Raw genomic sequence first — 72,089 nt, 5'->3', positions numbered from 1 at the left:
TCGATTCCTGTGTTCAGTTTTGGGCCCCTCACTACAAAAAAACTTTGAGGTGCTGGAGCACGTCCAAATAAGGGTAACAAGGCTGGTGAAGGGTCTGGAGCACAAGTCTTGTGAAGACCAGCTGAGGGATCTGGGGTTGTTTAGCCTGGAGAAAAGGAGGCTGAGGGGAGACCTTACAAAAGCCTGAAAGGAGCTTGTAGCAAGGTGGTTGTTGGTCTCTTCTCACAAGTGACAAATGATAGAACAAGAGGAAATGAGCTCAAGTTGCACCAGTGGAGGTTTAGATTGGGTATTAGAAAAAAAATTCTTCACTGAAAGGGTTGTCAAGTGTTGGAACAGACTGCCCAGGGAAGTGTTGTATCACCATTCCTGAACATATTTGAAAGATGTAGTTGTACTTTGGGACATGGGTTAGTGGTGGACTTGGCAGTGTTAGTTTAATGGTTGGACTTGATGATTTTAAAGGTCTTTTCCAACCTAAATGATGTTGTGATTCTATGATTCTATGATTCAAAAATGTTGCTTTGAAGCAAAACATGTTTTATTTGAAATTTTCACTTTGAAAATGGTGATGTTAAAAACATTATACCTGTATTTAATTCCCTCCCACACCAAAAAAAAAAAAAAAGACTCTTACCTAAATTAAATTCAAATTAATGTTTAATTTGGCATCTGCGAAGTTCTATTTTCTTTAGTAAAATTCAATATTTTCTTCAATACTATAAATTGTTCTTTAGATAATTTGTGAGGCACAGATATGTATATTGTAGAAAAACATGATAGTCTCCACCCTTTGTCATCCTTGTTCCAGGAATAAATGTTTCTGTAGATATTTGTGGGAATGTAGCTTGGAAACTTCTCTTCCAGTTTCTTTCCCAAGTGATCTTGCTACAGGTTTCTCTTTATGGAGTGGTGAATATAGGTTTTGTATATGCAAACTTTACAATAACAAAACAAAAACTTTGTTCTATGATTTGATGAATTGATTCATAATCAGTATAATGTGTAGCTAAAAATGAATTATGCTGATCAATCTTATAAGTTCATACAGTTGTCTCACTGGGACCTCTAGTCTCTGTGGTTTATTTTCTTTTGTTATAATCTAAACCAAATGGATTCTGAGAAGATGAAAAATCTCCAGTACCTTATTGCTGCTATTCTAGTCACAGAAATGAATTGCATACTAATTTTACTGTGGGCTCTTGGAGCATTCTCTCAGCCAGCATTGGTATCACATTCCCAGCTCTAGCATGTAAATAGATCTACTGGAGTTAATGGTAAGGAGTTTTTCAGAGCTGTTCATTGTTGACCTGCCTCTGCTCCTTTACTAATTTCAGCTGAAACAAAGTGAAATTATGCTAAACATTTTCTGGAAATCCTTCCTTCCTTTCAGAGGAATCAAATAGATAACTGGAGACAGTAAAATTTTCATAAAAAATGGCACTTATTATTTGCAAAAAAAAGTTCCTTATCTGCAAATTCTACTGGACATGTGGGGTTTTTTATTCCCCTGATGAATACAGCCTGTGTATTTTTTTCTCTGATCTTACAGTATTACTTTTTGGTGATATTTATCATTATTCTTTTCACTTCCTTTGGTAAATGAATATATGTGAAGCTTTTAAAAATTACTTCAGTGGGGCTAGTAGAAAGGGAATTACACAAAACCATTCTCTCTCCCAAACAATTCCCTTGAAACAATTATTTTCATGTTTGTGGACATCCCCAACATTAAGACTTTTCTGAACTCCCACAGTCTTGGTTTCTGACCTCCCAAGCAAAAAATCTAGTGGAAATGTAATGTCAAAACATTTCTTTTTGACGTCTCTGAAGAGGCTCTTCCTTGTTATTGTTTCAAGTTCCTCAGCTGCAAATCTATTAACTACACAACAACTTCTTAGGTCCATATAAAAGCTGCAAAAAATCCAAAACTTTGAAATCACCTCAAAAAAGCAACAAATGACAGATCTCTTTGTAAATTAGTTAATATTAGTAAAGGATTATATAACAGAATATTCAGGCATATTCTTCACTATTATCTGGAAAGAAAAAAAAAGTAATTCTAAATGTTGTCTCTTGGGCACTTCCATAGTCACAGAAATAATTTATTTGTTTTAGTTTTTTGTTTGTTTTTCTTCTAAAATTGTAAGGACAGATTTTAAAAATTCCAAGAATGATTGAAAATACTATTGAAAGGAGTGTGACTCCTGTCTTGTGTACACTCTTCCTTCAGTTACTGGTATGCATTGGTGAGATCTATCCAGAGCCTTTTCCTCTCCAGGTTGAACGGACTCAGGTCTCATCCTTTTCTCATATGTCAGATATTCCAGAGTATCCTCTTCATGTTCCTTTGTGGGGCTCCCTACAGTATGTCCATCTCTCTCTTGTACTGGGGAGTCCAGACTGGACACAGCACTCCAATGCTGAGCAGAGGGGCAGAATCACCTCCCTCTGCCTGCTGGCAACACTTTCTCTCATGCAGCCCAGGACACCATTCACCTTCTTTGCCTCAAGGGCACACTGCTGGCTCATGTTCAACTTGGTGTCCACTTCATGTCCTTTTCTGCCAAGCTGATTGCCAGCTGGGTGGCCCCCAGCATATATTGGTGCATGGGGCTGTTCCTCCCCAGGTGCAGGACTTCGCACTTTGCCTTGCTGAACTTCATGAGGTATTTCCTCACCTAGTGTAAAATAAATTATGAGGTTATTGCTAATTCTCTTGAAGACTGCCTCCAAATCAGACGACACTTGTGCAGACAGGATCAGGGTCTTAATCTGTTTCTTTTTCATATGTCAGTTGTGGATATTTGAAGTAAAAAGTAAGTCTTGGGTTATTTTCCTGATAATTCTAGGATATTCTGTACATTTATTGAAACCATATATATATGTATATATATATATAACATTTTTTAAAAGCAAATTGGCATAATTTTGTTATGTTTAATGTCTTTCTGTCTAATACATTCAATCTCATTATATGTAAAACTCCATACGAACAAGCAATAATGATTTTAAAGAATATTTTCCTGGATGAGTGTGCTGATACCTGAATGAATGTATTCTAGATTACCATAAAGTCATGTGTGTCAGAACAAAGAGAAAACCCTATTTCTATTTTAGAGTGGGATCAGTTTATCAGTATTATGTGATAACTACTATGAGCCTCATTTATTTTATTTCCATAGATCAACTAAACTATGTTACTTTTCTTAACATTCTATTTTAACAACAGTTATTTTGGGAATAGGTGCAGACATCTGTGGAACTAATAAGGGAATTAATTCTTCTGAAAGCTTTGGGAAGATTGTCTATTTTAAAACCTTTTTTGAAGCTGTTTTTGAAAATGTTCTTTCAATATTTTATTCTGAAGTGAAGCCCTAGTCTTCTAAATTCACCTTTCCAATTGTGATAAAAAATACCAAGTGGGCTCTTTAACTTCTGCTTCTAAGATACATTAAACACTTGCTTATGGCTGAACATAAATAATGCTATCAGGAAGTTATGGTAGTTACTGCTGTTGGTGACGTTGAAGTGAAATTTTTTTAACACTGGAATATTTAACATGACTAGAAAAAAACCTATACAATCTTTAACCTTGCCATTGGCCTAATAAATTCAATAAACTTAAATAATGTAAGGAAAATGAAGTAGCAAAAATCTTTTCAGTGGCTACCATCTCCTCCAATCTTCTGTCTTACTCAGAGTTGATCTATGTTAGTTTTTCTTGTGAACCTTTTCCCAGCCACTGCCAGGTGTTATATTCCAGGTGCCTGTCTCATACATCCCAACATGGAGATTAACTCTTCAATACATCAACACAGATAGATTATTTTTCCTCCTACTTTTTTTTTTTTTTTCTTTCTGACATGGATGTGCTTTTCTACAGGATTTTGAGTTTTGATTAAATTTTTCTGCCCATGTGTTTATATTTCCAAGCTTTTACACCCATGAATCTGTGTGTATAGTCCCCGAGTCATTAATACATATTTTTTAAAAATGTTGGAAAATTTAGCTTTTTTTTTTTTCTTAAAATACACCCCACCCCACCCCCAAAACACCCCCACACACCCACCCCCCAAAAAAAAGAATCCAAAACAACTCCACAACAAAGCCTGTGGAAAAACTGGGGGAGGTAGCCCAGCTTCTTTATGAGCAGCGGAAAAGCAGATATATTACACATTTTTGAATTGTTAATCTGGATGAACTTAATAGCTTGAGAGCACCAGAATGTTCACTGCAGATTTGTTCCAAAGAGCGCCATCCAAAAATCACAGTCATTCCCACAGCCCAGGCAGTAGTCAGCTGTTCCCACAGGGTGTATTAACAAAACCTTTCCATGTCAGCAAAGTCTTTAGATCAAATTTCACTTCTCCAAAAGTTATATGACACCATTGCTTCAAAACCTCTTACATAACTGAGAGTGAATTTGCATGTATAGGGCTGTAATTTGTGTCTTCAGGGGAAGGGCATAAAACCTCAATGCACAAAACCAAAAACACAGTAAAAAATAGAAGTACTTGAAAGGGTAACATTTTCCCATGGCTTTCCTTTATCAAAATAAAGCTAAATCTAAACTGACCATGTAAATATTTGAAGTATATAGATGAGGATCCATCCAGAACCTCAGTTGGTGCAGTTCTCATGAGCTCCACCAAAAGAACTGAAGGGTGGCTGGGGGGAGGATGAAGACATTTGGGTTATCTGAGAAAAAAGTTCTGGAAATAGCTCCACCACCACCCCTTTATATAGAACTTGTAGATCACAACTTATATCCTGTAGAACTTTAAAAAAGCTGTTCCTTACCAAAAACAGACTTCCTAACAAATGCATGACATGTGACTCAAGTAATTATGGCATGCTAATTTCTGAAAAGAGATGAAAGGTAGTAATTTGTCTACTTTTGTAATCTACTTGGACTGCTTAAATCTCTTTCATGCAAAGTCTATTTCTGGTCCCTACTAATTGGATATTTCTTAATCGAAGTTATTTTCGTACAAAACAAGTTCAGTTTGTCATGATCCTTTAGCCTTTAAAACTGTTTTCTGTTTGCTGAAGTAAAAGTTTATATTTTACATTCTTAAGAATAATAAGTCTTAACAACACTAATCATACAAATCTATCTCATCACAGTGCTTGAAATTATATTAGAGGCTTAATACCATCATTATGAGTAATATTGCTGGAGCTGTGCCTTCAAGATGATGGATGACCTCGCCTGTTAAATTGTTGCATATAGACTGGTCCTAAAAACTGTTTTAAACAAAAAATGTAATCAGAATATCATAGTAGTATATTGACTTATATACCTTTCCTTTTCATGTAATTCGGGTTTTCTTTACTAGAGTAACCCTGTGCAACTGAGATGGTTAAATACATGGTGGGGAGGAAGAAACATGCTTATGGGTTTTATCAATTTAAAGAGTTCTTCCCCTGTAATACTAAAATTTTGCTGTCCATTATTCCATAGTGAGAACTATTCCTCTTTCAACAGTGGAACAAATTAAAATAGCAACTGACTCAAGTAGCCAAATCCAGCTACTAGTGATTAGAACCATCAAAGTAGTGTCTCTCTTGCTCTTCAGAAGTACTGTGGATCCCTTTATTGTCTCTTCTGAAAACACTTATCTGTCTAGCAAACACAAAACCAAGCAACTATGTGTGCAATGCCATATGTAAAAACCCTGTTCCTTTGCACCAGGAAGCAGATGTATTTTTGCGGTAATCACTGAAAGAGCAACAGCTTACCGTAGAAGTAGCATTATTTCCTCACCATCACCACTCCTTTTTTTTTTTTTTTTTTTTTTTTCCTAAATCATTTGGGCAGATACTTGTTAGTAGACCCAACAGGCAGCAAGACAGTTTGACAAAATACTAATACAAATGCCTATTTATTTATTTTTTATTTCTCTGATTCTGTTTGCTCTGTTACGCAGGATTCTGATTGTGGCAAATTAGACACTGCTGGATGGGAGAACTTACTATATGAAATTATGTGGAGAGCAGCATTTTTGGATGATTTTTTCATTTAGAAAACTTACACTGACCTGTGCTTTACCTCACTTTCTTTAGAAGGTTGATATTGGTCTTTCATTTTTTTGGTGACTTCATTACTCTACTAGTTACAAGTTTTCATTAATAATGCTGCTCTGTAAATAATGTCAGGTTTAGTGAAGCATGTATCAAATCTGCTGTTGGACTTTCTCATAATTTATCCTCAGCTGATCAAATTGCATGGAGCAGTTGTTAATTTTATTAATTCATCAGAATTTATATAAATTAGGTATTATGTTTGTTACTTCTTTATCTAATGTAAGTCAAAGTAAGTCCATCAAATTAAATGGAACTAAAGTTGAAGATGTACTCATTTACCTTCACAGTCCTGTACAAAATATATATTGCCTCCTGGATGCTTAGCTGATAAGGAAAATGAAAAGTTTTAAGTAAAAGATGTAGCACATTACTAGACAAATTCTGGATCATGTCTATATACTCTGCGCAGAATTCAATATGAATTCGTCTTTGTAAATGAGTTTCCATTCTGATATCATCTCAGTTCTGGGGAAATTTATCTCACTTTGTAACTTTTCATTCCTTATATTGCATTGTATTTTTTTACAGTTGTTTGTTTTAATTTTCAATTTGAGTATCACTTAGTGTAGGGAACTGAAATGAAACATTCAGATATGAGTATTCAAGAGTCTTTGGTTCTTGATACGCTAGGCTTGAAACAAACCTAAAGCTTTATGTATTCCATAGTATGTGCAATGAACTAACTTTGTTTTAAAGGCCTCTGTTCCAGGCTGACTGTTCAAGAATAATAATTTTGGACTATAAGTAGTCTTTTGACAGTACAAACATTGAAAATGAAAATATGAACCAAAATTACTAGAGTAGTAATGACTTATTCAATTTGAAAAAAATCCCCTGAAACTGTAAGTGTGTGGTGTCCATTTCTGTATTGTGTTTTTCTGAAACTTCACAGTGGCAAGAGAAAGGTCAGTCTTGCTTATAGATGTTTGAGCATAAGAATCCAACCAGCATGCTTATCTCTCAATTGCCAGCTGCTTTCCTTGCTTTTTCAGGTGCCAAAAATTCCAGCTGCCCAATATCCTACCACAAAAATCTACAATTTCCCCTGGAAGCTTTTTTGAAACATCAAACATTATAAAAACCTTGTAGCAGATCTTAAGTAGAAAATGCCGTGGACAGTCTAAAACCAGCTGAATACAAGCTTAGTGGTTGGCTGACGGTTTGATTATTCACGCTCAAACTCATTTAAGGAGAATCCTTTTCCCTTAACAGATCTGAGATTGCTGTGAAGTTTTTCCAGAGATGGATGGTAGAATTGAGAAGCCTCAATGGTACTGAGTATGCTTCACTTCAGTGGCCACAGGCTTGGCTATAAGGGATTCTCTTTAGGAAAAACAACAACAGAACCCAATGTGGGGCTGTTGGCTTCAGGAATGTTAGGAATAAGAGAATTTACCAAAATTCTCAGCTCCAATAATAACTTGGAGAACACTTGCAAAGAGAAGGATACAAAGTATGCATGGAGGTTTTTGTTTCTTGTTTTGTTGGTTTCTGTTTTTCTAGGCTACTTGCATAGGGGATTTCTCTCCAGTGACTGTGCTCATCAGGTTTCTATGCACACAGAACTCCAATTCTGAGTCTCTTATGAGCTATTTGAACTAAATAGAAGTTGTTTTTTATTATTGACCCAGCAGAACTGTTTCCATCATCAAATGTGCAACATCTAATTGCACAAAAGCTCTTTGTTCTACACTGTTCATGTGCTTAAAACCCACCATTTTATTTTATTCTCTGTTACTTTCTGTCTCACTTTGATTATCAAATAACATTTTGAATACATGAACTTTGGACATACGATGGCACTGTTGTGCCTAAACTAACTCTGTTTAGGGATTACATGCCTGTTGCCACATATGGTTTTGTTGTTCAGAAAAAAAAAAAAAAATTAAGAAAACTTCAGAAAGTGGTCCTTACAGTTTTTTAAAGAACACTTTTCTCAAGAGTTCATCTATTTTACACCCCATCAACGATTTCCACCTTCATTATTGACTAACTTCTTGATCTCTCTCTTTTTTATTTTTTTTTAACATTGTCAGTCATTTCAGGCAGTACTTTTTCTTCTTTGTGTTTTCAAAAGCATAGGATGAAGCATTTGATATTTTTTTTTCTTGCTTTGATTGTTTACTATCAGCATAACATTTCTGGCAACTCACCAAGGCTGATTGCAAACCCAACATTCCTAAATAGGTTTTTAGCAGTACTCCGGGCCTGCGTGTATGTATGCACAACTCAGTGAGGCTTTTGTAGCCCCTGGGGCCCCATAAAACTTTCAGTCTAGTTGCTCAAGAATGATAATAGAGGTATATCCTGTAGGAAGCCAGATAGAAGATTTCCTGCCTCCTATACAGGAGTGATAAATGGGACACCAAAGGTCAGGGAGTCTAGGAAGGGAAGCTGTGTCCTTTCATTTTCTAGCTAGCCAAAGCTAGCAAAGTTTGAGTGGATTGTTTTTGCTTCAGAATTGTTGTTTGAAAATGAAACCTAGCTTAAAAGAAAAAGTTGGGGGATTCATGGTTCTCAGAAACTTGCTCTGTTCGAGTCAGTTCATATGACTTTGGGTTTGCAGTGTCAACAGCAGTAACAGACACAGATGACTCAGTCTGCACTACTTTGCTGTTTGTTTCCCTGGAGGCAAACAAGAGGCAAATATAAATAGTGCTCTTTTTCCTTTTAGTTGTCTCATTAATTGCATGCAAAGCTCTTTTTTTTTTTTCATTATTTTTTTAACCTGTGGAATACCTGTCTCACTCTAGAAGCTTATCCTAGAGTTTTAGACATTTATAACTTTCCCACATTCTTTCTGTCCCTCCCCTAACACATGTAAAACTGAGATATATGTCTGCCTGATAGGTTGTTGCTGGATGTCCAGAGCACTAGAGTTAAATTAATATCTGTAACCACTGTAGTGTCACTTTCTGGCCAATAGGTGTTTTATCTGGTATCAATAAATATATATATAAAACACAACATTATAAATAAACAAACAAATAAATAAAATATACATATAAATAAATATAACACAAATTCTTACTCTTATAAAACTATTATGGAATTACAGAATGAGACAGGTATGAGTAACAGCTTCTCAGGAAGTGCTTAAAGTTACAGAGGACTACAAAGTCAACAAGAGTCAGCAATCTCATAATTCTGAAAGGTGCCAAAGAACAGAAAGCATAAGTAGAAAAATAGCTTATGAGTGAAGTGGTCCCTCCACCCTTCTGAGCTGAGATACTGTGTTCATTTTTGAGTACTGTGGTTGAAGGAAGGGGTACCAGCTGCAGGATATCTAGACAAAAGCCACAAAAGTGATCATAGATAGGAGACTTGACTTTTGAGTACACTACAAACACTTTGCAGTTGTTTAGAGATGACTTACAGAAAACTATAAATAAGTAGATTCTGCAAAAAGGAAAAGCTCTACATGTTTTGGTTTCTGTGGTGGATAATAAACCAGTTGAAAGTATGTCAGGTGCTCCCCAATTCTCACTTGCATTTTTTGATTGTGTTTATATTCAGGCAGTGCTGCCTGCTTTGCCTTCCAGTTCTGATGACAACCATAAGTGACAGAAGTATCTGTAGGTGTGTGATTCTCTGAGATAAAGACTGGAAATGGGAAGAAAAATACATAACATCTTAACAACTGCATAAAAGATTCTCAATGAAGAACCAGGCCTAATGTTTTTCAGGAACTGTTTTGATGGGAGAAACCAACGCACAGTCCATTCAAGCAGGAGCTTGGGTTGGTCACTTTAATCCTGCAGCTGAGTGACAGGAAGCAAAGGCAACATACCTCTAGTTCAGCTCCATCTAGTATAGTAATCCTTTATGTCTGTGAATCCATTTTCCAATTTCCTTCATTTTCAGTTTTCCTTCTCCATTTTTTATCTAATACAGTACAGCATTTTAGGTCATCATGGCCTTTATTAAAGGAGTAGTGTTGCCTTTGTATGGCAGAGATTTGCATCAGTCTTTAGTCCCTTAAATATTTTTGTTACAACAATGACTTTCCACCCTACAAAAAAACCTCCAATACCTCTTGCTGAATTGCACCACTTATTTGCTTGAGAATGTTTTTCTTATCTGTGTGCACTGGTTTCTCTCCTGTTTCAGTGCGGTGTTAAGTTTGCATATGTGTATTGTGGCCTCTATTTTAGGACCGTGTCTAAACTGGGTGCACTAGTTTTGTTTCTCAGATATGTGCTGGCAACATTCCTAAATGCATTTCATTTGATATTTTATATGCAGCTTCTATGAAATTGAAAGAAGATTTTTGCTGTCTTCACATTTTTCTTACTGATATCAGTACCTTTTTTCAACGTGTTTCAAAATTTAAAATGTCACTATGTGCAGATAAGTTATTTTAGTCTTCTGTTTAATCTCCTCTGTGGAGGATATGCTCTTATTACTCAGATGATGTAGTTAGCCCTTGCTTTTTAACATCACAGTCATCTATGTTTTAAGACTTGCTTTCCTCTCTTTTCGGGTTCTGCTTCAATTAAAAAGCAATTTAATGGTGCAGAAACAGAAGAGTTAACTCTTCATTCAATGACACCCAAGGAGTGAACTTCTTTTCCTAGGCTTCCCTGATGTGTCAAGTCAAGAGCTTCACTGTAGAATATGTAATACTTACTCTGATTTCACTTGTTTCCTTGTATTGTGTCTGGCGTCCGAGTAAGGCTTCAAAGTCATGTTTGCAGTATTTCTTTCCATTCAGGTTATACTCTTTGATAATAATCCTTCAATGTGTGGAAATGTAACTTATCACTCCATGATGTTTTTCTACTTACATGGTATAAAACATGGAAAACACTAACAAGTTCTCTGTAGCTTTTGCAGATTAGTTAGTATCACAAAGCTTATCACTGGATAAAAATTGCCCAAATGATCTTGACACGGTAGCCTCTATCTCATTTTCTCAACAGTCCCGTGTTTCATAAAAATGTACTGCAGTGAAAATTACGATGCTTTGGCCAGACAATTTGAATAAAAAGCCTTTTCTAATTCTTCCTAAACATTCTGGGTTATCAAGCCAGTATGGAACTGCTCGGTTCATTAAAAATCTGAAGAAACATGTACCTATAAGTATCAAATTATTAAATCTCCTTCTATCTAAATATTATTTTTTTTCCATTTGGAACCATCACATTGTACTCTAACTGAAATGTATGGTTTTATTTTCGGCCTGGTTTCCCAAAGAAGCAATGCTTACAGGACTGAACTCTGTGCCTTTTGGTTCCTCATGATAAGTTTTAAATCTGTTGGTCAATCTCAGTTTAATGTATTACACAGGTAGTCAGGAAGACATGACATTTGTGCATTGCTGTTTCTCTTCTCTTTTATTCTCTTTGGCTGTCATACCACATGTCAGTAAATGAAAGTTTTTTTCTGGCAAAAATATCTGCTCATTTCTATGGCATCCTCTCTGATCTTTTGCTTGCTTGACAGAGAAATAATGACCGCAATGTTCTATAATGACCATAACATTCTATAATGACCATAACATTCCAAAGCTGAGATTTTAGGTGAATAACTAGTTATTTTGAGGTGTCTTCACTAAAACAGAATTCTGAAAATCATGATGATCAGAAAGAACTGAATATCAGTCTTCTGGTAGCAAGTCCTCAATAAAAATAACATTTAGAATCAGTAGAAACAATATAAAAATCTTAGCCAACATTTGTAGAAGTATGTTTCTATAGAAATGTATAGAATTGATCCTTGTAACATTTTCTAAAGCCTTATTATAAGGCAAGTGTTCAATTTTTCCAGCACCAGAGCTGTTACCAGGCAGGAATTCTCTCCGGCTTATTCTTTACCTTTCCTGTTTGCTTTGTTAAATTCCTGATCTTATGAGATATGAATGATTGCAAAAGTCTAGGATGGGTTTTGATTTTTAATTTTAGGGACCTATTCTGTCATGAATGTTTTAAAAAATGCTAATTAGAGCACTAGGATCTAACATTTACTTGGTTCTTACTGCTTGGTGATAGGAGATTCTGGGGAATTATTCACAGCAGAATTACATCTTTAATATTCCTTATTAGACTCTCTTAAGTAAATTTGTAGTCTTTTTGTATCTGATCAGTATCCATAATTTTACTATTTGTGAAGCTAGTTCTAAGACTAGAAATGCAACTACTTTCCTTGTGTTTGATATATTTTCATTAGATGTTCTAAAAAGACTCAAAGATGACTGTTTCTTGATAAGTTTTTTTTTTATTTATATATCTATTATATTTACACATTTTTCCTAAACACTGTTTTTCTGTCATGTGAAGAATTGAGTACAAATCACACGCATATTGCAAATCTCAGTTTCAAAGATGTCTTTGAACAAGTTCTGTAATCAGAAAGATAAAAGAAGAAAAAAACCTCAACATGCCATATTAATGTACTGCTCAGTATTAGTCTTGCCTGTTCCAGTAAAAGAATAAACTTACTGCCTACTTTGCAATTAAGGTTGATTAGCTAACTAATATTGGAAGAATGGCTTAGATAATGGATGAAATGAATAATTTTTGATGGAGTAACTGAAGCTTGAATGAGAATTAGGGCTAGTTGCAGCAGAGAACAGCTGACTAACATCCTGGTATTGTATCTGATGCACATAATTATCTTGGAAACTCAATGTCACTGCACTAAATGAAATTCATAAACTGCAGAGCAGATCTAGGTCTATGATCTGACAGATTCATGGTGGCTTGGGGATTTAGTCTTTAAAAAAGACACAAAACAAAGTATTGAGAAAACAGCAGTGAAACAAAGTGAAAGTGGCTGTTAATGTTCAGTTAGAGATGCAGTCTGATGATAAATCTGACCACTAAAAGCTGTGTAAGTATAACTGTTTAGTTTTGAGAGCTAAAGAAGACTGGAATTTTCCATTTAAAAATATATATTTCCTTAAAATTTAATTCAAGCAATAAAAACTTATCTTCCTGTAAGACAATTGTATTTTTCTTAAATTTATGCTAATATCACAGTCCAGAGATCTGAGAGCTTTGATGCACTGCACCACTTTGTTTAACACCACGTTAGCTAGTCAAGTCTTCCTCATTTGGAAGGCATATCCAAATCTGTAGTTTGAAGGCTGGTTGGTTTGGTTCTGTCTTAGTCATGTTTCCCAACTCTGTATTTCTTCCATGGCTTGGGGAATGTCTTTATTGTCAGTGTACACTCAGAGGTTTTTTTTCCCTTAACATTGTTCCCGTTCTATTTTTCACATATTTCTCTACACATGTCATTTTTGCATTTTTTGTTATGAACTTGAGTGCTGAGTAATTTTTGTTTGACTTAAATTTTCAAATATTTTGCTAAAATAGCAGAGAAGAACATATTTTTTAGAAAACAAACAAAACCCCAAACAGCCTTTTATTTTTCTCTTCTAAGTAAAATATGCTAGTACATTACAAAGTGTAAACTACCGAAAACTCATTTAAAACTAATTTTCATCTTAGCTCTTTCCTAATAAGCAAAACTAAGAGATATCTTCCAGCAAATTAATCCAGCCTTACTAAACCAGGGTCCCTAGTTCAGCAGAATTCTCAAGTGTCTGCCTGCTTTTAAGAGTGTTGACTATTTACATATTCTCAGTTATATACTTCATTATACACTTACCTAGAGTAGGGGACAGCTGAGGCCCTGCTGCAGAGTTTTCTGTAGTCTGTTATAGGCAGCTTAAGGGAATGCAATATAGTCTCAATTCAGTGATTTCTTGAGAAGCAAAAATGCTGGTTCCCCACACAACACTGGCTAACTCTCAGGCTTATGCACTGGGAAGATTTTTTCTTAAGTCTTCCCATTTGGATGATTTGATAAATATGCATATTTAAATAAGCTGATAACAGCAATTTTGTGAATAAAGTGAACCGAACATTTTTATGCTCAGTTAGTTTAAGACAATTTTTTAATTGATCGTCGTGTCAAAATATTGTATTTCCCTTTGATGCATTCACAAATTCTGTCATTAAAAACTCTTATAACTATTTATGCAAATATCTTAATCAAAAAGTAAATTTTGTTAGTCAAACTTTAGTTCAGGAATTAACATTAACATATTAACCATCATTTGTTACAGTCATGAATAACAAGTAGTTTTAATCACACAGTGAGTTGGAATACTTTACTGTCTTAATTAGCGAGCATGACTTGTTAGTGTTACTTGATGTGTGATACTCCTCAAAAAAATATCAAAGCAAATCTGTTTGATTTTATTCTTTTTTAATTGTTTGGCTTTCTGCTTCAAGCTAACTAGCTTTATTCTTAAACTCAATCAAAGTAAATACTACGTAAAAAACTTAAACCACAAGGAGTCAATATGTTTTGCATATTTGTGGTCACTCTCAAAATAATTTATTGTAAAAGCATAACCATAATTAAATCCTAGGCAATTGTGTACTGACAACTTCCCAGTAAAAACTTATGGGAAGATCATAAGCATAAATGTTACTTCCAGCAAATATGTGTTTATCTAAAGTTAAGAGACAATTTTCTAGTTTTCATCTTCCTTTTTTGGTGGGTTACATTTGGTTGGGGTTTCTTTAATATGTTATCTAGCTAAGAAATAATGTTATAATTTTACAGACTGGAAGAAATTAATTTTAGTGTAAAAAAGAGCCAGAAGGCCTACTATAAATATCTTAAATCTTAAATTCCACTTTTTAATTCCTGTGAGTGATTAACGATACAGTGAGAGGTAAACTTTCTGCTCATAGTTCCTATGGACACGGTATTTACCATTAGCAGGTGATCCTATGTTGTTACTCATGAACAAAATCAGTGGCTGGTTGTTGTGGTACTTATCTAGCCTTGTCTCTAAGAACTTGAAAAAAGGGGTGAGCATGTAGTTTCTGTTTGTTTTTTGTGTTATCTTATTACAGAATGATAGAAACCAGGAAAAGACCTTAAGAGGTCCTGTAGTTCATTGAGGATGGTAAGATTAAGTATATTTAGATCATACCACAGTTTGTATAAACTTTAGTTAAAAATCTTAAAGAGGGATTTCACAGTGCTTCTAGAATATCTTTGTATGTTTCAGGAAGCAAAAAAATGTCCATGTTATCTAAATATTTTTTACTATAAATTATGCTGACTCCTTCCCATTCTGCTTCCAGACACTTGGGAAACATTTGGATTAATTTATTGTACTTAATGTTAGATGTTTAGTCGTCATATCTGCATGTGAGTAAGTCTCTTCAGACTATGTTTATAGTCAGTGTAAAGTGTGGAGCGTTTGGCTGAATGGAAGTAATTAACCTAATCCTAAAGCAAATGTCCAAAATGGGTTTGATGACTAAACCTTAAAACTGCCCATCTTTCAAAATCAAGTGAGGTGAACCTTAACTTTTTTTTTTTTTTTTTTTTTTAATCTGGATTTCACATCATATCATTTCTATCCATAAAGAAATTAGGTATGTTTAATATGATTGTTCTTGGCAAATCTGTGTTTGCTGTTATTCATCTCTTTTTAAAATTAATGTGTTTGTGATGATATGAGGCATACATTAGGGAACCTGGTTTTCTGGAATTATTGCCAGGATTTACATTATCTTTCATTAGGCAGGCACTAATTGTTTACAGAGGCTTATAGACAGCTGAATTTTGTATTGAAACTCCACTTAACAATTGAATTTTGTACTGAAGGTTCAGGTGTCCAGACTGATTTCTTGCAGTAGTCTTCTTGTCTGGACCAATTGCTTCCTTTCATAGAATATCCAGTCATGCACTTTTATACTGTTCAAAGAACATGCATTGACTGAGCCTCTTTTTCTCTTCTTATTAAAGTTATTCACAGATATAATATTTGGAAGGTTAAGAGCAGAGTGGTCTAAAGGGCACCTGTTAATGATCCTTTGTTATATGTAGATGTAGAAAAATATGGTGTTAGCTTGAGCTTGACAAAGATAGCTTTTTGCACACTGGGTACACTCTGCAGTGGCCTTCAGGAGGGAAAAGTCCTCTTGGATTTCACAGATGTTGTGAAAGCTCTGTAAACTTTATATTTTGAAATATATGATATCAGAGGAACTTCTGAGTGCATTTCAAAGATAACACACCTATTGTAATTTTTTGTATCTCTTCAGTGGGGAAAAAAACATCGTATGTACATTGTGGAAAAAATATATTTGCAGATGTGCCTTCTATTTTACCAAGAAAATAAATATCAGAAGAACTGAGATCCCAGAATTTATAGATTAATCAAACATAAATCCAGTATTATAAGACAGGTTTTTCAGTTGTAAATTGGAGAATTCACTGGAAATCCTGTCGAAAGATTTTTTTCTCCTCAAACTTGTGCAATACAAGTTAAAAACCTTTCTAACAATATTTTACCCTCCTGGAAAAGTTACTAGAGGAAGGGATGCAAGTTATTAACTTGCAAACAGTAGAACACATAATAATTTCTAAAAGCAATAGTATTCCAGGAAGTGTGCATTAGCATCTGCTAAATCGGTCTTATTGCCACATTGAACAAATGGTATTTTGCTTTTGGCTACTTAAAGCAAAACCACCCAGGTTTGTCAACTGAAAAATAAAATTTTCTAAATTTTTTATTTTACTACAGAATTTTAACAAAATTTATATCCTTTTTCAAACTCTAACAGACAGCACAACTGTGTATTAAATTTCACACATAGCATTACTTTTACATGTAAATCTTCAGAGTTATGATTTATGATGTTGAACAAAGATGAAGTTTGCTTTGAGTACTTCAACAATCCCACCCTATAATTCAGCAAACGTGCTACTCAAGCTGTACCTAAGAGAAAAATTTCCAAGCAAATATGTGAAATGCTTGGAGGATTGACTAGTAGTTCCCTCTATATGGTCAGATAATGGTTCCCTGTGAAGAGGACACACACCCACTAGGTGGAAGAAGTTGTTCAGTTCTGGTTTATTTCTGAAGAGATTTGGACCACTGTTTTGCTCAGAAGAATACCCAAACCATCGGACTAAAAGCTTTTGGGGGGCTGTGAGGAAAGAAGAGGTGTGGAAGTGATATGAAGAAAACCTCTTGGTTTTACAGCTGCTGCAGCTCTATTTTTATGTGAATGATGAAATCCTCAGGAACAGAAAATGGCATTCTACCTGCCTAGAAAATATTTTAACCATAGAACTGAAGTGATATACTTTGGCTTAGGTTCACAATTTATACGGAATCTTCCTTGCAAAATAGGACTCAAAGGGAACAAAAGGAGATTTGCTTTCAGTCTAATGGCATACACCTGGTAAATGAAAGAAAATCCAAATGTTAGGTCTGAGTCAGCAGAGGATGCTTTTGGAACAGTATCTGATACTGTTATCCTAATTTTCCTGACAGTAGAATATGCTAGACTTTTTCACTCTCTGTGAATTTTTTGCATTTCACTGAGCTAGATATCAACCAAATGAGCATGACTCTCTACTTGGTATGAGGGAGCCCTGGAGTCTAGTCCTGCTGAACTGACTATTTGGTGGTTTACTCAGGGTGAAAGAGAATCGTGCAGGGAAACTTGTCTCCTAACATCAGTCTGAATGCCTCACAACATGATGACTAGGGAACTTTCCTGGCATGTTGAAAATGTAGGTTCAAATGGTTCAATGGACAACTGGCATGAATGCAAATAACCAAACCTGCTCTTTGGTGAGCATCTCTGTTCTTAAGAGTGTAGAGGATCAAAATGCTTTGTGTCATAACAGATCAAACAATTCAGTAAGGAGATTTCAAAATGTCAAATTTGGAACCAAAGAATTTCAGAACTGGAAAATAGAATAGAAGAATATTCAGGTCTCATTACCCTTGCTGTGAGCCATTACAGACTGACCCAAAGTGCATCTTACGTTTTCGTAAGACTTTCAGAACAGTAATAGCCCCACTTTTAGTCCGTCTGCGTCAATCAGGTCTATTGTATAATATCTTTTCCAAGCATGAAGACAGGCCATGAAGGAAAGCAAAGTATTAGAGACAGATTTGGGCTTTTTTTTTTTTTTTTTTGGTCACATGTTGTTCTTCTAGCATTTTTAATGTTTTACTTCTCTGATTATGAAACTTCCTTTTCTCGTGTCCACTGACACACCTCTCCACCCAGAGAGAAAGCTGTCAGTGTTCTAACAATGAAGAAATGTTACATTAATTTCCTTCAGCTGCACAAGACATAGGCCAGCAGCCAGAAGTGATATATTGTTGCTATAATATATGTGACTTTTTGTGTCTTAAGGAGAAAAACTAAGAAAGGATTAATACAGATGTAATCTTCCACTGTAATAAAAGCAGTCTCTTGTGAGTTTATAAAATAATGAAAAGGAAACATCTCCTTCTTTGTTTGAAATATTTGTTACTCTGCTCACTATTTAAACACTTCCTCATTTTAGGCAATTGCTTGTAGCCAGCATTCAGGCATCCAAATTCTATTAATGTTTCTTAAATTAAAATGGAAATATTCTCAATTTAGCTTTTTATACTGAAAACAATTAAAACACAATTAGGATCATAGAACATTTTGGGTTGGGAAGGAGCTTTGAAGATCATCTAGTTCCAATCCCCCTGTTTTGGGTAGAGACAGCTTTCACTAGATCAGGTTGATCAAAGCCCCATCCAACCTGACCTTGAACACTTCTGATAGAAATGTGAAAGTACTGTCTATTAGTGCATCCTAAGACTGGCAGTGTGAGGTGTTGACCTTCTCTACTCTATCAGTCCTTCTGCCTGTTTTCTACTTGATTGGTTCTGCCTTCTGATCTGATTATTAATAAGTAAGACCTAATCCATTTAACTTTACTGGTGTCCATACTCTGAAATCTCCTCTCTACTTTTGTTAATGGAAGCCTTGATTTGTTGAAAGTCAAACAGTTTTGGTGGTAGTATGCTTGTTCGGGAGTTCAGAGATTGCTGTCTGGCAGTTTGCATGGGGAAGGAACTCATGGCTGCTGGCTCTTCCTTCCTAACTTAAAGACCACATATGTCATGTACATTTCTTACAAATGCACGTGACATGATTTCCCTTCCAGATAGAAGATAGTTTAGAAAGGATAGGTATTCAATTATAACTAAAAAGGGTGTGACTGAACAAAAAATATGATGTGTGTTGAGAAAAATCCTCGCTTTTCTCTCCAAACTAAACTGTGCATCTCACCCTCTCCTTTGGGAGTGCAGGCAGAGGTTTATCTTCCCCTCAGTCTTATCTCCCTGAAAGCCTTACTCTTTCCCCCTCCCATTCCTCTTAACATTCCTGGTCATGGAAGGAGTAGGAGAAAAGATTCTTCATGGGGAAGGCAAGAGAGCAAGAAATACAGAGAAGGAATATAAGTTATGGATGTAATTGTTCTGGGGGTGGTGTAGAACTGTAATGTGTGTACATTTTTTAATTTTCCCTCTCTGACTTACAACATTTTTCTTTACTGTCATCCATAAACACAAGACAGATATTTGAGTACATATGGTCAAGCTAGAAATTATGTAACTTGATTCATTTTTATGGTCTACACATGGAAACTGATTAATATAAAATGGTATTTTATAATGAAATACAGATGAGAAAAAACTGAAAATAAGTAATGATAAATTAATATTTTCAATGTGTTTACTGGACTGCCCCCTAAAAACCTCACATTCAAGACTGTAGAATATGAAATAGTCAGTGAGGAGACAGAATAAAGAACTACTGGGAACTGGTGAAGGTCAGGTCATGAAAAGTTTCAGCCAACCAGCTTCAGGGACAGAAACTTGTGAGAGCAGGTTTCTGAAGACAATTCAATATTTGTGGAACATATATATAATTAATATATTATGGAAATCCTTTAAAAAAGTTATTAATTTCATACTCATTACAGAATGTGGATGGCATGTGTTATGAACAATGCATGGATCATTGAATGGCGATAAAATAAAGTATTTTGAACAGCATGCCTACTAGGTACTGAATGAAAAAAGGTCCTGTGAAAAATAATATCATACCACAACTGAAAGTCTTCAGCTACATGACATTAATTATCTTTAAGTTTTGCATAGAAGAGCATGAATGAATGAAGACTACCTGGGCAACCCAAGTTTTTATTTCCTAGTGTTTTAATGCTTAAATTGCCTTGAAAATGTTGCAAGAACATGAATATGTTTCATTGCACTTACTGGAAAATTTATTCTGTGTCTATGCTAAGACCAGAGCTAAGACTGTCACATGGAAATTGTTACCTCAAATTTATAAACGGGTTCTTCATTGAAGAGTGTATAAAAAAAAAAGTAATTTCCAAATGAATCTTAACTCAGTGCTCTTGTTTAAGCATGGTTATAACAGCTATATGACTGGCTGTGTAAGTATTCTGATTACATAATGATTTTAAATAATGTTTTGGCCTATAACTTTATATAAAAGCTAGAAGACTTAATATTTACTACTTATGTATGAAAAGGGACAGGAGCAAGGCAGCTAAAATTGGTAGTCATTTTGATCTGTAGTCATTGTCTCCTGTGGTGCGTATTGCCAGTACAGTTTAAGTTACAACAGAAGAAATGGGATAAGCAACAGTATTCAGTGGTATTTTTTCAGTCTATGATAGTTCTGCTAAATTTGGGTTTTGTTCATTGGAGAGAGATAAAGAGATTACAGCAGCAAGTGGGATTGGGGTCATATAATGCAGAATCAATACCGCACTATAAAATCAAAATTCATAGGACTGAGGATTGATCATTTTCTCACATTTTAGCAATTCCTTCTTGTAAACAGTTTGCCTAAGAATTATTTTGATTATATAAAATGCTGTTGATCTACTCACCCATGCCACCATATAAAATTAGTTTGACATACTGTGTAACATCATTATAGTATTGTCTAATGCAACTCAGATCTATCTTTGATAAAAAGCTACGATTATCCTCCTCAGCAACACAAATGGTTGTGGTGAGTAATGTGAGAGCAAGAATAACACCTGATACTACAATTGGATTCACAAGGGTGGACCCTTGAGCAAATTTCTAACCCTGTTGGGTTTTAAAGCTTCACCAGAATAGATATTATTGCATATTTGAGGCTATAGCATAAAAAGGGCTCGCAATCCTTTTGTATACAGGCTGTATTGCAGTAAACTGCAAATATTTGTTTACTGTTATTTATTCTTAAGCTTTTTACAGCTCTGCTTCATTATAAAGAATCAGTTTGAATCGATACCCACAGCAAGCCTATAATCTAAGCAGCAAATTTTCTTTCAAGAAATTTAACATATCTTCTAGCATGGAAGGTTTTGGCACAGACAGAATCCTACATTGTTTAGGACTGAGTATACTTGCACATGAAACATTTTCACAGCTTCATAGTCTTCTCAACAAGGCTATTAGATGAACTCATTTGCTTAGAGTTGGAATATTAAATATTTCTACATCTGTTGTTCATATGTGTGCATGAAACCTTTTTTCCGTTATGGAAAGTAGCCATGAGCTCTCCATTTCTCTTATCCTCTCTCTCTCTCCCCTCACTTTACATATATTATGTTTGTGAATATTTGGCAGAATGAATATAAAAAACATGTCAATGGAAAAAAGTAGTAGTGTTCCACTCCAAAGATATACAAAATACATCTATTATTTTGCAGAGAAGAAAACTTGAGGCTTCCTTCAGGAAAAGACTGTGCGTGCCTTATAAAGTAGGAAGACTTATCTTTTCTCATTGTTCTGCATGCAGAGGCAGGCAACATATGCTTCCAGTAAAACCTATGGCCCACCATTATAATATTCTTCTAGTTCTACACACATTGCAAGAGTTTTATTAAGTTATATTATATATAAAGCCATGCCCTATCCTTACACTCTGCATTTTGCTGGATTCTGGACATTAATTCTGAAGAAAGCTCTCATTGTTGTCAGTGCTCCTAAGGGCAGAGGGGCAATTTGATGATATCTGTAATTTTAAAAAAAGCCCACAAAAAACAGTTTTAGAAACAGACATGAAAATGATCTCTTGGGATCAAGTACTATGTAATCTTTTTATCAAACTATTAATGGAAACATGAACATGGTTTAGATCCTAATTCAACTGTACTTTGTATACTTACTGTCCAGAGAATGTGCAATAGAATCAATACAGTAGTGTGTGCACTACTTGTTTTTATATTACATTTGTGTTATAAAAAGAAATCTAACTTTCAAATTTTAGCATGCTACCGAATTTTGACACAACTGAATTGTACTGACTGGAAAGAGAACATTTTAATGCATGTAAGGAAGGCTACATCAGACTAAGGTATTTGACTGTTATGCATGTATTACTGGTTTGATGGGGCTGATTGACAATACAGTCTCTTTGAATGACAAGAATAAAGGCTTTACATTTTATAGTTAGCAGCCCATTCAGATGAGAGGGATGCTTTTCATCTGATGGGTCTCTAGGTACAAATGTTCTGTCACCCAAAGCTACAAGCAGGTGAATGCTGGAGGGTATAGATGATCTGCAGTCTTTGATACACAAGGACTTGCCGATGTGACTAGTTAGAAGGCTTAAAAAAATTAGCAGCTGGATATTTTATAGAAAACTGTAATAGAGTTTTCTGTTTCATCCGTGACCCAGGCTCTGGGTCTAAAAGTGCACTTGCAAATATAGGATCAAGATATCCTATTACTTTCTGCACTGAGCTGTAGCTGGTGATAATGGAAAATATATAGGGTAAGCCGTGTAAGAGGAGTGAGCTCATCTGTGAACGGCCTACTTGGTGCAAGCAATTGATGTCTCCAGTAGCAGAGGAACCTGGTCTTATTCATCGTTGCTCATATCTGCTTTTCATTCTATACACAGATCAAATAACAAAATATTCCCTCTTATGTGGCAATTTATAATGCATAGAGAACCCATTTATGTCTCAGTGACTGACTGAGACACTTTTCAAAATACTGGCTTTGATGTACTGTCTTTCACAAATGAGTGTTCTGGTGTTCAGTGCATGGCAGAGACTATTTGAGTAATGGGGATAGATTTTAGTGCCTCTGTGTGTCTTCCAATGCTTATTATTGTAGTACTCGAATACTTTATGACCAGGAAAATGGCCTAAAATCAGTGTACCTTCAGTCTGATGAGAGTATTTACTCAGGAGTATGCATTCCTGCTCAGATCTGTAATGCCTGTTGTGAAAGATACTGGCTACATCCATACTGTTAAACAAAAAAGAGGACCATGAGTTAATCTTTGCCACTGACAACTGGTAGCTGTAGCAAAACTTTATTGGAGATTTTTGCCTGCAGTAGTCCACAGCAGACTCAGAGTTGGGTTAACTACCAAGCCACATGGGTGGTAAGGGGCTCAGTGTCTGACAAGGATATCTGAACCTGGCCTGATCTGACTTGTACATGGATATGCATGCTTTTTTTTGTTAACTTTGTTAATTTTCTTCTGTTTTACCATTTTCAAGTTTTTCACTTTTAATAACTAAAGCCAAGTTTAGGTAACCAGCAAGCTATTACATATTCTCTCCACTCTTTTGCTCTTAGACACAAATCTGCTTCCAGTTTTCAATTACAAATTTGGCAAATTTGTGTAAAAGTACATTTTTAAAGTGTGTACTGCTATATTGTGTCAAAAGGATGAGTGATTTTTATGTCACAAACTACTCATTTCATGGCAGGAACAGCCTTGGTTTTGATTTCTCACTTGGCAAATATTTGACAAGAAAGATGCATCTGGATAAAAAGTCAGTTTGAAATTAACCCTTCATAGCTGTATGACCTAAGCATACAAATATGAAACTTCCTATGAGATTTTTCTGGATGTTGACAAAAAGTAATTACAGTTCCTGCACTGTATGTTAGTCCTAAGTCTTCATAGGAATACATGATATTATAAGAAAATTAATGATGTAATTAGAATATGAAATTAGATGATAAACTTAAAAGTATTAAAAGATCAAAATTTAATACAAGAAAAAGCAGAAAGGCAAAGGATTAAGAAAACTTTTCACAAGTGACTTCATGTTTTTCCTGTCCATGAACATATGGAAAAGATAATACTTAGAAAATGTGATTACTCAGATGAGAGAACTTCTCTCCCTCAGTTCTAAAAGTGGGATTACTGCTTAAAGTCTAGATAGAAACCAAATTCATAATAAAGTAACTATGATCAATTTATAACACAGATTTTCACTGAAGCTGTAAAAACAAAACCAAAAGCACTAAGAATTTTGGAGTGCTCTGCTTTGTCAGTCCCAAATTTTTAAAGCTCCTAAGGGTGGCTTTAAATTCATGAGTCAAAAAAAAAAAAAATAAAATCTTGGCTTGCCTTTTTATAAATTTTTATTTTATTCCTATTTCGGAACATTTTGTAATTTTTGTTGCATTTGTAAGCTTTGCACCGAAATCAGTCAGCTGGGTTTTTTGTGATTGTCCTTCCTAACTGAAAGCTGAAACTCACTTGCCTTCCAAGAGCTGAGCTTTTAACTATTTATGGCAAATAGCATTAGACTCTCAATGAAAGAGTAAGAGTTAATAACATTTGGAAACTGGAATTTTAGTAATATTAATGCTGTTTATGAATGTACAAAGTGGACCAAAATGGAAATGAAGAAGTAGTAAAAATATAGAATTCCCAGTACAAAACCTAATTAATTCACTTGCAGCTTGCTACAAAAAAAAATTGTGTGCATGTTTGATGCTCTAGCAAGTGCTATAGTATTAGATCACTTTGACCACTGTATGTAACAGGGGTATATGCAAGTAGCAATATACAGGTACAAACATACACACCTATATGGATAGCTAAATAGAAAGTTATCTCACTTCCATTAAAATAAAAAAATATTAGGATTTGGTTACTTTTCATAAAGATGAAATTGTGTTCTTGACATGACATTCAGATATTATATGCAAAGTCCAGGTCAACTTGATAAATGCTGGAGTGCATGCCTTTTATTGTTAATTATTTAACTAAAATGTCCAATTTGTTTTGGATTTTGAAACTCGGAGAACATATTTGATTCAAAGCCTGCTGTTGTCAATGACAGTTTATGCAATGAGCCTTATGGCTTGAGACAGGATTTGATATAAAATGTTAGCTGAAGGAATTTCTACCTATATCAAGATAACACAGCAATAACTTTTACTATTTCTTTCCAAAGCATTTTTTCATTTAAGACTTGATGGTATTCTTTAGGCTACACTTTTGTAAAATTAAGGCAACAGTTGAAACTTCACCTGTTCTTGAAGGGTATGTTTTCTTCTGTGCAGTTAACTCAACAATGCTGAAGGTATTTCACAAGCAAGAAATACTGGAAAGCAGGCTAGCAGGAATGTTCTCTCATGAGATTTACCTGTAGAAGTTGTGTTTCTTACCCACTGTAGTACAAAGTTAACCTGAGATTCATTTGTATTTAAATAAACGTACCTATTTTAAAACAGACAGAAAAGAAGACCTTCCACAGCTTCTAGGCTACCTCTGAGCTTCCTGTTCTAGGGATGCTGAACACAAACTGTGGATACACGGTCTGATAGTAACAGTTTACAACCAACAAACTCTCTTCTCTTCTTGTTCAAATTCAGTGTGACTTCATGGGTACAGCACTTGACCATTCAAGTTCAGGAGACCTGCTTTCTGTCACCAGCTCGGATGCTGGCCTGTTTAGCGAATAAGGACAAGTGTTTGTTGTACTAGTCCCACCTGTAAAATAGAAGTAAGAATACTCCCTTCCAAAGTGAAATATTTTCCTGCTACTATGCTTTTACTTAAAAATGAAGAGAATATTCTTTATTTTGAAAGCTTTTTCCATAATTACAAGCAATAATTTTCAGTAGCAGATGTAGATGTACCACTTCACTTACTGAACATCTGTTCAAAAGCTACAGGATATTAGTGGTTACTGAAGGGAAAATAAATGTAGACACTTGTGTATTAATCATACTTAGGCCAGTGGATAAAGTAGATATAAATGTATTTCTGTCAAGTTTTCAATAACTGAACTGTTCTTCATACACATTTGGAAATGCAGGGTGGTTTTTTTGGAAGTACTTAATACTCTACAGAAAAAAACAGATAATTTGCAGAATAGTAATTTATCATATTCACAAACCCTGTTTATTTCGAGAAGAAAGAAGAAAATTTTTCAGACTTCTTTTGATAAGATTAAATATACCCTTCAAAAAAGGTTTTGCATAAATTATTTCAAATGGCCCTATGAGTAATATAGGTGAGTTATTACAAAAACATAAAAACTTCCTCTCCTTGTTCTTCTCCCTGCTCCTTTTCCTCACCTTCCCTTCTCTCCCCTCTACTTCCAATAATGTCCAGTTTCTATGTTAGACTACTGGAAAAATTGTAGAATAAATAGGCAAAATATGTATTTGTTTAACTGTCTTATTTTTCTTAGGATTAAGGTTTTATCTACTGAGCTGTTGGCTGTGTGATATATGGCTTAAAGTACAGGAACATTACTTGTCAATATTAATGTGTTTCCTCTGGATGGAAAATACAAAGCAATGTTACAGACAGCAAGAATGGATGCAACACAAAAGGAAAGCTTTTTTTTGTTTAAAGAGAAATACTAGGGTTTTACATGAAGCTCTAAAGGTACAGAAAAGTACTTAGAAGTTAGCTGCTACGCTCATACCTATACTTATAAATGGTTAGATAGTTCCCTTATTCATTAGATAGTAACGAATCTTGTACAAATGTCATCATTTTCTTTTGTGTGCCATTAGATATTTCATTAGAACAAATATTTCAAGTAATTTGATTTTCTGCTGAATTTTTGCAGACTGTCACCATGTGTCAAAGTAGAGCCTAGTGGAGATAGTTGAATCACATCAGCTTTTCTGCAAGCTTTAGCAAGAGCTGCCATTATACCAAACAATTATAGCTCATCACTGAAACATCCAGAAATGCTCTATTTGACCCTGCTAAACTCCATTTCTAAGTGTACTCTTAGGGTTGAGATTATATGCAGCCTTGTACTGGAATGGTTCAAGATTTTCTGCAGAAAATCTGAGAGGGTATGTATCTGGGTTGAATATTTTGAAAAAAAGCTGCTATGGAAAAGATGACATTGAACAGAGCAGCATATTTAAAGACTTCAGGGACTAGAAGTATAAAAGGCACTAGGATCTAGAAAACTGGATGCCCTGCAGTGTATTTCTGTTTAACTGTGTGAATGTCAGAACTACTTCTCTAAGTAGTTTGGAAAATTTCCCTCTTTTTCTGAACTGAAACCTTGTATAGGGGAGATGCATGAAAAAATGACAATGAAACAACAACGTCCTCTACCTGCTTCCTGCTGTTTTGCCCTCTGCCAGTACCAGCTTCCATTACCATCCTTAACAATAAAAATATTTTATTATTCTAGACATATTTCCTATCTAGGTACATCCAGGTACAGCTGTACCTGGTGTCATGTCCCAATTTCTCGGGACCAGCGACTCAGATTCGCTGATTCCCAGGTCAGGATTAAGGTGAAACAACACCAGGGATTCTTCAATTCACAAAACTCAATATTTATTGACATGAAACTTTGTCAGTAATCTTTGCAACCTCTGCAACAGGCATTAAAACTTATACCGACTAGTGGCAGATGTTATAACATGCCCCAACAAGCCTTCCCTTACATGTGGGCATAAAGAATAAAAGTGGGAGAGGAAAGAGGAGAGAGGAAAAGAGAGGAAGACCAAAAGGAAGATTTCACCAGTCCTTGTTCCATTGTTGGTCCTGCCAGCCTAGGGGTTCAGTTCTGGTGGGGTGCTGCCACCTGGGGCTTTGACTCGTGTCCTTTTACAATACCTTTCCCTCCTTTGGGTGAGCATTTGGACTACTTAGGCTAATTTCGCATCATGCGCAGTTTATGCTTCCAGAATTCTCCTTGCTTTTAGCAACGTGTGCAGCTTGTACCTTCAGATTCTTCTGAAAAATGAGTGGGTGGGCTTGGGGGCCGTTGGGGAGTTACTCCCCCCTCCCTGCAGGTGTGACCATTGTTTGACCTTTCCTTTTGACACATGCATGCTAAAAATAGCTTCTCTATTGGCTCTTCTCAGAGTCATTCAAGACAAGGAAGTTCAGCCTCTGAAAAGTGTGGTCTCACTTCCACATTACCCCCTCCTCTTGCTGCACCTCCCTGCCATTGCCTACACAGCCCCAGCATTTCCAGAAACCACTTCCTTTGTCAAAGTTCTTTAACGGATGGTTGAGATAACTCTGGTTTCATTGGACCGTCACACCTGGCTCATGTTTGTTTAGTACACTAATGATATAATTAGTGAATAAAATTATTTAAATCCTGATTTTTACTATGTTTGCTAGAGAAAGACCAACAAGAACTGGTGTGTCTACCAAGTAGAATGCAAAGTAAATTTTAACAAGTTTGTGGAAGTATCAAAGCAGTTCAATATTTGTGTCACAGAGCTCACTACAAGCAAGTATCTACAGCTTTCTTGTCTAAATTGTCACTTACAACTATCTTAAGTATCTACTCACCATAGTGCAGACATGTCCTTAACTAATGTTTTTATGTATAATATACTTTGTTAATATGTACTGTGCTGTGGGTCATAGCTAGAGCAAGCCCATTTCATAGCAACATTAACATTTGTTTTCATTCCACCTTGGAACGTGACCAAAACTTTATGGAACAGTGCTGCAGAAATAGAAATATCAAAATCCATGTTTATGGATCAAAACATGTGGACATGATTAGGGAACTGGCCTGGCATAGGGGAAACTGAGGTTCAATTACATTGTTCTATGTTGGGATTCTAGAGGGCTTTCTGCGAGAGAATGGACATGTGAGCAATCTTGCGTGAGAACAAGACTGATAAGAGCCTCAGCCGAGCAAGAATGCGATAAGGATGTGACCCTGAATGAGGGGGGAGAAACATGACGAGACAAAAAACACCCGGAAGGGGTTGGGACGGAAGAGGAAGTCACACAAGGCAGGAAGCCTGGTAAGGCTGATGTGGCACTTTTTATCCAATCGTAAGAAGGTTTAAAGCGCGGGCTAAGTTAACTGTCCAATCGTGAGGACTTGTACTGCATGTTACTCACGTGTGTGGGAGAACATTACAAAAGGGCTTTCTTAGTTGTAATAAATGGGCATTGCTCGATCACATTAGTCGTGTGCATGCTCAGCTCTCCCGCAGTTCTCTATGAACGAGGACAGAAATTTTTCTTGCTAGAATATGCTGGATCAGGCAGACTAAGGATTTGAACCTCTACTTCCTTTACTAATCAGTCTATTCTTCCATTCTCTTTCATCAAACTTGCTATTTCTCTGTACAGCATCTTCTCTTCACTAAAATGCTCATTTGATGAAATGTCATACAGTGAAGGGTGTTCTAGTCACAATTACACACAGTACCCATAGCTTAGCATGCAAATATAGCAGCTTCCACTTTATAAGTAGAGAAATTCAGTCTCAGGTGCAAGTGCTGTGCACAGGATCATGATGTAACTCAGTGAAGAAAGTGTTTAGGACTGCAATTTGTCTGTGCTTTGTATAATAGACTACAGTGTTATACAGATGAGCTCTATACTTATTCAGACCTTCTGTTTTTCCATTTTGTAAAATATGTTAACAAAGGAATGCATGAAATATGAAAACAATCAATTTAGAATAATAGAAATTATTACTTTAACTTCCTGAAACAGATGTACGACCATGAGCACATGGAGTGGACTTTCTCACATCAGCCAACAAGGAAAACAAAAGCATAAGTATGTGCCTCTCTCCTATAGTAAGCCCTGACCTACATTTGGCAATAAAAATACTTCTTGAAGGTGTGCTTCTTGTCCCAAATGCCACTCCTACATTCAAGTGTCTAAGTTGTCCCTCTTGTGTATGGACTAGGATCACGCTTCAGCTGGAAAAAGAGACAAAAGTAGGGATTAGGGGTTTAGTAACTTTATGGCTTGAACACTCACTGAGGAAGTGAGAAGCACACATTTATTACATTCAGACTGAAGAAGTCTGGACCACAGTTTCCAGATCCCCAGTAAACTCAGAAACCACCAACCTAGACAAGATATTAGGGCAAAGCTCTCTCCATTTGCTTGGTTGATTGATACTGGGCCACTACAGAAAGAAAATAAATGTTATGCAAAGAATAAACAAGGAAAACAGAAAGGATGGCTTGCTTAAGCAAGAGATGGTAGGGATAGGCAGTGTGAAAAATCCTGGTTTCTGTCCAAGCTTCTAATTGTGTTTATGTAATTATGGTTTTTTTGTAGTGCCTTGTTGCTGCACCAGGCTGTTAACCAATACAATTAACTTTTCTTCAGCAAATGGCAGTAAATAAAAGTTTAGTTAATTAAATATGCTTTCTCAATTATCGTGAACAACAGATTTTTTTATTTTTTTTTCCAATCCACTTTCTTGAAAACAGTTCATCTTGCAGTGAAATATGCCAGGCAGTTGATCAGTTTGTTGTGCTTGGCTGCCAAGCAGGAGCCTCTGGGTCCTTTCAGCTGCTGTGAAAATGCACAACAACTGCTGGTCTCTCCTTGTTGGTATCTTCAGTCACACATGGAAGCTAGCTTGGAGGAATTCTGAAATGGTATGTTGGCTGATTTGCAAATGAGAAAATTGACTTGCTGGTGGGGAGAAAAAAGAAAAGTAGTTTAATGAATGTTAAAAAACAGCTATATATATTGCAGGGGTGAAATTTGCTCTGCTATGTCGGGTCAACTAGGGTCAGATGTGTTACATATTTGGTAACTTTGGTCACAACTAGATATCTCATTTGACCTATAGGGACATTATCCAAAACTAATGTCTCTGATCTTAAACTGATCAACAGGGCTTTAATATATATGGAGGTGCAAGTTTGGAAATGCATTTATTGGTGTTGATGCTTGCCTTCATTATTTCAAAAGCCAGAAGGGATTTATTTTGAATGCCATTCTAACTGCCAGTAAATAACTCACAGCTTCCAAGAGAGGTCATTAGAGGCAATTATAACTTAATCTAAATGATCATGGCTTTAAAGATGTGACTAATTTTGCTGCAGCCAACTCTGCAAATGTAAGAAATTCAAGCTTGTTCTTGGACTCATCTGAGATCTTTATCTAGGCCTTCGACAGACCACTTGTAAAATGATGATTACTATCAGGTAAGTTCTCATCAGCTGGAGGGCTACTCCTATGCTGGGCAATGCTGAATAACACTGGTGATGCTGATGCAGCTGGGATAAGAAAACTAAGGAGCCATTCATTCAACTTGCCCAAGCTGGGTTTTTACAGAATAGTATGTATAATACTCAGTTCAAAAATGCATGCTAGTGTTGCTACAGATGCATGGTAAGGAGGCAGATACCAAATGACCAGAATACTGATGCTGAGGAAAGAGAGTTATGTGCAAGACAAAATAGGTATGTAAAAGTCTAGAGCTAAAGGATTCAGATGACCCATAAATGCAGTGATTTATTTCTGAATGGAGTTCTATATGTTATTTATGAAAGTCATCTGCAATTTTTTAATAAATTATCATAAAAAATTTACAATCCACAAGTGAAGCTGACACAATCTTAAAAAAGGGAGTTACCTTCCCTGATATGAATGAATGTACTTATAAATGACATTTAAATGGCAGTTTTTCTCATTTACCTGTATATAGTCAGGTTTAATGGTCTGCTTCTTTGCTATTTAGGCTTATTGATCCCAATACTCTATTTGATTCTGGATACATACACAGAGCTCTTATGTGCACTACTAATGGACAGATATGGTTTTGGGGGCCATACTACCTTAGAAAAAAAAGCCCTGTGTCTCATATGATGATTATAGATATTGCATTGCTGCATTAACTACTTTAGGTGAAAAATCTGCACACAGACCTTTTGAAGATGTCCTCTTGAATAATTGTTTGAAGACATACTTTAAAATCATAATCTTCAGACTTGTTTCAATATCCTATTTTTATTTCTCTTTGCTTTTTTGTTTGAGAATTTTTTTTTATAGTGTGTCTTCCATCAATATAATTGAGATATTGCCTTGTTGTGTATTGATCTGAAAAAAATACCTAGGTAACATCAGCTTGTTCATATCGATATTACTTGTTAGATTTTCTCTACTGTCAAAAATGCCTTTATTATTTATATGCATAATTTTCCTTGTTTGGTAGGAATTTTAACCTTTCACAGAATATCAGAAAAATACAAGCTTTTTATTAGGCTATTTTCTGAGCAAAATCTATGAGCATTGTTGAATTTGTTTCTTTTCATTGTCTAGTAATGAAATGGATCTTTAATAAATTATAGGAAATTTTCATGTACTATGTTGTGAGTAGAAAACAAAAATATTGTATATATATATGTGCACTGTAATACATTACACTCAGATCTTTCAGAACTTAGAGAATACACTCTGATGAGAAAGTAGAGGAAAAAAAATTCCATGTACTTAATGAATTTTTGACTGGATATTTTTTAATTGGTTTTGTTTGTAATAAAAATAGTTAGATTTTTCAAATACTGATTCAAAGTGAATAAGGCTCCTGTCTCCCATAACATCCTCCTTGGCAAACTGATGAAGTATGGGCTAGACAAATCAACAGTGAGGTGGAATAAAAACTGACTAAACTGCTGCGCCCAAATTGTTGTGATCAGCAGAGCGAAATCCAGCTGAAGACCAATAACTAGTGGTGTACCCCAGAGATCAATACTGGCTCAACACTTTTAATATCTTAATTAATGACCTGGATGATGGGGCAAAGTGTAAAAGATACAAAACTGGGAGGAGAGACCAATAGACCAGATGGTTGTGCTGCCATTTAAAGGCACCCTGACAGACTGGAGAAATCGTATAATAGAATAGTTTAGGTTGGAAGGGACCTTAAAGTTCACCTAGTTCCACCCCCCTGCCATGGGCAGGGACACCTTCCACTAGCCCAGGTTGCTCAAAGCCCCGTCCAACCTGGCCTGGAACACTGCCAGGGAGGGGGCAGCCACAGCTTCTCTGGGAAACCTGTGCCAGTGTCTCACCACCCTCACAGTAAAGAATTTCTTCCTGATATGTAATCTAAATCTACCTGCTTTCAGTTTAAAACTGTTACTCCTCATCCTATCCCTACACTCCCTGATAAAGAGTCCCTCCCCATCTTTCTTGTAGGCTCCCTTTAAGTACTCTAAGGCTGCTAGAAGGTCTCTTCAGAAGCTTCTCTTCTGCAGGCTGAACAACCCCAACTCTCTCAGCCTGTCCTTTTAGGGGAGGTGTTCCACCCTCCTGATCATCTTTGTGGCTCTCCTCTGGACCCACTTGAGCAGGTCTTTCTTATGCTGAGGCCCCAGAGTACTCCCGATGGGGTCTCACGAGAGTGGAGTAGAGGGACAGAACTGACCTGCTGGCAAAAATTCTCTTGATACAGCCAGGATATGGTTGAATTTCTTGGGCACATTGCTGGCTCATAGTCAGTTTTCCATCCACTACTATCCCCAAGTCCTTCTCCACAGGGCTGCTCTCCATCCACTCATCACCCAGCCTGTCTTTGTGCTTGGGATTGCTTTGACCCATGTGCAGGACCTTGCACTTGTCCTTCTTCAACTTCATGAGGTTTGCACAGGCCCACCTCTCAAGCCTGTTTAGGTCCCTCTGGATGGCATTACTTCCCTCCAGCATGTCAACCACATCACACAGTTTGGTGTCGTCAGCAAACTTGCTGAAGGTGCACTCAATCCCACTTACCATGTTGCCAACAAAGATTTTTAAACAGCACTGGTCCCAACACCGACCCTTGAGGAACATGACTCGTCACTGGTCTCCACTTGGATACTGAGCCACTGACTGCAAATGTCTGAGTGAACCATCCAGCCAATTCCTTATCTACCGAGTGGTCCATCCATCAAATCCATGTCTCTAATTCAGAGACAAGGTTGTGTTGCATTTAAGGTAATCAACTGATTTGCTAAGAGATGAATCCCCTTGCATGCTAGCTGGACCTCAGAGATTAAAGGGCTAGGGGCAGCTGGATTTATCTCTTAATAGGTATGCCAATTATGGCCATAACTATAGGCCTGACACCAGATGCACAAACAGCCTATATGTTGTACGTCTGGTTGCATTCAAGAGAAACAGTAGAGTTCACGAATACTACGGGTTATTCTCATGCAACTTCTACAGATTCTTAGAGATTACCTGTGATAAATGCCCAAACTTCAGGTTAGCTGTATAGCACTACACACTAAAAACTGATTGCAATTACACACACTTAATGCCTGGGTAATCAGTCTGCATAGCCTAGGGCCCAAATCTTACCAAAAGGCATCCCTTCTGGGAGGGGGCAAGAACCACAAACCCATTCATCTGTCCCTCAAATTTGGTATTGGATTATGGTCCCTTTGAGTTAGATACAAACTCGGGGCAGTTTATATAAGTATGTATGTGTGAGTGGGTGGGACTGTGGTCAAGTCATTGTTTCCCGAGTAATGACAGTGCAAGGTGTGTACTATTTTTGTGGGGAAAAAAGGAAGAATGAGAGATAAGGTCCACAGACTACTGCAAAACAGTCATTGAGAGAAGGGGAAGAGCAGGAGAGAAACCTACATAGTCATGACAAATGTTGCTTTAGAAAAGTGGAAGAACGGGATTGCATGGCCTCCACCTCACTTCTCATTCCTCCTTGGTGTCACAACAACAGAAATCACTGGATTTCCATCCCATTCTGTGTTTGTTCTAGGCACCATGTATTAAGGAAATGTGTGTTTTGCATTTTTTTCACTGTTTTGCTTTTCCCACAGGATGCCATGTGGAGTAGTGTCAAATTAATCAACAGAACTGCATGAAGTTCAATACAGAAAAATGCATAGTTCTACACCTGGGAAGAAATAGCCCCATGCACCCGTACAGGTTGGGAAAGAAATGGCTGCAAAGCTGCTTTGCAGAAGAGTACCTGAGGGTCTTAGTGGACAAGAAGTTTAAGATGAGCCAGAAATATGCCTTTGAGGTAAAAAATCCAACAACATCCTGGGCTGAGTTAAGAAGAGCAACAGGTCATGGGAGCTGATATCTTCTCTCTACTCAGCACTGGGGAGACCACATCTTGAGTATTGTGTCCAGTTGTATGCTCCCTGCTACAAGAAAGACATGGGCTTATTGAAAATAGTACAGTGTAGGGCTGTTTTGCTGATTAAGGATACCAATTAAACTCAGACACCAGAGTGAAAAGAGTAGGTGCATTTCATTGGTTATAACCAATGTAACAGTGTAATACAGAAAACATGTAGTAAGAAAAAGCAGAACAGTGCACTTAAAGTAACAAACAGGAGAATACAGGGTAATGCATTAAATCATTACTACCTGAGAGAATAATGATTAAGAAAGATCCATCACCACTTGCACACTTTACCATCATCCAGATCCGCAGTGGCTGGGGAGCCCCGGTTACAGCGAGGGTTTGCAGAGCCTGTCCCAGCAACTGGGAAAATCCTACACGGTTCGTCCACCCATGGGTGAGGCTTCCAAAGTCGCTGTGAGCGAGTCCAGCCTCATATACCAGAGATCGACAAGCCAGAATAGCTGGCACCTTTGTTTTGAGCTGAAAATGTCCAGTTTCATTCTCCTGTTGGATTCCACTCAAAGCCTGGTCCGGGCTCGGGGGGAAAAACAAGGGAGTTTCTAACAAGGCCAGATACCTGGGTTCTCAGCCTTGAACAAGGCTGAGAAAGGAAAATTGGTTACATTCTCTCCTCACTACTGATTATATTTCGTCTAAGTTGCATCTTTCACTAGTGAGTTTACGTATTTTATGAATGACTACATGCTAAGTTAGCAGCTTTGGCTTGGGGCCTCTTGTTCAGGCTTCAGTGTTTCATTGCTTTAGCACTTTTTACATCGGCATAGGTGGGTTGTTATAACTTAGTACAATACCTACTAGCACAATGATTTTCAGTTATAAAATGTACAGGATTCATCTATAGGTCAGCTCTGGCTTGGGCCAGTTGTCCAAGCCTTAGCACTTCAAGGGCACAGGATGACTAAGCAACTGAAGCATCTTTCATGTGAGGAGAGGGTGAGATAACTGGGATCATTCAGTCTGGAGAAGTCCCGGATAGGGTTTTTATCAATGTGCATAAATACCTGATGTGAGGGAGTAAAGAAGATGGAGTCAGACTCCTCTCAGTAGTGCCCATGGACCGGACATGACGCAACAGGCACAAACCAAAACCAGGAAATTCCATTTAAACGTAAGAAACTGAGGGTGGTCAAACACCTGAGCCATTTTACTAGAGAGATTGTAGACTCCTTGTTTTTGGAGGTATTCAAAATCTTCTGGATATTGCTCTGTGCAACATGTTGTAGTTGCCCCTGCTTTGAGCAGGTTGGGGTGAACTAAACCATCTCCAGAAGGCCCTACCCACCTCAGCTGTTAAGTGTGTGTCATTCTGAGTGATTTTCCATGTGAGTTAGTGAAACACAGGGGGTACTTGCTCCCTTTGCCCTTCATTGCCTTGAATGTAGATCTCTTTCTGTGGCATTTCTCCTCATTCCTCTAGTTGGATAACTGGGGCAGTTTGATCTGGAATTAACAAAGGTATCTCACTAATTTATTTGGGATTTTTTTGAGAAGAGGTAGTAGAAGTTGTATCAGCATATGCAGTGGCAAGTGTACTGATGTGGAACATTAAAACAGAAGACATTTTCTTTACACAACTGTTGTGCATTTTCTGTAGCTGTAAGTACTTCTGCAAAGTATATTTACTTCTATGGGATTCACTTTGCAATTAAAACATTCAGTTTTATTCCTATAGCTTATCTTTTAGTCCTCCTAAACCAGGTACTTACGGGCTATTGAGATGAAGGACTCCGTAGGCCACATTGAATGACAACTTTGATCCTCACTGGCTGTAATGAGAATTTATGTACCCAGAAACGTTTGCCCAATGCTGAATCCCACTTGTATGACTAAAAAGCATTTCTTCTGATCAAGCGTGTGAAGTGGTTGAAATATCTGTTTTCAGCTTTCTTTTTCATAACCAATGCACAAAGTGTTGAGCCAGGTAAAGGATTCTCCTCTGTAGTTTTCAGTGAACCAATCTTACTGTCAGTTTTAACAGACTTTTTTTTTTTATTATTTATTATTTTATGATCTATAAATAAGCTTCATATTAGTTCTCTTTTTCTCATTTATTCTCTCTCCAAGATATTAACATGTAGATGCCCCATTAAACTGTGACAGACTAACTGTATTAAACTTTGACAAATCAGGATGTGAGCTTGTTGAACATTAAGAGTTCAGATGATCATCTATTTTCCATTCATCTTCATGGTTGGCTACCAAGTGAATGTGAGTATCCTTATGGACTCTGAATTCACTCAGATTGAGTCTGGTTTTGAAATACTTATCTTGGAGATGAACGTGACATTTACTACTAGGGAAATGCAGGCTGATAAAATCTATATGTTGTTCTGTATTTAATGCCCTCTCTCCACAGAATAAAAGTTTCTCTTAAAGGTAGCAACCAAGAAACTGGGGAGTTCAAGATCCTGAAGTGAATCAAAAACTCAGCAGAGTACAGACTCTGGACTTCTGGAAAACAGATTTTGGCTTAAGGGAACTTGTAGAGGTCTTGTGGGATGCAGCTCTCAAGGGAAAAGAAGCTCAGGAGATTTAGCAGGTCTTTTAAGGACAACTTCCTCCAAGCACAAGAACGGTCTATCCTATACTAAGGAAAAGAAGATGTCATATCAGGAAACAAACTTGCCTAAGCAGGAAACTCTGCAGTGAGATTCAATTCAGAAAGTTTATATATATGAGATGCAAATGAGGATGGGCTACAAAGGAGGAATGTAGAAACACTGCCATATAGGGATAGTGCTAGAAAATTGAAGATCATCTAGAGATTAAACTAGTAAAGGAAATCAGGGGCAATGAGAAAAGCTTCTAAAGCTACATTATCAGTAAAAGGATAGACAAGGAAAATAGGGGGCTACTACTGGATGATACATGTGTGTTAGTGATAGCAATCACAGTTGAGGCTGAAGTATTGGATGTCCTTTAGCTTTAGTCTTCAACAGCAAGATTTCTTATGTCTTTGTGCCTAGACACATGATTCAAGATGGAGAAGAATTACTGGTAATGGAAGAAGAATAAGTGAGATCTCCTGAAAGAAATCAACTCATGGAAGTCCATGGGAACTGATGGTCTGTTTAATCTCTTTATCAGTAACCTCTTGGAAAAAAAAAAAAAAAAAAAAGAGAGAGAGAGAGAATTGACACCTGTCAAAATGAAGATGAGGCCACGCTGGGTGGGATACAGTCAATATACTTGAAGACGGGGTCACCATTCAAAGAACCTTGACAAATTAAGAGAATGGGATAACAGTAACCTGACTAAACTCTCCAAGGACAGATGAAGTCCTGTATCCAAGAAAGACAACTTCAGTCCCAGTCAAGTTTGAAATCCAGTTTTAGACTCCACAATATATAAATTTTTTCAATATTTGTATTAATTGAAGCATTCTTCAGTGGCTCTTCCATGGATGGATAGAGTTGGGAACAAACATAAAAAAAAAACCAGTTTAGCTTTACTTATCATTAAAACACATTTTAACAGGAAACTCAGAGGTACAACAGAGTCTTCTTAATTTATCTCAGTAGAACTGCAGTGAGTAGTGTTAATTAATGAATTGATTAAATTCTTACTCATTTTATATATATGGAAATTTACTTCATCCAGACACTTCAAAGGCTTAGGCAAAAACATTATACCATATATCAGGGTAATGGGAATGTATATCCAGTGAATTCCTAAAAAAGTTATAAAGAATCATGAATTCAAGAATCTTATCAAATAGAAAATGTTGGATTGTTCTTAACCATTGAGAAACTTATGTAGATGATTTTTACTAAAATTCAGTTCAGCTTACAACACAACTTTTCAAACTGTTATATTGTCAAAGTGAGGCAGTGAATTCTGTGACAGGTATAGGAGCAAGTGGCTTGGGAGGAGGAATTTATCAAGATCCATCTGAGCCAAGACTGGAGCCAGTTTTTTTGAATTGCCCTGACTCTAGTGAAGTACCCTTTTATGTCGGCCTATCTCAGTGCAGTTTCTGTTGAACCTGTATTTGGTTTTTAGCATTTCCTTTGGATGAATGCCCTTGGAACAATATTCTCTCGCCTAGTGGACTCAGCAAGTCCTCCAATTTAGATGAATGTGGGTGAACATATGCATATAATGGAAATGTGCCCTTTCCCAGCACATTTAATAGGAAAGCAACAGTTACTTCTTTGCTAAATAAGAATTTAAGTGCATAAGTGCTTTATAAGACATAATTTCAGAACTCTTTTATAACCTTTCACAGCAGAACAATAAATGTGGCTCTTGGCTAACTTCGGATGAAGACCAGGCATGAAAATAAATAGATCAACCTTAGGGCAGTAGTGTTTTACTCAGTGACTCCTAACCATGAGCTGTGATTTAGCTGTGACATAAACTTAGCCTAAGATATTAGAGGAGAGAAACACTAGTTTCCTGTGAAAGGAAAGTAAAGTTTAATTTAATGGCAGTACATTCAAATTAACATTTCTCATTTAGGTGCCAAACTCCATTGTAGGGATTAATTTTCTGGTGCTAGGCAGTAGCAGCACTTTTATCTACTATACACAATATTCACTGATGCAAGATATTTGGTCTGATGGGTTTATAGTTTCATAATCTGCCCCACTGATTTTCCAATAAATGGAAAATATGACTATCATGCAGCAGCCTCAGGAATAGACCCACTCTAGAATTTACCTTCTAACCAGTCTACATGCTGCTCAGAAGTGAATGCTTTCAGTTTTATAACTATATTTTAGTACAGCATTAGCAGGTCATGGTAGTGATAGGTATTATCTGGGTTGTTCTATTGGCTCAGCTTTGAAATGTAAATCCAATATTGTTTTGGTACTTTTAATTTTCTTTTTCTCAATGAACTTAATTTTCCATTTTCTCTAAATACATTTATTACAGAGTATTTCAAACATTATCTCAGAGTAAATATATTTGTCTTTTGCTACTGAAACTAGTATCCTTGAGATAGTTGTGACAAGGTTGTTGAGGTTAGGCTGGTCAGTTAAGTGCCTGTCAATCAGCTATGGCAGGAACTTCATTAGTGTTGGTGTTCCATGCTTCAAAAGCAAAGCTGTCTTAAAAAGCTCTGTCCAGGCCAGTTTTTACCCTTGTGACAAAGACTGACCCTCTCCTTCTGTCTGAGATACTTGGTTTGGATACTAACAAACTAGACTCAGAAATATCCAGAGGAATGGAATTTAAAAAAAAAATGATCAAGAGTACAGGATTTGTTTACTTTACTGATTTCTTTAGAAAACGAGGCTGAAAGGACACAAGATATGTCATAAAATATGTAAAAGAGAACTTTATAGATGAAGTAAACAATTAATTCTTCATGACTATAGCTCTTAGAATAAAATATAATCAGCTTTATTTGCAGCAAGAATGATTTGGGTTGCACGTTACAGAAAAAATTTAAACTGACAGAAGAGGAAACACACATTGCTCTGTGGAGACTGCAGAAATTTTACCAATGACTTTTTCAAGCAACCAATTCAGAGAATCATCTAACAGAGAAAGTTTCGATTCTGGAGAAACATGCCTTTGGCAGAGATTTGGATTAAATGGCCTCTGCAAAGTCTTCTTCAGCTGCTCCCCCACCCACTTAATGATTCTGTGAGGATTCTGACATGCTGGTGAGGGATGATTGTCACACTGAGAATTAATCTTCTTCTTCCTACCATTTGACTGCTTTCCTAATATTTCAGGAAAGTCTTGCCTACTTAACACATTAATATTAGGAATAACTGTATACCAATCTGTATGTCGACTGTATTAGTATACAGTTATACCAATACAAAAGATTGATACACAGTTATACGAAAAAGACATAAACCAGAATATACAATCTTGACACTTCAAGAGCTCATACTCGGAACCTCTCCTTTGTTTTCCATGCATTTACTTTCCTCTGCACTTATTATGTTTTATTTAAGATCTTTACTGAAAGCTCAGAATGAAAATTTCTTTGCTCATGTAATCTGAGGGAAAAAAAAATAGTTGTGTTGCTTTTTCACTTTCCGAGTAGAATGAAATATCATGAAGTATAAATTAAACTTTACATGATTTGTATGAAAAAACTCCCACACCTCTGAAGTATTTTGATATGATTACTGGCACTTAATCACAAAATGTTAAATTTGCAAATGAAAGCAAAATGATCTGTAAGATCTGTGAGATTCTAAACAAACTAGAAATGTTCTAATTAGTATCATCCTGTAATTCCAGAACTGGTAATTTCCTGTATTTTGCACAACTCTTCCTTCTGGAAAAAAGAAATTGCTTGGCATGCAGACAAAGATAAGCAGTACTTTGTCAACTTACTCTCAATGCTGCTGTGGTTTGTTAATATCAGAAATGTTGTGTCTTGGAGACCTCAAGACACTTTGTCAGTGTTGGCAGTTAAACTCAGGGTTGTTTGTGTCAGGATAATAAATTTATGCTCTAGCTTTCAGAAATTATGCTTTGTCTACTACAGCTCTTACATAAAATATTCAAACATTTTGTTTGCTCTAATTGAATAATGATTATATTTAATAGCAGTTTTGTAAAATGTTGTGAAAATAGTGTTCTCCTTTTTGAAATATTTTTCTACGCTAAGCCATATTAAAAGGCCTGAAGCAACTTTGTTTTTCAAGATTACAAATTATGCCTTACCACTGCTCATTTGCTAGGGTACCACAAGGACAACTTCACTTTAGAGCAAAAGAGACTATTTCCTCCCTCTACTGGGTATAGACTACTCTATGAGTTAATGTTGTTTTATACATCTCCCTCCCTACTATAGGGATTTTTTAAAAATATGACTGATTTTTTGATTCACTAAGTTTTGTTTTGTGAGAGATGGTCAAGTGCTCAGTGTGAATGCTGTATTGGAGACAGCTGTTTTCACCGCATGTGTGGATATTGTCCTCTTGCACTGTTTTACCTAGCTGAAGTTTTTTTCCTATCTTTTTTTGTCTTTTGTGCTCCCCAGTTTCAACCTGCACTTCTTTAACTTAATCTACTTGGGTTTAGAGATAATAGCTACAAAAAAAGCTCAAGCAGTTGCAGCATACAGAGCACACCTCATTAGCAACAAAGACTGATGTGAACATTTATTTTGAGGCTGTGTTGGCTTCCTGCTCACTTCAAAGCAGAGTTCAAGGTTCTGATCCTAATAAAAGCACTAATGACAATATTGCAGAAGTGTTCAGTGCACTCTACAAAGGCCAGTTTTCCTAATATGTTCTATTCCCATTTGGGTGACAGGTAAGTGGTTGAATTCTTAGAAGAGCTCACTGTGTTGGCTATCGAGCTGTTGAAAGTCTGGAAATTAATGCCACTGGATGCTAATCAATTCTGAGTCTCTGCCATTTATTCAGGGCTCTGTTTTGGAGCTGAAGCTTTGTGAAAATGAGGTCCCTTCTGATAGTTTTACCAGGTAATCTCTCAGGTCCCTTCCAGATCACTTTCTATTATTTCAATGCTCTATGGTAACCTAGTCCTGAAACGAAAATTTGGTTCTAACTGGATAGGCTTTATGATTTTTTTGGTATACTCTATGAAATAAGAAAAAATCTTGTATATTACAAAACCAGTATTTTTCGTTTTGCAGATGTAAATCCTTGAAAGTGTAATCTATTCTTGCAATTTATTTTCTATAACACAGTGTTTTATACTGAAGATTTTTTCCTTCTCAAAATAATCCAGATGTTTTTCACTTTAATACTGGTATACTGGCAATTATTTAGGTGAGATCTGACTTTGACCAGAATTTTACACATATGATATGATATGATATGACATGACATGACATAACATAACATAACGTAATGTAATGTAATATACCTCCACTATTTTCTCTTACAGTTGTCAAATTAAGGTCCCAGTGGAGATTAATCAGTACCTCCCTCCTCAGTTCCACTCCATGTCACTTGTGCTCTAGGTGGAAATGGGCTTTAGAAGGTTCTACCCAAGTGTAAATGGCAATTTATCTCCTGCACTAGCATATTTATGCTTTAATGTTGCACGTTTCATGTAAGAAATGGTTAAAACCCAAGTTTTTGATTCTCATATTTGACTGCCAGCCTTTGTGTCATTTCTAACATGGGTCAAGAATCATCAGTGGACTGAACCTTTTTTTGTAAATGAGATAATGAGAGTCCGAACAATTTTTAAATGGAAGGACAGAGACATCACGACTTCAGTCACCATTGTGTGAGTAACAGAGATGCACAGATGATCCATAGCACTTGACTTTATCAGGGCTCTTTGGTCACTGGGCTATTGACTGTGCATGTATTGCTTTTAGGTAAGCATATCTCTGTCAGGGGTCTATTGGGGCAGACCTAGACTGGCTCCACATCCACCCCAAGTATTTGTGCAACAATAAGCCCAAGCCTTTGGGTCCTGCCAGAAAGAAGCCATAGGACAGCTAGGGACTAGAACCAGTCAAAAAAATTTACCCATACTCCAGTTATACATTTAGATTAGTCCATTTTCCTGAGCTTGTTATGTTGCCTAATGGAAAGCTGGCTTCATCTGATATATGTATATAAAAGCATTGGTATGGTTGTTCACTGTTCAAAAATGTTTTCTTGAGCTTTGTGGATCAGTGCTCGAGAACAGGAGGCCACATGACTTGCAGGATGGTGGGTCTCATTTTCAGCCAACTCTTTGTTTAGACCTAGACAACTGAAAGTATATCTCAAAAGTGACAGTCAGAGAGAGATAAACTCTTTAGCCAGTTGCCAGATGTTGGAAGTGATAGCATAAATGTGTTATTAGAGATCTTTAAAATATCAGTGCCAAAATAGGACAGAACCTACATACAAATACTATACCAGAGGGAGAAAATCCCCCAGGCAACATTGCCACATACTGTGGGGGAAAAACCCCAAGAAACACATTCCACATACCTCCATAAACCTCATGAATAAAAATTAAATAGGAATCAGATATCAGGTTTTCAAGGGGCTGCCCAGATATTAGATTGCCCCGGAGAAATTAAATTTCTGCAGAGGTTCCTTTACAGCACATGGGCAGGTCTAGGTTCTTCTGGCACCCACGAAAGGTACATAAATAATTTTGTGTATAACATGGATTTAAGCAGTGAATTTAAATCTTCTTTCAAATGAGGATTTTCTCCTTGCCAGCATCCCATAAAAAGGGGCATCTTCAGAGCTGAAAAGCCCTTAGACTGAGAGCTTTCTGGATCTGTGGAGATAAGATTAGATTCTACCTTGGTTTTAGACATCAGAAAAGGCTTTCAAGATCACTCTACAAATGCTTATGCAAGGAGATAATAATATTGAACAGCTGTATACACACACATTTATTCTGCTCAGGAACTAATGGTGATTTTCACTTCATGTTGATTTAAAAAAATCCTTTGTCAGCACTTTTTGTTCACATATTTTACTTTTTTTACTGTAAATAAAATACCTATCTGATACTTCATTTAAAAAGAGCCAAACTGTTATATCTTGCACCTACTTATTAGCTGTATGAATGAAATACCACAGTGCCACTCAGGAAGACTTTCAGTCAGTGATGAATAGGATAGGATAGGATAGGATAGGATAGGATAGGGTAGAATAGAATAGAATAGAATAGAATAGAATAGAATAGAATAGAATAGAATAATTTTAAGTTGGAAGGGACCTACAATGACCTCTAGTCCAACTGCTTGACCACTTCAGGCTTCACCAAAAATTAAAACATATTATTAAGGGCATTGTCCAAATACCTCTTAAACACTGACAGGCATGGTGTATCAAGCACCTCTCTAGGAAGCCAATTATATATATAAAGTAGCACTAAAGCCTGTTATAGAAGGTGTTTTTGTACATTGTCTAAATTCAACATTTCATTAACATGGGTAAGGTAATTTAGTAGTGAATTATTGTGTTTAACTCTTTCATTAGAATTTTGTGATGCAAAATAACTAAAAAAATCTTGTAACAGAACACAAGAATACAGAACCTTTGTCAATCTCGTTAAACCAAATAATCTGTAGTTGTTAAATAGCTTCCCTGATGATGATCATTCTCCTTATACAATATTTGTTAATCATTTTGTATCTTTCTAGGTATTTGATAATTCTTGTTTACATGGGATATAATGAACCGTTTTTTTCTAATAATTCTGAAAATAAGTTTATGAATTTGAAATATGAAAGAAAAGCAAACATATATTACAAAGTCTTGAATATAATTGATACATGATTTTAGTGGACTGAACATAAAAGGAGCTATCAAAGCTAAAGTATCTGTGTAAAAGCACACCATTACTTCAGCAATGAATACAGAGTAAGATAAAATATTTTATGATAACAATGTAATATATATATTTATTAGATATTTACTACATATAAATATGTTTGTTGATGAAAAAGCTTTTAAAGTCAGACAGTGTCATAAAATGTCTCAGATTATTTGAAGAAAGCAGATCCCTTAAGAAATAGATACTAATAAGATATAAAATCTGTAAAAAGTATGAATAACCGAAAAGAACTGAACTCAAAGGCAGGTTTCATCTTTTACAAGGTGAACTGTAGGCATGTTGAGCTAGGTTTCAAACCATTTCTAAAGTTATGGAAATCACGAGAAGAAAAATGTGCTGGAGTCTAATAAGGATCATAAACTCCTCATTCAACAGTTCCCAGACTGCAGTGCATGTGGCAGAATAAGTGTCTGCCCTAATGATGCTCATTAAAATTTCTAAGGTGTTGTGCTGAGTACTTGAGTGTCTCAGGGTCTGAAAATCGCTTAGCTGATTATAAATTTGTCATGCTGTGAAGATTTTGTGAGATGTTTCTAATTTGAAATACATCACATTGGTAAGGTAGAAAGGAAAGGTGATGATTCCAAGAACAATTTGACTGCAGGGAAAAAACCAAAAACCCTAAACATCTGGGGTGTGAGAAAGTACTGTAAACTTTAGAATCCTGTTTTAAAGAACAGACTTCAAGAAGTCATAACCTAGCCTTGTTTTACAGTGTAGCACAATGGTCGATAAACTGTGGTAACTAGAAATGTAAATGTGACAAGTATTTTCATATTTCTGGGAAAGTGATTTAACTTTTCAGGTGTTGTTTTCCTATTTATAAAATTGCCTTTCTGAGGAGATTTTAGATTCATAGAAAAATAATGTTTAAAAATGCTTAAGATTTTATTGCTGTGATTATTTCATATGGAAAGAGTCCTTCTACTGCTAATAAAAATATTAGAAAAGATGGTGGGAGGAGGTAGGGGACTGGGAAAAGACAAGAGATGCAGGAAAGAAAATAGAAAGATGCATAAAACCTAGAGATTGTAATTGGTACTCACAGTTTCAAGCAAAAAGAATATTCACCATAGAACAATATTAATTTCTGGAAAATCAGTTTATATAGATCTTAATAAGGTTTGTCATCTTTTATCAATATTTCTTAACCTTAGTTTATTTATATATTTTTATTGATTTGTAGGACATAAAATGTAATGAAACCTCCAGAACTGCAAAATATACTATTTCAGAAATGCTAATACATACTCCTCCACACATGAGCAAAGGAAAAAATGAATTTGAGGAAAACAAAGCTATAAAAGTCCATTTAAAATTTAGTCTGATTTGTGACTATTCACAAATGAGAAGCATTGCAGCAGTGCTTTTCAAGAGAAGCTTTGGATTGTTTGGGGACAGTGATTATCTTTGATGTCTTGTCCTCATCCTCTTTCCCTTGTCCTTTCCCTTTGTTCCCTTCCCTCTGTTTCCCTTCCTTTGTCCTTTTTCCTTTCCTTCTCCCTGAAAAACAAAAATATGGCATTGTTTAGCTTTAAATTTGTTATGTAATGGAATTCATATGTGTACGGTCCAAGTAGATGCCTGTGAAGTTAACTTGTATGGGTACTGTGGAAAGTTTGGCCTATGAATGACAGGAAATATGTTTTTGTTTTTTTGCTGTTTAAGGCAGTTATATACACATCAGAATGAAAATAAGTGGATTTTTTCAAGCATTTCAGCTGAATTGCTGTGCATAAAAAGAGAGTAGAGAATTATGCTTGTAGTGATAAACTACAGGTGAGGAATATCAACATGAGAGGGCCAGAAGGATAAAATGGATAAATAGTGAAGTTTTAAATAGCCTTGTTCTGTCTTATCTTCAGTTTGCACTCCAGCAAAATTCTGGAGCTTGCATTTATGCAAAGGTATTGCTAATTCCTTCTTTAGAAAACTGGCAGAGCCAAAGGGAGAGGGAACCAGCAGCCTGATCTGGTCCCTGGGAATACTTCCAGAGTGGAGAGTACTCTCAGATGTTAAAGACACTGTCTTTATAGAGTGTGGTCAGAGAGGGTTTGTGGCCATATTTCAACCATTGCCTGATGTTCTTCAAGGACAGAATTAGCTGTTATGTTCTGGATGAGCAGGTAAGTTTTACAGCAGTCTCAAAGCTGCTATAACTTGCATTAGAAGTAAGAATGGATCAACATAATCACCAGAACAAGTATGACAAAAATATTTTAGATACAACAACAAAAAGATGAACACCTGAACATTTCTGTCTAGCAAAGATAAACTTCTTGAAAATGAATGGTATGTAGCTGCAATTGTTTGGAGTGTATTACTATAATTACCTATTCTATGCTATCGAATATTTCCTATTCTATGCTATACCTATACTGTAGTTCCCTATGATATCTCTGTTAAGCAGAATTGCACTCTGGACCTGTAATGTCAATGGGACTATTCCCATGGATCCCAGTGGACATTTGGTCAGGTCTTCATTTCTTGTAGATTCAATTTAACCAAGTAGTTTAACTCTTTAACCAAGTAGTAAGCGACAGGACAAGAGGTAATGGTCTCAAGTTGCGCCAGGGAAAGTTTAGACTAGATGTCAGGAAGCATTTCTTTACAGAACGGGTTGTTAGGGGTTGGAATGGGCTGCCCAGGGAGGTGGTGGAGTCCCCATCCCTGGAGGTGTTCAAGAGTCAGGCTGACATAGCGCTGAGGGATCTGGTGAAGTTGGGAACTGTCAGTGCTGGGTTAACGGTTAGACTGGATGATCTTCAAGGTCCTTTCCAACCTAGTTGATTCTGTGATTCTGTTAATTTTGTGACATGATTTCTTAAATATACATCTGTGTCTATGTATGTAATACCTGCTGAAGTGTGTCAGTGGTGTATACACATAAATGAGAATGGAGCTCTTTTTTTTTAAAAATAAAATTCTATATTTGTTTATCTTCTCATGTTTTTCCTTAGCAAAACAAAACTTATTCCATTTCAACTTTGCTTCTGTCAGTGAAGCTGCTCTTTTTTTCTCATCTTTGCTTATAACCGGATGCAACTTTTCCCTCAGTTAAATTGTTTAATGCAGATCATTCCTATCTTTTTAATCTGAGAGGTTTGCTGCTATTCCCCAGCCTCCCTCTTCCACTCTGTAGCTGTCAAGGATGGCCTTGAAGTTAATGAAACCAAGACAGCAGGACCCAAAATGTTGCTGACAGTAACTTTCTGTCTTAATTCCAAACTGTGTTGGAAAACAGTCTTATATTATCTGATTCAATTTAGATTGATTCACAGTGTGAGCAGGTCACATCTGTGTTTCAGCAATCAAGAACAGTTAATCCCTAGTGAGCCCTTGTTGACTATATACAAGGCAGGATTAGAGTTAATTTTTATTCTTTTTTCATATGCACAAAAAAGCCCAAGGAGTGATCTATTGTAGTGATACAGGTTTCAGACAGCATGATTAAGCCATGGAGGATAATCTACTTCCCTTTATATCTCTGGATGGAATCAAAAGTCTGTAAATCCCCATCAAGCAATGAGATTTATACCGATGAAAATTTACAACCTGAAAATAATTGGTGTGTAGCTGCTGATGCTGGGTACTGTTCAGGATGGGCACAGTGTGATAAGGTAAAGAGCCTTTGTAGTACACAGAGAAAAATTCCCTATTTACGTCTCAGAGGTAGAGCACTACCCAACTGCTCTCTCACATGTATGTGCTTGTCCTCAAGACAGTGATGTGCTAAGTATCCACAAAACCCCCTCAACTCAGTGAATGTTCCGGATGTTGACTAACTTTAGGACTTGACGTCATATACTGATTTCTGCTCACTTCAGGAAATGTGATAAGGAAAAAAATTGAGAACTGAGTAAGTGTGTACACTATTGACTGCATCCCATGTGATATCGTGTAATATTAAAAGTTAGTTATCATTACCTACAGAAGCACCTAGAAATTTCTTTGGACACATGCTATATCTTATAAAACAGTCATGAAATAGAAATTCCATTTTTTTTTTGTCTCACTATGACTGTATTATAAACATCCAAGTGAAGTCATCCTAGTTTTGACACATAATTGGCATATTGCAACTCTGCACTACTTTAAAGCTCTAACTCTATCAAATGGTATACACCTGAAATGTCATTTCCTTCCCCAGCCAAAGGCACTCATATTTTAATCTTTATTATGCAGTTTTCCCATGTTCCAGTTCATACTCTGTTGCTGATTTTTTTTTTTTTTTTTTAACCTCAGCTCTGGCATCAGTTTATTTCTATTTTCATATAGCCCTTTCAATTTTTTCCACTTTACATTTTCCATCATTTTTTCTTGCATTTTTTATTATACATATATACATATGTATACATATGTGTTGTTGCAGACTGACTTCCAGAGTAAGATCTCAGGGACGATAATGTCTTTAACCCAGGCACTCTGCAAACTGAGGTGACCATTTCCTCACTGTGTGATGCAGTCACAGAAATAGCTCTAATTTAGTCTGGAAGCAGTGGCTATCCACCTCCTACCTGTTTATTTACATTTTTTAAAGTCTTGAGCAGATATCGCTGAAAGATGCTGTGTGTACCTATATTCCAGGACTCATCAGGAGGTTTGGCATTGGCTGTGATTGTTCCATGAGAAAATCCCTACTGAGCACAGAGAAAGGTAGGGACATGGCTCTGTTCTATTAGCAGACTTATCCAGGCCAAACAGAGGTGGTTTGCTACTGAAAATCCTTTAGTAGTTGACTATCTGAAGAGAGAACTGGATCATCTCTGTATGCATAAGCAAAGCTTAGCCTTTCTGGCTCTAGGATAAAAAAAGAAAGGTATCACCTCTTTGCCATTTTATGTAGTTCTCACTGTTTGGTATCTTCAGTGTTCCATATGGAGGATTTTCTCCAAAAATACTGGCTTTAAGGGTCAAACTGACTCAGCTGGATTCAGAACATTGGGATTGTACCCCTGGTCTTTCATTCTACCATTAATAGGATAAGAACTATCCCTTTGGTAAAGGGTTCAGAGATTGACTGATAAAATGGGCTATATATTAACTAAGTTACAGTATTATTGCTAAATTGTAAGTTCTGCTGTAATCTGAAGTGTAAACTATCTTCATTTTATTTTAGCTTTAGCTGATTCATGTGACACAGTAGGAGCTCAGAAATTAATGTAAAATTCAAAGTGTAATTGCACTATAATTCATAAATCAGGCCTTTTCACAGCACTATTATAATATGTGGCTTTTGAAATCTCAGAAATGGATTGACCTATTTTAATGTTCTTTTCACATTGTAAAATTATTTTTCAAACATGCCATTAGGCTTTAAGAGTTCTTGGATGTGGTCTGACTCTGTATAAATGTCATACATTTTACACACACTCCTTATATACTTTTGCTCAGCACAGAAATTGTGACATTTGAAGTTACGTTTCTTTCCTCATTCTCGGATTTGTTGAACACTTTAGAGCAAGAAGCTAGCTTCTGTAGCTCACACAGAGATTGGCATTTTGTTCATTTTATTCATTATCATTTTATTCATTAGCCTGTAAAAATGCTTTGCAATTCTAGAGTAGTTTTATGCACTATGTAAGGGCTGTCATTTTTTCCTTATTAAATTCAGATCTCAGATATGGGCTCAAATTACTATTGTTTAACATTTTTCCTCTATTGAGTGAATCTATGGCATCTGTATGCAGCGTTAGCTAAGTATTGCATTCACTTCAGACTTTGTCTGAAAAAAAAGAGGTTTCAATAAATCTATAACTGTGGGCCATGCCTGTAAATTAAGACAGTTATGCCCTCTCTTCTGGTGGTAGTAGTGAGCCTACTGAAGCTTCATAATACTTTAAGCCCCAGATAAAATAAACACTGTTATGAACTTGAGCAAATATTATAATATATGATTTTTTTGAACCTGCAAGTATTTTCTTGACCTTTCCTCCACTAATATGAGATATGTGTTATTCTCAGTTATTAAACTTGCCAAAATACATGAGGTTTTGCTTTAATCTGTTGCTTGTAATTTTTACAATTTCTTTAGCTTGCGTAGATGTTGTCTGATAAACCATGTGCTTGTGTGTTACTGCGTTATGGTCTCTGATGTTACTGTGGATCATAGGAACTAAAGCATCTTTCCTATGAAGAAAGGCTGAGAGAAGTGGGACTATTTAACCTGGAGAAGAAAAGGATTGGGGTATATCAATACCTAAAGGGAGGATGCAGAAAGGGGGAAGCCAGGCTCTTTTCAGCGATGCTCATTGACAAGACCAGAGGCAATGGGCATAACGGAAACAGGCAAGATTCCATCTGAGCGTCAGGAAACACTCACAGTTAGAGAGTGACAAAGTACTGGAACAGGTTGCTCAGAAATGTTGTGCAGTCTCTGTCCTTGTTAATATTTAAAAGCTATCCAGAAATGGTCATGAGCAACCAGCTCTAGGTGACTCTGATCTAAGTTCAGAGTTAGTTCTGCTTTGAAAACAGATTTGACCAGATGACTTGTAAAGGTCTACTCCAACCCATACTGCAATTCTATTCTTTGATGCCTCAATTATCTTTTAAAATCTTAAATAGCAGAGAAAGTTTTATAAAATTTCATGTAGTACTTTTCTGATTTGCCATATGAGGAAAAGAACAATTTTTACATGGCTAAAATTATGTCAGAGGTCTCCAACATGCTCAGGATTCCAGCAGTTCAACTGAGACTGAAACTCAAGTCCACAGCACCTTCTTTTCCAGAGACCCATTTACCGTTTGCACTGTATTAGCAACACAGTAAAGTAAATTCCTCAGATGCAAAGCCAGTTACAGTATCCTTGAAGTTCTGGTCTGGAGAAGCATATGACTCTCCTAACCATTTTTCTGAGTGAAGGCTAAGGAAAGAGCAGAGTAGCAGCTCCACGCCACAGAGTGGGGGAGTAGAGAAGAAAGAAAATTTAAGATAAGATATAAAATTGCTTCTCAGTTTCTACCAACTGAAATACTTCTCCAGCGTCCCAAAAGTTATTGCTGCTGATTCCAGTAGCACTGATCCTCACCCTGACTGTTCAAGTAAACCTCTGAAACTAAGCAGAAGTTAGTATGCATGTTCAGGAAGTATAATGCAAACAATTAGAGAGCTGTGCTCTGATGTACATGGTTACACTAAGAGATGCAATCACGGCAGAATTGGAGATGGTGACAATCTTACTGTCCTCTGCCACAAGGGTGCTGTGTGGATAACTTCATTAAAAAAGTTATTGGATACTACGGCAAAAAGGGGCAACATAACCAGGGAATGTAAGTAAAGCTCTGTATTGGGTTTATGTGGCAAGGTTTTGGTAGCTGGGGAATACAGGGGTGGCTTCTGTGAGAAGGTGCCAGAAGCTTCCCCTGCGTCCAACAGATCCAATGCCAGCCGGCTCCAAGATGGACCCACCGCTGGCCAAGGCCGAGCCCATCAACGATGGCGGTAGTTCTTCTGCGATAATATCTTTAAGAAGGGGGAAAAGCAAACTACACAACTGCAGCTGAAGAGAAGAGTGAGAATATGTGACAGAAACAGCTCTGCAGACACCAAGGTCAGAGAAGAAGGAGGGGCAGGAGGTGCTCCAGGCCTGGAGCAGAGATTCCCCTGCAGCCCGTGGTGCAGCCCATGGTGAGGCGGCTGTGCCCCTGCAGCCCAGGGAGGTGAATGGTGGAGCAGATCTCCACCTGCAGCCCGGGGAGGACCCCACGCTGGGGCAGGTTTTCTGGCAGGACTTGTGACCCCGTGTGGGACTCATGCTGGAGCAGTCTGTTCCTGAAGGACTGCACCTCGTGGAAGGAACCCACGCTGGAGCAGCTCATGAAGAGCTGCAGCCCATGGGAAGGACTCATTTGGAGAAGTTCATGTGGGAGAGACCTTGTGCTGGAGCAGGGGAAAAGTGTGAGGAGTCCTCCCCCTGAGGAGGAAGGAACAGCAGAGTGTGTGATGAATTGACTGCAACCCCCATTCCCTGACCTCCTGCACTGCTGCAGGTCATAAGGTAGTGAAATCAGTAGTGAAGTTTTAAGATTTGGTTTTATTTCTCATTATCCTACTTTGATTTGATTGAGCATAAATTAATTTTTCCCAAATCAAGTCTGTTTTGGTGAATGATCTCCCTGTCCTTATCCCGACCCACAAGCCTTTTGTTATATTTTCTCTGCCATGTCCAGCAGAGGAGGGGGAGTGATAGAATGGCTTTTCTGGGAACCTGGCATCCCGCCAGGGTTACCCCACAAGCTTACATAATGCTTCAAGAATTTATTTCAGAAAAACTTGTGGATATGTAAGAAGTCACTAAGAAATCAGAGATACAGTGCAGGTCTTACACTGTAACCTTGATTTTCCATTCTAATTGAAAATCACCTCTCCTGTAATATCTGAAATATTTGCTGGGTGAATGCATATGATGTCACAAGTGAGAACTGAGATAAATATGCTTAAACAATAAAAGACATATTCTAGTCACATATTGAAAACTGTCCTTTAAGCAGTGGAATATTGTAATGAGGCCCCACTGAGCCTTCTATTCTCCATGGAGAAAAGACCTAACTCCTTCAGTCTTTCCTCATAGGGCAGTTTCTTCAGCCCTTTAATCGTCTTTGTGGTCATCCTTTGAACCTTCTCCAGTCTGTTTGTCTCTTTCTTGAATTGTGGGGACAAGAACTGGACACAGTACTCCAGGTGTGGCCTGAAAGACACTGAGTAGAGTATTTTTCTAGATGTCTTTACTTCTGCTAGTAATGCCCCTGCAGATGTAGCCGAAGACCTGATTTGTCTCTGTTGTTGCAGCAGCGCACAGCTGACTCGTGTACATCTTGTTGTTGTCCATCAGGACTCCCAGGTCCCTTTCAGCAAGACTTCTCCCCAGCCATGCAGATTCCTAACCTGTGCTGGGCTCTATGGTTATTTCTTCCCAGGTGCAGAACTTAGAACTTGTCTTTGTTAAACTTCATACTGTTCTTGCCAGCCCACTCTTCCAGCCTCCAGGTCTCTCTGTAGGATGGCTCTCCCTTCTGACATGTTCACATCACCACCCAGTTTAGAATTATCAGCAAACTTGGTGAGGGTGCTTTCAAGCCCATCATCCAGATCGTCTATGAAGATATTGAACAGTGTAGGGCCCACTATTTATACCTGGGAGACCCCACTTATGACAGGCTGCCAGCCTGAGTATAAAACATTGATCACCATTCTCTGAGTGCGTCCTGTTAGCCATCCATTTTACAGACCACTTGTCTAATCTGTATCTTGCCAGTTTATCTAGGGTTTTTTATCTAGTCTATTTCTTATTCTAGAGTCATAGTTCATTCTACACAAAATTATTACTTGTTGCTACTGTCTACTAGTTACAAAACTATATATAAAGCAGTAAGTATAACCTCAAAGTATTATACAAAGCTAAGCAAAATCTAGACCAAAGTAGGCAATAGTTACCTACTCTTGAAATTATTTTTGTTGCAAACTAAATAAATTCCCTAGGTAGATCAAGACAACTCCTAGGTCTCCAGGTGTAATGGCCATTGATGAACCTACCCAACACTATTAAATCTAAATCCTCTTGGAACTAATTTATATTTTTAGTCTCCACTCTGTTCTGTAGGGATTAATTCCACAACTTAATTACATGTTGTAGAAAAATACTTCCTTTTGTTTACATTCCAATTTTGTGCTTTCTACATTCTGACTAGTGAGTAATAGTAGATAAGTGTTCCCAAACAAATTCACTATGACACTGATTTATTTCTTATATTTACAAATATCCTTTTGTTCAAATAAAAAGCCTAGCCTACTGAATGCATTTCAGAAGTCTACTTATAGCTCTCTTTGCTTTGCCTCCTTTATTTTACATTTACTGCTTTATCTTTTTTTTTGATAAAACTATACACTGCATTCAGGATGTGGGTACACAATGCATTTATACAATGGTACTGTAATATTTTCTGCCTTGTTTTCATTGATTTTTCTAATAATTCTTAGCTTCTTATTTGTGTTTTGGCCACTGTTTAGTTCCTACCTGTGGCTTGCAGAAAACATATTTTCTCTTTGATTCTTTACTAGTACCTCCAATTCTCTAGCCAGTTTCATGCCTCTTTTGGTTTTAAAAGGGTTTTATCATCAGCAGGTATACTTCTAATAAGCAGAAGATTTCTCAGAATATTTCTGGCTATGAGGCTTTTAAAATGTCCTTATGGAAAGTCAGTGGTTAATTTAGACGGTGTTATTGTGATTGAACTGTCAGATTAATTTTTGTACGCATTATTTTCTATTTAGGGCTCTAGAGCACTTTTACATCATCAGCAAACTTTGTTGTTTCACTTTTGACTCCTTCTCCAAGATCACTCATACATATGGTAAGCATCACTGACCCTGTATGTCCCCTTGGGCAGCCTTTCTCCAGTCTAAATTCTAACCACCATTTTCCTTTTTTCCTCACAACCTTGAATTCAAATGGACTTTGTTCTTATCTCACAGTGGTTTAATTTCCTTAAGATCTTGCAGTGAAACAACTTACTGAAATCTGTGTGAAAACCCAAGTATATTTAATTGGTCACTACATCTTTGTACACCTGCTCTTTGAGTAAAAAAATATGAGGCAAGAGTATCCTTTTCTTAGGGAAACAGGCCCCAGTATACATTGTTTATACACATATCTCCTCATTCTATTCTTTATGACATTGATCTGCCTGGTATGAAGGTCAGCCTTCCTGGGCCATCATTCTTTGATCTCTCCTAGGAGATTTTTATCAGATTGTGTCACATTTGCTACCTTTTTGTATGGAGGCTGACTTAAATGATAAGCTGTACGTTGCAGCAATTTCACATCTGAGTTCTTTTAGAGCTCTTGAGTGAATACCATCTGCTCCTGGCAGTTTGTCACTATTCAGCTTGTTCTAAATCCTCTTCTATTGACAAACCAGTTGGAGAGAATTCCTCAGTCTCCTCTCTTGTAAAGAATGACTCTGTTACGGAAATCTCAGTTCCAGACCTCGTGAGGTCTTGCCTTCCTTGAATCCTTCTTTTATATTCTGCTAAGGTGATCCTTTCATATTATGATTGACAATTAGCTTCACTGGGTATGTCTTCACTGGCAAGGATTTCAGACCAGTATGTAGAGTGATACAGCTGTTGCTGAGGACCAGTTACTCCACTATCCATATTTCAAAATACTTTTTTTTTTTTAAAAAATAAATACATATATTTTGGTCTACTTCTAATCTAGTCCTATGGACTGAACATCAACCCGATATGTATTAGGTGCCCTCCCTTCCAGTTTAGTTTAATTTGAAAGTTATTTAGTTCATGCACTCCAAGATTGCTACACAGCCTGGAACAAAGGATGGTGAAGCGAGTTCACGTTCACAAAAATTTTTCTATAGGCTATGTAGCTGATGTCATAGGTTGACTCAAACAATGAAAGTTACTTCTGGAGATAAATTAAACAAAAGGAGAGAGAGTGACACAGAGAGAGAGGAAAAGAGGAAGAGCTAATTCTGCTAAGTGGATGTGTAGGACAGGCAGTGGTAGAAGAGTCCCAAGGCAAATATATTCCTTGGGCATCCTCTCCAGCGCAGCAGAGTCCCCCAGTAACACTTTGGCTATAGTAACTATATAGTTTTTGTCAGGACTCACTCAAACTCCCTATTGTTTGCTTGGTTTTGGTTTGGTTTTTATCAGGGACAGTTAGTTGCATGCTGACTAGTGTTAAACTTTGTGGGTGCATTTTATTGGGTAAAGTAAATTAAATGTACACCCTAATGCAAAAGCTACAACCCAAGGATAGGAAAAAGGAGGAGTGATTCTCATATGCCAGTTGCTTCCCCTGAGAATTAACTGTAGGAGTAACATTGGGATTTATGAGTTAAATGCTATGACAATAACAGCACGAGAGCCATGGGGAAAAGTACTGCCCAGAAGCACTTGAAAACATTGACAAAACAGCCTGGCTGGAAGAGTAGAGAGATGCAGGGAAAAGGCAAGCTGCTGAGCTGCAACTGGAAAACCATGAACAGTACAAAGGCACTGAAGGCACTGTGCCCACCAGGAGCTGGGAGAGTGTCGAGAAACAGCACTCTTGATCCAAATTGCAACCTACCAGTACACATCCAGCATTTCTGCCTCTAGGCAACAACTTGACCCATTGTTTCAAAAAAAAGCATTGCAAGAAAAAAATAATATTTAACAAGATACTTTAATTTTTTCTTTAACTTGATATAATTAGCAGGTTTTATTATTTTTTCCATTTAGAAATTACTTGCTTTCTAAGGATATCTTTCTACTCCTCTTAGCTTTTTACATTTTAATGAACAATTTTGCTTTGTATTATTTTGAAAAGTCTTTGATTTCTGATATATATTTATTTATATTACTACTTTTACTATATTTTATTTATTTTATTTATACCTATATTTACTACTTTTAGTAGTTATCATATTTTATATATATATATTTTATCTTTTCACCAAATAGTTTTAATTCCCTTTTATCTCGGCTTCTGTTTGTTTGCATTTTCTTTTTTAAAGTTAAAGACACATTGTTGTCTCCCAGGTTTCTCTCCATTATAAGAAAGTTGAATTGGAGCGCATAAAATATGAGGCAGCATATAGTATAATAGTGAATTGTATTTGGAAAGAGATATACAGAAGTGCAACTAGCTTCCAGCTCCCATTTGAAAGTCAGTGAAAGCTGGTTGCTTCTAGCCCTCCTTCTTCCCATCCCCACCCCCTCCAGCTTTGGGAATAACCTACCTCGTGTTTAAGCAGCATGACATGCAAGCTGTGAAGCATATTATAGTCCTTCCTACCTAGACATAGGGCTAAATTAGATCGCTTGGTTTCTGCTGACTCTTTTATAATTTAATTTACCATAAATCACACAAAGTATTTTCAGATTCATGAGATACATTTTCCAAACAGAAAATTACTTTATTTGTAGTCGCTTGGAATGATACACTGTACAGTCAGAAAAGCTGTTCGGAGGGAATAATTCTTTTAAATTTTAATTACTTTTCTATAGTTTTTGAAACCGAAACTAACTCATGAGGACCCAAATAAAAAAGGCCATTTCATACTTGAAAGGCTCCAAAATGTGGTACTGTCTGTTTCTCTGCCCATAAAACAGTTTAGTGTAGTGCATATCTGACATACACATCTTTCTTAGTATCTCACTTGGGTTTTCTGACATTAGAGGACACAGTACTTGTTACAGTCCTTTTCAGCTGGAATTACTTACTGCTAATAAAAAAACACCAAGGAGGTATAGTGGTGGTCTTTTAATAAATTTTGTGAAAAGATAATAACTCAGTATGACTTTTTTTTTTTTTTAAATGTGATAGGAAAGAAAAGACAAGTAATAATTTTTTTTTCCATTTGATGCATTCACTGCATCATATATTCATTTCTGCCTTATATTCTATTTCTACTGGACTGGTAAGTAACGTAAGTTAGAAAGTGAGTAAGACCCTTAATTTCCACTAAAGAGTCTACAGACTTACTAACAAAACAGAAGAAATGTAATAAACTTTCAAGGAAAGTAGTCTCTTTTATTTTCTTCCTTTTCTTTTGTAGTTAGATGATTCTGGTCTTCAATTGCTTGACAATTTTTACATTTACAGAGCAACAGGAGCAAACCATGAAGGCAGCACATGTGCTGACCAAACCTAAAAGGTGATATGTGTTCTTGAATGCTTTTCTTTTATTAGGTAATTGAATAAAGTGGTATAGTTGTCCACAGAGGGGATGGATGTGGTTTTTTTGGTGTATTCCAACACAGCAGGGACAGCAAAGCTCTTTCTCTGTTTCTCAGCTACTTAAGTTCCTTGACCTTTTAAATGCACTTTCACCACTAGCACTTTATAGAAAGATAGGCTGACATTTCATTTAGCTGGGGACTGACAAAAATTATTTGAATGTAGAACACTATAAAAATATTATTATAACTTTCCTTAAAGATATCTATTATCTTTTCTGAGAATTCTTATTTTCTAAATTGCTAATTTCTCCTACTTTACTGACCCTAATCGGTGTTGTTACATTTGGTCTAGAGAGCTGTGTATCATATTTTATACATCAGCTGCTCAACTGTTTCTTAGAGATTATTCTAATTTGCTAGACAAGATAATAAATGAGTAGGACATCAGAACTAAAATAGACAAGTTAATAATTTAGTGATGTATTCAAATTATTTCTGTTAAAAAATTAAGTGATGTATTGAATACAATTGATTTTCTATTAAAAAATACTTAATTAATTCCAATGGCAAAACCTAATATACATAATGGCTAATCATTATTGATTTTGTATTCTTTTGCTCACTAGATGGTGCAGTATGTGCCATATCTCAGTATTATGCATTTCTTATTTCTGTGTGTTGCCCACTGTTTCCAGTAGCAACAGAACAAACATCAAGTCAATTAAAATTGTGGAAACTGAGAATACTATATTTACTCAAATTGAGGTGTGTCTCTTAACATTAAGGATGGTTTGCAAATGCAGTGACATGCAGCTGACACAGCATCATCTTCAAGAGAAATGTAGCATTAATAAAATGAATGAATATTCTACATGGTATATCTTAAGAGTGAGTTTCAGAGAGTAATGGAGTCTATACTGCCTTATTCACATTCATTTTACACTATGAGTCTGGTGGGAAATCTCACAAGAGGAAGCTATTAGGATTTTCAGCATTTCTAGCATTAGACTGAAATTCTGTGGTAATAGATTTTCTTTCCTTTTGAATGCCATTAAAAGAGAAAAAGCTGGAAAGGGCATAGAAGTATGTGTGTGTTGGGGGGAGGGGATTTGTGAATCAGTCTCTTTACTGTTTTCAGAAAGGCTTTGACTCAGTTTGGATTTGAATTGGAAGTCTGAGGTACTTATTTTTTAGAATCAAATTGCCTCTTCATTAAATTACTTTTTAAAAATAAAGCAACACAATATATATTTAAAAATGTACTTCAAATAATGTCTACAAGAGAGCTGAGCTGAAAAAGCTTCAGACCACACTGAAGCTTCGAGACCTTTTCGAGAAGCTGCAAAAATGGTCAGGAGAAGACAGGCCATGAAATCCAAGAGATATCATGAGCTCCAGAAAGAGCTTGCCTGCTGCCATTTGATTTCTGCTAAGCTTTTTGATTCATGCCTTCTGAAAATTAATATCAGCTGAAAGTGGACAGGCAAAATTTACATGTTTTTACGTTATCAGGTGTGATTTCCAAGCAACAGGTAACAATGCTATATCCAAATGATAGTTAGAGAATTTTCATCTCTAACCTGAAGAGTGTGAGATATTTTAATTTCACAGCTTCAGCAGTTATCTAGGAAAGTTATAAACTCATAAACATTTCCCCTACCTGGGCTCTGCACTTCTTCAATCATTATAAAAGTCTCTAATTGGGTAAATGGATGCCTTAAGGTGTTACCAGAACTGAATTTCACCCTCAGGGAACGAACTTGAGCTGTATCCAGAACGGAGAGCTGTGGTACTCACAATGAGTTAGTGCTCTGAGATTCCTGAAAATAAGTCTCTCATTACAGTTTCTCACTAGAAATCTTTTCAAGTTAAATTTGCTTCATAGGACATAGGATATTTTACTTTTGCTCCTTCAGGCTCAGTAATTCACTGTTACTGAAGAAAAAAAAAAGTGTCTTCTAGCTATTAAGACATAATAAGTTTGCTAGACATCCTGTATCTAAAAATTGGTTGTGAATTGTCCATCTCAGAACCTAGAGAATTTGAACATGTATTCTCACTGATAGAACTCAAATAGTTTTTACCATTTTTACCTTTCATTTTTCCATTCAGAGAACTCGGTCATAACTAAACTGCCATAACTCTAAGATAACAAGCATTTTTATTCTTCTTCAAATGCCGCTGAAAAGGATTCCAAGTTTGAAGATTGCTTTAAAAAGGGAAAAAGCACATTCTTAAAGGTATGCCAACCTTCTTGCACTAAAACCTATTAAGACACAGACACTCGTTTTCTGGTTGAGTTCATACATCATATATGTATCATAGAAAAGTCCAAATCTTTTGCCTTTATACAATTTAAACAGTTTATAAATCCTCTGAAAAAAACCCCCAACAAACCAAGAACATGTTTTACTCACTGGTTTTGCTCTTGTTTACTAAGAAACCTCTGCTTTGGATTTTTCTTGTCTGATGACTGCTTACATTATTTGATTGACGCTTTTTCTATCAGAGTTTTAGGGAGATTATCCTATTTTCTTCTTACAAGCACATAAATTATGATAGAATTTTTAAAAAATATGATTACACATAAAAATGGCATTGGAATAATGTTTAAGGATAAATACTAAAAGGATATACAAAGATCTGTTTTCTCTGTTGTATTTACAATTAAAATTTACAATTCTGCTATCACACCTTTTCTTCCTCAGTTTGTCGTACTTAAAGTCTGACATTATTGTACAGTTTATTTTCCCTAAGGGGAAATGACAATACCAGAAGACTGCATTTCAGGAATATAGTCCTACCAAAAAAACCCCAACCCCACAATAAAAATTGGTTCTTTGAGTGTACAGTAATCTGAGTGGCCAAAAGCTTTCTCTGTTGGGGCATGTCTGGGATAAGTTCATATTATACAGCTTTAGTTTTAGACATATGTATCTCGACATATATAATTCACCTGTAACAAGTAATCCTAATTTTTAAACAGCTGAGACTTTGAAGATTTGCATTGGAAAGTAGATTTTCTTCTAATAAAAGCACACTATTTACAGGGTTTTGTACTGAACTAATTTCTGCACTATTGCCTTTAAAAAAGCCCTTTACCATAGCAACATCCCCACAGAAAGTGGTTGTGCCAGAACAACTTCCCAAAAATAAAATAATTACATGAGCTTGGTGCCCACAAACTTTACCACAAAAATGATGTTTCACAATATTAATGTCTGATGTATTCTCAAAAATTTAGTAGTGTGGCATTCTGCTTTCACCTTTCCATATTTTATATGTGACTTGTTAGCTATTTCATTCTTTTTATTGTTGATGGCCTTGTTAATTTGAGGGAGGTATAGTTGCTAGCCAAAAGAAAAAATGCTGAAAGGTTAAGGCAATAAAGCACATTACTATATTTCATGATAGAGAAAATTACTTACCTGTAATTGTTGTTCAGTGAAGAAGGGAAACATTCAAGCAGCTGTTTCTTAATGGTTATCCTTGACAACGACCTGGTGTCTCAGTGCCAGATAAAACAAAATGCTGGGCAGATTTTCTAACAGCTTTTGTCTCTCTGCTTAACCCAAGTGGCCTTTTAAATTCTAGCCTGTGAAAGGAACCTTGAGAGTTTGAGGGAACTGTTAAGAATAATCCAGTGATTAAGGAGAGAGGAATGTAGGATTAGCATGCAGTTTTGTCATTTATTCATTCATCTTTTTAACATTTAGGACTTAGTTTTGCCTGGCAGTGTGCTGATAAACACATGGCCCTGAGAGCCCAGCACCACTCATTCTTTTTTTTCCCCATTTTTTTTTTTTTTTTTTTTTAATATCTCATATGGAATTCTTTGTCTGTCCATCTCATGGTCTGGAGTATAGGGACCAGAAGTCAATCCCCCATTCACAGGAGTTCAGTGAGGTTTGGGTGATCTCCAGACTGTCCTGAAGTTAGACCTCTCTGTTTAATGTCTCCTCACAGTCCCCTGGGTTATTCTTGAATCTCTTCTGTCATGCAAGAACGCGCAGTGTAGAAATCGGGTGAGGTATGCAGTCCTCAGTAACCCATAAATCTTGTACCTCATAAATCTTGCAGCTGGAAGGAAGGCAGCTCTGTGCAAGGAGTACAAAATACTAAGTAATCTAAGAGGCAGATTTAATTCTTTGATGCATAGTTGGCATCATATTTAATACAAATTCATGTGTAGTGTGAGCATTGGGAGAGAAATGAAAGTTCCGAGTAGTTTTTGTATTCAAGTAAATTACACAGCCTGACACATCTGCTGGCAGGACCAAGCTATTAACGGGATTTTCACCACAGTCTAGAAAAGGATACACACCATTTATTTTATCCTGTAGTTTGTTATGATCCTTTTTCTTTAACATTCTGTGAACTACTTAAGCCACACTCTGAAAGTAAAATTATTGCGTATCTTCTTTCCTGACTCGAAGGACTTGTTTACTGGAATGGGATTAGGAATAGCTAGTGTTTGCCTTCAGAGCAAGTTATATTCAAGTGCTCCTAGTGCTGGCTGTAAACCTAGCTTGTGGGTTTGATCTCTATCCTGTATGAACCAATTCAGTGTGTGGCCTGTAATGACTTACTATAGAAACAGATAAATCAAGATTTAGGTGCATATTCTATAGCTGTGCAAATCTCTGGTGTTTCTAGGATTTATCATTTGACATGAAGAAAGGGTTTGTCTAGCAGGTAGGGAAACCTGTAAAACTGGATAAATTTTCAGTCTCATACCATAAACACTGTAAAATGCTATATTCGATTTAATTTAGTAAAAAAATTCTTCAGAATACAAATGTGAATATATTTGGCTGCAGGAGAATTGCCTCTTCCAGGGTGACAGGCACTGGATCTTAAGGGTAAGCAGGTAGTTGTACTATGTGAGATGGACAGCTGCTGTGAGGACCAGATTTGTCAGCAACACAGATTATTGTGAATCACATTTGAAAAATCTAAAATCTAAAATTATAGATGGCCTAAACACTAAAAAATATGTTTTCTAAGTTAGTTTCATGTCAGATACATGGAATAAGTAGAAAGTCACAGGTCATCCCTCTTTGTGGTTAAAACCAAACCAGTTCTTTTTACTATTTATGTTGTTTATCTTGCAACTGTGTAGAAGAAGCAGCCTGGTATGATGTCCAATACCAATATGGGAAGCTCCAAGCAAATACCCTGTGTACATGATTTTTACACTCTATTTTAGATATTCATTTTCTAATAATTTCTTAATCACAGTGGTTAACACAGGAGAATGTAATTACTATTGGTGGCACAGATCACTTTTAACAAAATTACATCCCTACTTATTATCATATTACCATAGTTACATTATTATTACAGAATAACCTTTACTTAATTACTAACCAAAAGCAATTATGGCAAATGATTTGAACATTCTAATTTAGTGAAAATATCTTACTTCCCTTTATGAACAACAAAATATCATCATAGCTAGGTAATAGGATAATTCGCATATATCAATGTACACTTAATGTAGTTCATATAAATTCCTTAGGCCAGAATGTTCATTCCTAAATTCCAGCAAAACTAAATGACCACAGTAAGGTTAACCTGAAGAGAAAATCTGGTTCTCTTGAGTGGCTGCTGAATCTGCACTTTATGTCATGCTACAGTGATGGTTATGACAATGCCCAATACCTAATATGTACTTAGTATGAGCTTAGTATGTAGCTTTCGCTGACTTTTTCTTGAAGACAGGCTACAGTCTAAAAATATTCTCTATAGCTGTGGAGATGCACAAGGTTTGGAGGTGCTTAACATCTGGTCATTTGTATGAGATTTATCTCCAATTGCTGCACACTGCTATTTAACGTGTGAAATAAATCCCAATTTCAGCTCTGTTCTGGTAAGAATCATTTCAACTGTACCTATAAATTTTGCCTATATAAAAGGAAAATATTTTATGCTATATAATATTATTTCACCCTATCCAGTTGTTGAGACATCTCCTAAGACTAGAACAGGATATGGCCAGGCAGCTGTAGCACTGGGATTAGATCAATATACAATAGTTACAAATATACAAATAGAGCTTGTTCCAAAAATCCTAAATTTTGGACAGGAAATAGATAAGAAAAACCTGTCTTAACTGTTGGATTGAGGGAAAAGCTTAGAGAAAGCTAGGAAACCAATTACCAAAATAACTATATGTAAAGAAAGGCTGAAGAAGCGCTGGTGGGTTCCATATGCAGGTTCACAAACTGCACACTTGCAGGAGGTGTTCATGCTTGCCACATTTCATAGATTTACAATACTTAGTCCCAGGGAGCAAGAGGGAATGGATTCGGGAGAACAACAGGAACAATCCCAGTAAAAACCACAGAGATTTAGGAGAGAAAATATCTTCTATCATGCAATCAAAAGAAAAAAAATGCTTAAGTAGAGACTAGCTCACAAGTGGGGAAGTTTCTAAAGTATAAACGCAACTGTTGTGTAGTTTGTGACAGAAGTAATGTTATGGGTTATTTTATATGAGGTACAAGCTCTAAACCAGTAGTAAATAGAATCAAGATTGCTGTCAAACATATTTTGAGGCTGTGATTCTATGGTTCTGAACCCCTCTGAGCACTCAGAGTGTCAGGGAAATGAAAGCTAACATGACTCAACTGTGCATACACAGCTTGGCAGACAGGTCCCCAGAACAACAGTTCTGCATGTAAGCAAATCATCTTTGCATGACTTGTATGGGTTTTGCCAGTGTGGTCAGGATATATGAGATGTGTTGCATGTGCTTGCATAGACTTCAAGTGTGCAATCTGGTTATTTTAACCTGTGCTGCCAGCAATCTGTAAATCTGAAGTAGGTAGTGCTTGGTAGATCTCCCACCAAAGTCACTGAGACTGGCAGTTCTTCATGAAGAAGGGAGGATCATTCACTTTTTAGTTTTCATGAGGGGGGTATGTAAAAAAAAGCAACATTTCTGATCTTCAGTAATTGCTGTGAAGTATTTAAACAGTCTTTCGTTGCAGCTGTCTGATTGACAGGCAGTCTGAATATAGAATGATTGACATCTTTAAGGTAAACATGTAGACTTATTATGCAAAGGAAGCACTGCCTTGAGATAGTGATATAAGATCCAGCATTGATGCTGTGTTGCATGTTGTCGTCTACAGCCTTACAAGTAATTTGACTGAAAACAAGGACTTCTCTAAATAAGAGCATGTAAGACGTCCTTGTAGGCACAGATGACTTCTCTGAAAGATGTCTTACTAGACTTTTGTTTTACTGCCAGAATTAATAAGGGCAAAGTGATGGAATAAACAAAGAAAGTGCACAGAGCAATCTGGTCAGAAGGAAACACAAAAGGGGACACCAGTTTCAAAAAATATTTCATCCAACTTTTAATTATGGAAAATAATTCTTAACATTGTTACATAGTTTGCCACAGGGAAACTAATTTTTTGTTGCTTTATTTTTGCCTTTAGCTTCCATTACATAGTCAGTTAATTATCTTAATACAAAATATCCTCTCCCACCACCCTTAATTCAGCATACCACAAGTCTATGTATGTATGTCTGCAATTTTATTTACTGTTACTATGTTGAGAATATTTGTGTTGAAATGCTTCAGAAGAATATAGCTGGAAATGTTGTCCAAGTTCTGTTCCTAGTTTACTTTTGAAGAAGAACATAATTCAGAGACAGATTCCTAAGTTAATTTTGATCCTCAAGCACTTTTTAAAATGACAGTTAAAACAAAGAGGCAAAAAAATTATTTCTACCTCTGTTGCCAGGTATCCTAGTGAACGGATATGGCACTGTTTCACTCCTCCAAAAGTGTGTAACGGCCATGCAGCTTTTTCCAAGAGTATCAGAAACACCCTTGAAGTGATCAGCTCTACTGATCACAGTACTGAGGACCCTTCAGAATAACCGAGTTTTTAGATTTTATACTAAACGGCAGATCTGTTCTTGAAGGCATGGACCTAGTATCTCTTAAATGCCTCTATATGTTTTTCCAGGACACTTTGCTTGAACATCACATACAGAGAGGGTCCTGAGATTAAATTAGCTATGTGGACATTATAAGAAGAGAAAATATTTGATTTTTAAATGTGAAAAGCAGTCTTATAGATTTAATATGGTCATCTCACAGCTGCACTTAAGGCAATTATACATAAAGTCTATTCGTCCATTTCTAATTATATCTATCATAGCATGCTATTTATACTTATGACTGATGTGTGCTTCATCAGATTATTCATCAACTTCCACTTAAAGTTGCTTGGTTTTCTTTCCACAGTGTTTCCAGCCACTGAGATACTATCAGTGTTTATAAGCACACAAAATTAATCATTTCCATGTAATTTTCTTTGCCATTGTTGTTACACAATTTCACCATTGTACTGGCCCACTTTATTCATTCTTTGCAATCTTAGAGCCTGCAACATTCACCACCAAAAATAACTTCTCACAAACAGCCTCTTTTAAAACTTTCTTTATTCTCTTCCTTCAATTCACCATTTAAATATGTTTAACAGTCCTGATCTCCCAAATGACTCTACTGTTAACTTATTTTCATTCTAAGTTATACATTAGAAACTTTGAGAACTGTACTTGAAGCAGGATACTCTTCACTCTGAGAGAAAGCATCATATTTTTTCTTATTTATTCCCATTTCTTAAATTCCTAGTCTTTAATTTTATTCATTATAACAGTTTGCTGTATTAATCAGCCAGGAATTTTTCAGACGCTTGTATTTTGGTAAGGAACTTCTATTAAAAGCTTTAAAAATGTCTGAATAAATTATAGGTACCTGGTTTACCTTAGACCTCTTGTTCTTAAATCTTTAATTACTTACACAGGCAAAATACTAAAGCCAGAACTGAGATTTGTAATTTGTTTCATGTGGGCTAGACATCCACACGATAGTCTTACCTTACCCAGTGGCAATGAGACTATGTTTTTAGAACATGAATAATTACCTGGTTACTAGCCAGGAAAGTTTTTTTTTGGTTGTTTATTTTTGTTTGTTTTGTTTTTTTAAATCTAAACAGACATTGCACACAGGGTAATTAGAACAATAGCTGATTACTGATTAGGGTTATTCCTAAATTTTCCCACGATTTTGGTACCTCGAAATAAAAGCATAGTCCTTCTAGACTCACTAAACTTCTAATAACATTAGTGTAACTTTTAAAACACTCACTTTCCTTCCTTCATTTAAAAACAACATTGTAGGTAAGTAAATATTACCTGACTAAAATAGTAGTTCTTTAAAATTTATGTATTTTATATATTTTATATTACCTGTATATTTAATATAAAATGCCACTTCCTCAATGCTTTAAGTGATATTACATAGGTATTGCATTAAAGCATAGGAAAAGTTAAGGAAATACATTATTTGTAGTTTACATGATACATAAAGCTACTTCTGGTGCCTAAGGGAAAGTCAGTAGAAATTAATTTAAATTCTTACCCTGACATTCAAAGCTGTATACACTTGAAAACAAGCTGCAGCCATGGATTTTGCTGTATTTTTTTCCTGATTTTTTTCACAATTAATGAACAAGCAATATCCTTTAGACCAGTGTTGAACATCCTTTTCATGATTCACGATTCATTCTTGCAAAGCTATCCTTAATGTAACTTGCAAGCACATATGCTAATGGCAGCCGGGCCTTAAAGAGCAAAGACTAATTGTATCTGAATGAGAAAGCAAAGGTTAAAAAAAAGAACATTTTGGGCACTATCACTTGCTATGTCATTGAATTTTTAGCCCCTACTAAGATTTTACAATTTGAAGGGTAATCTGCTGGGCGAGGTAGGTACTGGGTATAAGGCTATTGTATTGTGTACTTGCTGTAACACACAGCCATAACATTCAAGGCATTAATATATGTTAATTCCTTGGGAATACTAAAAAGTTTTTCTGTGGGCCTTAATTTATTTAAAGACAGAAAGTTTGGGTGTCTGGAATATCTTTTATCTTTGTGTCTTCCTATGTTTTTCTGTATCAATTTGATTAAAGAAGTGACACCACCAGATAGATTTAAAAAAAACCCAAAAAAACTGATCAGATTCTTTGACCAGAACTCATTCTTCCTCTTCTCCAAACTCTGTAATCTGAATTTTTCCGGGGAATAACATCAGTTGTTCAGAGAATAAGTATTTGTCTAACACCAGCCTTATTTACTGATGTTCTTATTGTTTCCTGAAACAATATTAGGGAACTAAGGATTCTTAATTCCAGGCTTCGTAGGTATTATAGATGATGCACCATTCTTTTATAGGCAGTGAGCCACCCACTCACTCCCCCACCCAGTTGGATGGGGAAGTGAATGGGAAGCGTAAAAGTGAGAAAACATGTTTAATAATTAAAAAACAAACAAACAAGTAGAAAACAAAACCAAACCCAAAATAATAAAAAGGAGAAGAAACAAACCCAAGAAAATGAAGTGATGCAATAAAACCCCCAATTGCTCATTACTAACAGACCAATGCCCAGCCAGTCCCCAAGCAATGGCAGCTCCAGCCAACCTTCACCTGCAGTTCTATTGCTGATCACTGTGTCACATGGTATGGGATGTCCCTCTGGTCGGTTGGCATCAGCTGTCCCAGCTTCCTCCTCTCCCAACTTGCTGGTGGGGTGGGATGGCAAGCAGAAAGGGCCTTGATACTGTGTACTGCTCAGCAGTAACAAATATCTCTGTGTTATCAACACTGCTTTGGTCACAAATCCAAAGCATTGCCCCATATAAGCTACTGTGAAGAAATGTGACTCTATCCCAGTCAAAACCAGTGGAAATGGAGATAAATAGAAGCAATAGGTAAACTGTCAAATGCTAGCCTAAACATCCCTTTGTAAATGAGAACAACTATTGTAGTTATGATACAGAAAATAATATTTCATTTTGTTTGGTTCATTTGTTTAACTATTTTATTTCATTTATTTCATTTTATTTAATTTGATTTTAATAAATAAACATTGAAAAGTACTGTGTTGAAGGAGTGATTATACAACTACTATGAAGGAATATGGGCAGATGGTTTAGAAAAAACGTAATATGACGAAGACTTATCTTTAATATTTTAGGTTTTTGTTTATGTGGAAAAATGTATTTTTAACTGACCACTTTTCTTCTCAATCCCTTGAAGACTTTTTTAACACTTCTTTGACTATATCAGAAATTGAGACATAAATCCAATATCTATGCCACAGACCAAGGAAACAAGAGGTTTTCAGGTTTGTCTTTGTAGCTTCACAGTACGGCTAATAGTTTCAGACAGAAATAGAGAGATACTTTAACTTGCAAAGAGTTGATACAGATGACAGTTTAGTTTCACAATAACTTTTTAATGGGAAAATTGTGATGAATAAAAATTACTTTTATACTATAAATTAAAGAGCACTAAGATCAATATTATTAAACGTGCTTTTTAGCTACAATTTCCCTTAGGTTACCAGAAAATGTGATTTTTTTTTAAAAGCAGAAAAGAGTAAAAAGCCATTAGAAAGTAAAAGAAGCAGAGACAGGAGGGAAATTTCTATTTAATGGGCAGAGGAGACATTGGTCAATAAGTACTAACACATGCAAAACCACATACATTATGTTAAATTCCCTACCAAAGGCATAGTAACTAAACATTATTGCAGTAGTCTACTGCTTTGTTGCAGCTGCTGGGAGTTAAATAATAATGAAAACAAATGGGTTCCTTTTTCTGTAAAGAGCCTTCATAATCTCTCTCATGGTAGACACTTAAACGTTCACTTTGAGTTCTATAACCTGTTATACAATCTTCTCTCAAGCAAATGGCTGAGTTCCGGCTCAATATCATTAAAAACACCTGAAAGAGCTTTTCAGTTTAAATATCTACAATTATTTTACTTCCTGGGACATTAAATATTTGTGGTTTAAAAGAACTAAAATTTATTTGGATCATTTGTTAAAGAGAAGAACTGGGGTTTTTTTGAGAATCTGAAAACTGCCCAAGGTGACTGTATGATCAGTTTTGCAGTGTTTAATATCACTGTGGAATTGTTTTAGCAAAGTTGTTTCAGGAAGAGCAAGGCTGGTAAAGACAATAGCGAATGAAGTGACTACAAATACAAAATTAATACTGCAAGAATGACCTGTGATTTAAACATTAGATTTCATGGAACAACTTTGAGGTACTTGAAGTAGGCTCTGTGGTTTATGTAACATATAGGGGGTGAACAGTAAGTTTTGCAAAAGGCACATACATTAATGAGAAAGTAACCATAAGATTATATGATGACAAAAATGATATAATGCATGGCCAGAAACTTACAAGGTGAAGATCATGTAAATAGTAGCTGTATTGTAATTGTTAGACTTAGTGCAAAGCTTAGTGTTGTTAACGGGGAAAAGGTATTTAAACCAGCATAAACCACTGATGTTGAAGTAATGTTTTTTTGAAGTTGAATTTGACTCCAGGAAAATAGAAGGATTTATTAGACCACATTGTGATTAATAGTGACAAATAAAACTATATCTGAACCCAAACGGTATACATATTCATATGTGTTAATAACTTATTTTGAAAACCTTTTCAAAGGACAGCCAAAGACCATAAGATAGTGTACAAAATGATGAAGCATTTCTGACAGAAATGTTCAGCTTACTGATGCAGAATGGAAAGATCTCAGCATGTGTACCATCAAGGAATACCAGGAAAAAGAAAGCACAGGTAGCAGTACAACTATATCACTGAGACTTTATCATCAATTTACAAAATATGTTCATTTTGCAGGTGCTGAAACTGTTATATTTTGTCTCTTTTGTGTATGATGTCATCTGTTAGAGTAACACTTCTGCAAAAAGAATGCATTCTGTTTCCAAAACCAGAACTGAAGATGTTATCAAAAGCAGTTTTCATATTATTTAGAAGGAAAAATTGGATTATCATACATAAGAATTCTAGAAATGAATGTCTTTACAGTGTAGGTTAGACACAAAATTTAAGTTCTAATTCTGTTAGACTAAATAAAAGACATTTGCAAAAGTCCTTATTATCCTCATTCAGGAACTGTCCTCTTGCTATTTCAGATCGGTAAGTTAAGTTAAGTCTAACAATAGGAAAT

The sequence above is a fragment of the Athene noctua genome, chromosome 2 (genome assembly GCF_965140245.1).
Source record: "Athene noctua chromosome 2, bAthNoc1.hap1.1, whole genome shotgun sequence".
Lineage (NCBI taxonomy): Eukaryota > Metazoa > Chordata > Aves > Strigiformes > Strigidae > Athene > Athene noctua.
Note: the sequence above shows the minus strand (reverse complement) of the source record.